This window comes from Delphinapterus leucas, chromosome 13, assembly GCF_059928025.1.
Source record: "Delphinapterus leucas isolate spDelLeu-1000000601 "Yukka" chromosome 13, BTC_Dleu_Yukka2, whole genome shotgun sequence".
NCBI classification, from domain to species: domain Eukaryota; kingdom Metazoa; phylum Chordata; class Mammalia; order Artiodactyla; family Monodontidae; genus Delphinapterus; species Delphinapterus leucas.
Window position 1 is genome coordinate 19,465,669 of NC_143141.1, and position 72,089 is coordinate 19,537,757.

Genomic DNA, 72,089 nt, shown 5'->3' on the forward strand with positions numbered 1-72,089 from the left:
TGTTTGAGAGGTCCCAGCATCTCTAGGTGGGCTGATTGGTGAAGGTCTTTCCCTGAATGTGGCCAGTCTATAAAGAGTGGGAGTGGAAGCTATTTTTTCAAATGTGTGGATTCTAACACAAAGTTACAAAGCACATGAAGAAATACAGAAACATGGCCCAATCAAAGGAACAAAATAACTCTCTAAAACCAACCCTAAAGAAATGGAGGTATATGAATTACCAGAAAAAAAGGTCAAAATAACCAACACAAAGATGATTGACATGCTGAGCAAAGCAGTGAACAAAATGAGAATATTAACAAAGAAATAGAAAACATAAAAAAATAATGAAACAGAAATTTTGGTGCTAGAAAATACAATAACTGAACTGATAAATTCACTAGAGGAGTTTAACAACAGACTAGATCAAACAGAAGACAGAATCAGTAAATTTGAAAACAGATCACCCAAAATTATCCGGTCAGAACAGCAAAAAGCAAGAAAAAGAGTTAAGGAAGCCTAAGTGACACCATCAAATAGGCCAATACTATGCATATTATGATAATCTCAGAAGAAGAGAAAAATGGGCAGAAAGCTTATTTGAAGAAGAAATTGCCATAAACTTTCCAAACCTGGAAGAAGGAAATGTACATTCAGATTCAAAGAGCCTGGTGGACCCTAACTAATATAAAATCAAAGAAGTCCAAACAGTCACATTACAATCAAATTGTCAAAAGTCAAAAACAAAGAGAGAATTTTCAAAGAAGCAAAAGAAAAATCACATATAAGAGAGCTCCCAATGGACTATCAGTGGACTTCTCAGAAGAAACCTTGCAGGCCAGAAGGGAATGGAATAATTAAAACAGAACAACAAAAGAAAAAAAAAAAAAACGAAAAGCTGCCAACCAAGTGTAATATAACTAGCAAAATTATTCCTCAAAATGAAAGAGAAATAAAGACTTTCATAAATTAACAAAAACTAAGAGAGTTCATCACCAATATACTTGTATCACAAGAAATGAAACAGGGAGTTTTTCAAGTTGAAACAAAAGAAGTCTAGATAGCCCTGTGAAAATATGTGAAAGTACAAAGCTAACTGGAAAATGAAAATATACAGACAAATACAGAATACTGTAATGTACTGTAATGGTAGTGCACAAATCCTTTAATTATGGTAATGATATTAAAAGACAAAAGGCTTTTTAATGTAACTATAAAATATATTAATGCATAAACCATATAAAAAGATGTATTTTGTGGCATCAAAAACATAAAGTGTATAGGAAAAAAATTAAAAGTATAGAGTTTTGTATGCTATTGAAGTTATTATCAGCTTAAAATAGATTGTTATAATTATAAGATGTTTTATGTAAGCCTCATGGTAACCACACAAAATACCTACAGAAGATACTGCAAAGAAAATGAAAATGGAATAAAAATATGTCGTTACAAAAACACAAAGGAAGATAGAAAGTAAGAGAGGGTCAAAAAGCTACAAGATCAGACAGAAAACCATTAACAAAGAGTCAGCAGTAATGCCGTCTTTACTGGTAATTACTTTAAATTAAATGAATTAAACTTCCTAACAAAAAGATATAGAGTGGCTGAATGAATGAAGAAAAACAAGATCATACTATATACTCTCTATAAGAGACTCACTTTAGATGAAAGAACACACATATGCTGAAGTGAACAAATGAAAATAAAATATTCCATGCAAATAGTAACCAAAAGAGTGCAAGGATGGTCGTTTATGTTAGACAAGGTAGACTTTAAGTCAAAAACTGTTCGAAGAGACAAAGTAGTATATTGTACAACAATAAAAAGAGTCAGTTACCTGGAAGACATTGCAAACTTAATTTAACAGCAAAAATAGGATTATACACTATGACCAAGTGAGATTTACCTTGGGATTCAAGGATGTTACAACATTTTAAAATTAATGTGATAAACTACATTAACAAAACAAAGGATAAAAATCACATGCTCATCTAAATGGATGCAGAAAAGCATTTGACAAAATTAATACATGTTCATGATAAAAACACCAGGAATAGAAAGAAATTATTTCAACATTATAAAAGTCAAATGGAAAGCACACAATTAACATACTCAGTGATGAAAAACTAAAAGCTTTTTTCTTCTAACATCAGTAACGAGGTAAGGATGCCCACTCCAGACACTTCTATTCAACATAGTATTGGAAGTCAGAGCTAGAACAATTAATCAAGAGAAAGAAATAAAAGTCACCTAAACCAAAAAGAAAGAAATAAAATTATCTCTATTTGCATATGACATGATATTATATGTAGAATACCTTGAAGATTATACATATACACACACACTAATTTATTAGAACAAATAAAAAGTCAGCAGAATTGCAGGATACAAATCAGCATCTAAAATAAGTTGTGTTTTTGTACATTAACAATGAACAATCTGAGAGTAATGAAGACTATAATCCCATTCATAATAGCATCAAAAAAAATAAAGTACTTAGGAAAGAACTTAGGAATAAACCAAGGAGGTAAAAGACTTGTTGGCTAAAAACTACAAAACATGAGAAAAATAAATGGAAAGACATCTTAGTTCATTGATTAGAAGATTAATATTGTTAAAATGGCTATACTACTCCAAACGATCTACAGATTGAATGCAATCCCTATCAAAATTTCAGGGATATTTTTTGTGAAAATAGGAAAACACATCCTAAAATTCATAGGAAACAACAAAAGGTCTTGAAGAGCCAAAACTATCTTGAGACATAAGAATAATTTCGCACACCTGACTTCAAAATATATCACTAAGCTACAGTGATCAAAACAATATGATGCTGGTATAAAGACCAATGGAACAGGGCAGACAGCCCAGAAATAAACCCATGAGTATACAGTCAAGTAATCTTTGGCAAGGGAGCCAAGAATAAGCAATTGGGAAAAGGATAGTCTTCTTAACCTATGGTGTTAGGAAAACTGGAAAGCTATATGAATAAGAATGAAATTGAATTCTTACTTAATGCTATAAACAAAAATCAACCTAAAATGTATTAAAGACTTTAAAACTCCTAGTAGAAAATATAGAGGAAAACTTCATGACATTAATTTTGAGAATGATTTCTTGGATATGTCACTAAAATCATAGGAAACAGCAGCAAAAATAGACAAGTGAGACTACAGCAAACTAAGTAGCTTCTGTGCAGCAAAGGAAAAAAATCAAAAGAGCAAAAAGACAATCTAAAGAATGGGATAAAATATTTGTAAACCATATATTAGATAAAGGGTTAATATCAAATTATGTAAATAAATTGTTCAACTAAATAGCAAATTAAATAAATTGATTTTAAAAATTGACAAAGAATTTGAGTAGACACATATACAAATGTCAATGGGTATATGAAAATGTGTTCAACATAACTAATCATCATATAATAAGGTCTGAACATTGCTGTCCCCCTAAAATTCCTTTGTTAAGATCTCAACTCCCAATGTGATGGTATTAGGAGGTGAGGTCTTTGGTATATGACTAGATCATGAGAGTGGAGCCCACAAGAATGGAATTAGTACCCTTATAAAAGAGGCCCCAGAGCGCTAGCTCCCTCTTCTAATATGGAGACACAGCAAGAAGTCAGTAGTCTACACTCAAAAGAGGGCCTTCACCAGAACCAGACCATGTTGATGTCCTAATTTTGAACTTCCAGCTTCTACTACTGTGAGAAAAAAATTCTGTTGCTTATAAGCCACTCATTCTGTGGTATTTTGTGATAACATTCCAAAGAGACTAAGACATCATGTAAATGCCATTCTAAACCACACATCTGTTAGAATGAGCTTTATCAAAAGACATAAAATAAGTCTTGACAAGAATTTAGAAAAATTGGAACCCTTGTGCACTATCATTGGTGGAAACATAAAGTGGTGTTGTCACTAAGGAAAACAGTTTGAAGCTTCCTCAAAAAAATTAAAAAATAGAACTACCATATAATCAGCAATCCCAGTTCTGGTATATATCCAGAAGATTAGAAAATAGGATCCTGAAGAGATGTTTGTACTGTCGTGTTCATTGTAGCATTATTTCCAATAGTCAAGAGGTGAAAACAACCTAAGTGTCCAATAACAGATGGATGGATAAAGAAAATGTGGCATATACATACAAAGACATGTTATTCATCTTGAAAAAGAAGTAAACACTGTCATACCCTACAACATGAATGAATCTTGAGGACGTTATGCTAAATGAAATAAACCTGTCATATAAGGACAAATAATGCATAATTCCAATTATATGAGGTATCTAAAGTAGTCAGACTCATAGAAGCAGAACATAAAATGGTGGTTATCAGGGTTTGGGGGAGGGGAAAATGGGGAGATGTCATTTGATGAGTATAGAGTTTCAGTTGTGAAAGATGAAAATTTCATAGATCTGTTGTAAAACAACATATATATAGTTAACAATAATGTACTGTACTCTTAAAAATTTAAGAGGGTTGATTTTATGTTATGGAGGTTTTTTTTTCCTTTTACCACAATACAAAAAATGCTGATGGAGACTACAATTCATTCAGAAAAACAAAGATACAACATTTGAAGAGATGGTCTTAGAAATTGAGAAGAAAATAAAAGAATTTGAAGCAATATCTAAATTTAAATTATAAGAAATAATTTATTGGCCAAAGAAAGGTTTAAATTCATAGATCAAGAATTTTAATAGAGTAATAGAATAAAGATAAAAGACACATAGTGATAAAATTAATCGCTGTATTATTGATATAAAAATTAAACCTAATAAGAATTCAGAGTTAAAAGGGGAAAACGGATACCTTTTGTAAAGGAACAAAAATCAGAATAATTTAGACTTCTCTTCTGCCTCCCTAAATACCAGAAAATAATGGATATAATCTTGAGCACACGGAAATTAATGTGATCCACAAAATAATAAACCCAATCCACAAAAGCAAAAGAGTAAGTCCCAGCATGACAGCTGTGCAAAAGGCTTAGAAATCATTTAGGCCTGATTGAGGTTAAAAGACATGGGCCTTCTGGATAAAAATATAAGTATACCACAAAGGTTTCTTTCTTATTTTTCCTACACAACTGGTCTGAAATTATTGTACTAAAATTCAAATCTAACCACATTGTTCTTCCTATCCCACAGTATTCAAGAGTTACCCATTACCTTCAAAAGAAACTTTAAGAATGACATACAAACAAACCCTGAATACATTTGCAGCCTTACCACTTCCCTGTTATATTTTCTTAATTTTTAGCAATATTAGTATGCTTGCATGTCCCTAGCTTAATCATGTTCTTCCTATTCTTTGTGTTTTGGTCCTGTTCTTTCTGAATTGAGTATCTTCCACATTTGTCTACTTTAAGCTTCACTTCAATGGCTTGTTTATCTTAGAAAATGTTTACTAATAGTGCCTGCCTTAGTTAAATATTGCATTTTGTGCTCATCCTCTATTATCCCATATTAAAAAAATATTTTTCTTACAGCACCACTAATATGGTGTTGTGATAATTTATTTTATTGTCTACTATTAGAGATATAAACACCTGAGGAGTAAGTCTTGTCCATCATTATTTTCCTAGAACATGTAATGAATGCAGAATATCTGTGTATGTGCATGTGTATATGTGTTCGTATGTATTTTTATTAAATATTTGTTGGATAAACCAATGAATAAAATTAAAAACTGTGCCTGCCTAACACCATACACAAAAATAACCTCAAAATGGATTAAAAACCTAAATGTAAGACCAGACACTATAAAACTCTTAGAGGAAAACATAGGCAGAACACTCTATGACATAAATCACAGCAAGATCCTTTTTGACCCACTTACTAGAGAAATGGAAATAAAAACAAAAATAAACAAAAGGGACCTAATGAAACTTAAAAGCTTTTGCACAACAAAGGAAAACATAAACAAGAAGAAAAGACAATCCTCAGAATGGGAGAAAACATTTTCAAATGAAGCAACTGTCTGACACAGGATTATTCTCCAAAATTTACAAGCAGCTCATGCAGCTCAATATCAATAAAACAAAGAAACAAATCCAAAAGTGGGTAGAAGACCTAAACATGCATTTTTCCAAAGAAGATATACAAATTGCCAACAAACACATGAAAGGATGTTCAACATCAGTAATCATTAGAGAAATGCAAATCAAAACTAAAATGAGGTATCACCTCACACCAGTCAGAATGGCCATCATCAAAAAATGTACAAACAATAAATGCTGGAGAGGGTGTGGAGAAAAGGGAACCCTCTTGCACTGTTGGTGGGAATGTAAATTGATACAGCCACTACGGAGAACAGTTTGGAGGTTCCTTAAAAAACTAAAATTAAAACTACCATACAACACAGCAATCCCACTATTGGACATATACCCTGAGAAAACCATAAATCAAAAAGTGTCATCTACTACAATGTTCATTGCAGCTCTATTTACAATAGCCAGGACATGAATGCAATGTAAGTGTCCATCGACAGAAGAATGGATAAAGATGTGGTACATATATACAATGGAATATTACTCAGCCATAAAAAGAACTGAAATTGAGTTATTTGTAGTGAGGTGGATGGACCTAGAGTCTGTCATACAGAGTGAAGTAAGTCAGAAAGAGAAAAAGAAATATCGTATGCTAACACATTTATATGTTTTTTTTTTTTTAAAAGGGGGGCTTCTGAAGAACCTAGAGGTAGGACAGGAATAAAGGTGTGGAAGTAGAGAATGGACTTAAGCACATGGGGAGGGGGAAGGGTAAGCTGAGACGAAGGGAGAGAGTAGCATGGACTTATATACACTACCAGATGTGAAAAAGATAGCTAGTGGGAAGCTACCACATAGCACAGGGAGATCAGCTCGGTGCTTTGTGATGACCTAGAGGGATGGGATAGGGAGGGTTGGAGCGAGAGGCAAGAGGGAGGAGATATAAGGATATATGTGTATGTATAGATAATTCACTTTGTTGTAAAGCAGAAGCTAACACAGAATTGTAAAGCAATTATACTCCAGTAAAGATGTTAAAATAAATAAATAAATAAATGTTATTCCAGTGTTTTAGTATTACTCTGAAACTATTTACTTAATTTAAATATTACCCTATTTTCTTTTTCTACATTGAGATAGAAAAAATATTCATCATAATTTTCACCTCAATCCTTCTGATATTAATTTTTGTTGTCTATACAAGGATAAAACTCCATGAGGATAGGCAGAGAATAACTAAGAGTTAAAAGCTGAACCATCCCATAGCTCATATAAGCTTGGAAGACATTCAAGTGTCAACAAACAGAGCAAGAGTCCTATTTGAACAAGCAGGGCATTCAGTGGAGAACCTAGAATCATCACACCATGATAACAGGGTCAAAGTCCTCCTAGAGCAGTGGTTCTCAACAAAGGGCAATTTTGTCTATGAGTGGACATTTTGTAATGACTAGAGACATTTTTGTTTGTCTCAACTGATGAGTGAGAGGTACTATTCTTATCTGGTGAGTAGAAGCTTGGGATGCTGCTAAATATCCTACAGTTTGCAGGAAAGGCCCCTGCAACAAAGAATTATCTGGAGTCAAATATTAATAGTGCTGAGATTGAGAAACATTATCCTACATCTAAAGGCTACCCTAAATCTTTCCTAATAAAACTTAAAAGTCTTAAAAGGATCAAGCTGATTGGCAAGAAACTTAATAGCCTTGACTTCCAAAACACTCTTAAATGAAGTCAACAACACCATACATTCAAATAATATGGTATTCCCAATATCCAGCAATCAATAAAAAAAAATTACAAGGAGTAAGAAGTGTAAATTACACCCAGGAGAAAAATCAAGTGAAAGAAACAAAGCAAAAATGACAACGATGATGGAATAACTTTAATAAAGATATTAAGCAGGATTCTAATAAAACTTTAAACAGCTTTTAAAAATATGCTTAAGTATTTAAAGGAAAAGATTAACATAATTAGAAGAGTCATCAAGGAATTTAAAAGAACCAAATGGAAATGTTAATTTTAAGCATTCACTAGATTATATTAATAGCAATTAGATACTTCAGGAATGATCAATGCCTTTAAATACATTACTGAAGCACAGAGTTATGTCTAATGAAAATTATGAGGTAAGGTAAAAATTAAATAAACAGAGCCTCGATGATTGTGGACAAATAAGAAGTTCTCTAATACACATTTAATTAGAGGGGAAAAAAGGAAGAGAAAGAAAAATATATTTGAAGAACTACTAACCAAAACAACAGCAAAAAAAACACGAAATTTGATGAAAACTATAAATTCACAGATCTAAGAACATTCCAATCAAAAACAATATAATAATTGTTTCTTTGGGGTTACATACAACCCTCACTAAGATAGACCATATTCTAAGTTTTAAAATAAATCTCAATAAATTTAAATAAATTAAATCATAGAGTATTTCATAATTAATCTAGATATCAATAAAACAAATCTGTATTTTTAAAAATCCCCAAATATATGGAAATTTTTAAATACACATCTAAATAATGATGGGACAAAGAAAAAAATTGCAGACAAAATTAGAAAATATATTGAAATAAGTTGAACTGAACAAAAATGAAAACAGATCAGATCCATTGTTTCCAGCTTCTGTTTCAGTATTTAGAGATCTGAAAAGAGTTTACCCTGAAGCTTTTACACTGAAAAAACAAACAAACAAAAAATCCACCAGACAAACTGCTAAGTCATTAGATTTCTTGAAGCCATAAGAGAGTTTAGGTCTCAGGGCAAACAACGAGTCCAAAATCTAAGGAGAGCCAGACACCTGCAGGGAGGAATGAGACATGAGCATTGTTTTATCCAAAGTACATACAAGCAGACACCAGAAAGAATAGTAACCTGATAGAATTCAGTTAGGAGTGGTTGGCAAATTGGTGGAGACAAAGTGTGCACTGGTGAGAGTATGATGCCCTTGAGTAGCTAAAGAAATTGGATAAATCTGTACACTGGGACTTGTGTTCTTCTACAAGGATTTCCATAACAAAGTACCACAAACTAGATGACTTTAAAAAAATTTAAAAAAATATTCTTTCACAGTTCTGGAGGCTAAAATTCCAAATTCAAGATGTTTGCTGGGCCATGCTCTCTCTGAAGCCTCTAAGGGGTGATCCTTCCTTGCCTTTTCCAGCTCTGGTAGCCCCAGACGTTCTGTGGTTTGTGGTAGCATAACATCAGTCTCTGCCTCTGTCTTCCCATGGTCATCTGCTCACTCTGTCTCTTTTCTTCTTTAACAGAACTAGTTCTATTGGATCAAGTACCCAATCTACTCCAGCATGACCTTACCTTACTAATTAAATCTGCAATGATCATATTTCCAAATGAGGTCACATTCTGAGGTACCAGGGGATAGGACTTTGACATGTCTTTTGAAAGGACACAATTCAATGCATTACAGGGCTCAAAAAATTCGGGAGGGAGTCCTAAGATCTAGGGAAGTGGAACATCAACCCCTGGGGAGGTGCAAGGAAATCATTCACGTCCTTCTCTCCTGTTTTCTCTCTATAAAAAAGCTTTAATGTCTGGAAAAGAAATGTAAGAAACACTGATTCCCATTGTGACTGAGGTGAGAAAACAAGAAATAAACATTCCCAGCTCCCATCTAGAGACTGATACATTCTTTTTTTGGTTGTTTTTCTGTTTTTTTGTTTGTTTGTTTGCTTTGCTTTGTTTTAACATTTTTATTAGAGTATAGTTGCTTTACAATTGTGTGTTAGTTTCTGCTTTATAACAAAGTGAATCAGCTATACATATACATATATCCCCATATCTCCTCCCTCTTGCGCCGCCCTCCCTTCCACCCTCCCTATCCCACCCCTCTAGGTGGTCACAAAGCACCGAGCTGATCTCCCTATGCTATGTGGCTGCTTCCCACTAGCTATCTATTTTACATTTGGTTGTATATATATCCATGCCACTCTCTCACTTCGTCCCAGGTTACACTCCCCCCTCCCCGTGTCTGCAAGTCAATACTCTATGTCTGTGTCTTTATATCTGTCCTGCCCCTAGGTTATTCAGAACCATTATTTTTTCTTTAGAATCCATATATATGTGTTAGCATATGGTATTGGTTTTTCTCTTTCTGACGTACTTCACTCTGTATGACAGACTCTAGGTCCATACACCTCAGTACAAATAACTCAATTTTGTTTCAATTTATGAATGAGTAATATTCCATTGTATATATGTACCACACCTTCTTTATCCACTCTTCTATCAATGGATACTTAGGTTGCTTTCATGTCTTGGTTACTGTAAATAGAGTTGCAATGAACATTGTAGTAGATGACTCTTCTTGAATTATGGTTTTCTGAGGGTATATTCCCAATAGTGGGATTGCTGGGTCATATGGTAATTCTATTTTTAGATTTTAAGGAACCTCCATATTCTTCTCCATAGTGGCTGTATCAATTTACATTCCCACCAACAGTGCAAGAGTGTTCCCCTTTCTCCACACCCTCTCCAGCATTTATTCTTTGTAGATATTTGATGATGGCCATTCTGATTGATGTGAGGTGATACCTATTGTAGTTTTGATTTGCATTTCTCTAATGATTAGTGATGTTGAGCATCCTTTCATGTGTTTGTTGGGAATCTGTATATTTTGTATGGAGAAATGTCTATGTAGGTCTTCTACACATTTATGGATTGGGTTGTTTGTTTTTTTGTTACTGAGCTGCATGAGCTGCTTGTAAATTTTGGAGAATAATACTTTGTCATTTGCTTCATTTGCAAATATTTCCTCCCATTCTGAGGGTTGTCATTTCATCTTGTTTATGGTTTCCTTTGCTGTGCAAAAGATTTTAGGTTTCACTACGTCCCATTTGTTTATTTTTGTTTTCATTTCAATTTCTCTAGGAAGTGGCTCAAAAAGGATCTGGCTGTAATTTATGTCACAAAGTGTTCTGCTTATGTTTTCCTCTAAGAGTTTTAAATTGTCTGGACTTACATTTAGGTCTTTAATTCATTTTGAGTTTATTTTTGTGTATGGTGTTAGGGAGTGTTTTAATTTCATTCCTTTACATGGAGCTGTCCAGTTTTCCCAGCACCACTTATTGAAGAGACTGTCTTCTATCCATTGTATACTCTTGCCTCCTTTACTAAAGATAAGGTGACCATATGTGAATGGGTTTATCTCTGGGCTTTCTCTCCTCTTCCATTGATCTATATTTCTGTTTTCATGCCAGTACCATACTGTCTTGATTACTGTAGCTTTCTAGTATAGTCTGAAGTCAGGGAGCCTGATTCCTCCACTCCATTTTTCTTTCTCATGATTGCTTTGGTTATTCAGGGTCTTTTGTATTTCCATACAAATTGTGAACTTTTTTCTTCTACTTATGTGAAAAATGCTAGTTGTAGTTTGATAGGGATTGCATTGAATCTGTAGATTGCTTAGGGTAGTATAGTCATTTTCACAATATTGATTCTTCCAATCCATGAACATGGTATATCTCTCCATCTGTTTGTATCATCTTTAATTCCTTTCATCAGTGTCTTACAGATTTCTGCACACAGGATTTTTGTCTCCTTAGGTAGGTTTATACCTAGGGTTTTGTTTTTTTGAGCAGTGGTAAATGGGAATGTTTCTTTAATTTCTCTTTCAGATTTTTAATCATTAGAGTATAGGAATGCAAAGATTTCTGTACATTAATTTTGTATCCTGCTATTTTACCAAATTCATTGATTAGTTCTACATGTTTACTGGTGGCATGTTTAGGATTCTCTATGTAGAGTATCATGTCATCTGCAGACAGTGACATCTTTACTTCTACTTTTCTGATTTGGATTCCTTTTATTTCTTTTTCTTTTCTTATTAACATAGCTAAAACTTCCAGAACTATGTTGAATAATAGCAGTGAGAGGGGACAACCTTGTCTTGTTCCTGATCTTAGAGGAAATGATTTCAGTATTTCACCATTGAGAACTATGTTGACTGTGGGTTTGTAATATATGGCCTTTATTATGTTGAAGTAAGTACCCTCTATGCCTACTTTCTGGAAGATTTTTATCACAAATTGGTGTTGAATTTTGTCAAAAGCTTTTTCTGTATCTATTGAGAAGATCATATGGTTTTTCTCCTTCAATTTGTTAATATGGTTTATCACATTGATTGATTTGCATATGTTGAAGAATCCTTCAATTACTGGGATGAACCCCACTTAAGCATAGTGTATGATCCTTTCAATGTGGTGTTGGGTTCTGTTTGCTAGTATTTTGTTGAAGATATTTTATCGATGTTCACGAGTGATACTGGCCTGTAGTTTTCTTTTTTTGTGTGACGTCTTTGTCTGGTTTTGGTATCAGGGTGATGGTGGTCTCTTAGAATGAGTTTCGGAGTGTTCCTCCCTCTGCTATATTTTGGAAGAGTTCGAGAAGGGTAAGTGTTAGCTCTTCTCTAAATGATTAATAGAATTCACCTATGAAGCAATCTGGTCCTGAGCTTTTGTTTGTTGGAAGATTTTTAATCACAGTGTAAATTTCAGTGCTTGTGATTTGTCTGTTTATATTTTCTATTCCTTCCTGGTTCAGTTGTGGTAGGTTTTGCCTTTCTAAGAATTTGTCCATTTCTTCCAGGTTGTCCATTTTGTTGGCATATAGATGCTTATAGTAATAACTCATGATCCTTTGTATTTCTGCAGTGTCAGTTGTTACTTCTTTTTCATTTCTAATTCTAATGATTTGAGTCTTCTCCCTTTTTTCTTGATGAGTCTAGCTAATGGTTTATCAATTTTGTTTATATTCTCAAAGAACCAGCTTTTAGTTTTATTGATCTTTGTTATTTCTTTCCTTAATTTCTTTTTCATTTATTTCTGATCTTATCTTTATGATTTCCTCCCTTCTGTTAACTTTGGGGGTATTTTGTTCTTCTTTCTCTAATTGCTTTAGATTTAATGTTAGGTTGTTTCTATGAGATTTTTCTTGTTTCTTGAAGTAGGTTTATATTTCCATAAACTTCCCTCTTAGAACCGCTTTTGATGAATCCCATAGATTTTAGGTCATCCTGTTTGCATTGTCATTTGTTTCTAGGTACTTTTTGATTTCCCCTTTGATTTCTTCAGTGATCTCTTGGTTATTTAGTCTCCATGTGTTTGTATGTTTACAGACTTTTTTCCTCTAATTCATATCTAGTCTCATAGCATTGTGGTTGGAAAATATTCTTGATATGATTTCAATTTTCTTAAATTTGCCAAACCTTGATTTGTGACCCAAGATATGATCTATCCTGGAGAATGTTCCATAAGCACTGGAGAAGAAAGTATATTCTGTTGTTTTTGGATGGAATGTCCTATACATATCTGTTAAATCAATCTTGTTTAATGTATCACTTAAAGCTTGTGTTTCCTTATTTATTTTCATTTTGTATGATCTGTCCATTGGTGAAAGTGGGATGTTAAGGTCCCTTGCTATGATTGTGTTACTGTCGATTTCCCCTTTTATGGCTGTTAGCACTTGCCTTATGTATTGAGGTTCTCCTATGTTGCATAGATATTTACAATTGTTATATATTCTTGTATTGATCTCTTGATCATTATGTAGTGTCCTTCTTTGTCTCTTGTAATAGCCTTTATATTAAAGTCTATGTTGTCTGATATGCGAATTGCTACTCCAGCTTTCCTTTGATTTCCAGTTGCATGGAATATCTTTTTCCATCCCCTCACTTTCAGTCTGTATGTGTCCCTGGGTCTGAAGTGGGTCTGTTGTAGACAGCATATATACGAGCTTATTTTTGTATCCATTCAGCCAGTCTATGTCTTTTGGTTGGGGCATTTAATCCATTTACATTTGATGTAGCTATCAATATCTACATTCCTGTTACCATTTACTTAATTGTTTTGGTTCATTATTGTAGGTCTTTTCCTTCTCTTGTGTTTCCTGCCAAGTGAAGTTCCTTTAACATTTGTTGTAAAGCTGGTTTGGTGGTGCTGAATTCTCTTAGCTTTTGCTTGTCTGTAAGGTTTTCAATTTCTCATTGAACCTGAATGAGCTCTTTCCTGGGTCGAGTATCTTGGTTGTAGGTTCTACCTTTTTATCACTTTAAATATGTCCTGCCACTCCCTTCAGGCTTGCAGAGTTTCTGCTGAAAGATCAGCTGTTAAGCTTGTGAGGATTCCCTTGTATATTATTTGCTGCTTTTCCCTTGATGCTTTTCAAAGTTTTTCTTTGTATTTAGTTTTTGATAGTTTGATTAATATGTGTCTTTGTGTGTTTCTCCTTGGATTTATCCTGTATGGGACTCTGCACTCCCTGGACTTGACTGACTATTTCCTTCCCCATATTAGGGAAGTTTTCAAATATAATCTCTTCAAATATTTTCTCAGTCCCTTCCTTTTTCTCTTCTTCTGGGACCTCTATAATTCAAATGTAGGTGCATTAAATGCTGTCCCAGTGGTCTCTAAAACTGTCCCCAATTCTTTTTTCTTTATTATGCTCTGCAATAGTTATTTACACTATTTTATATTCCAGGTCCCTTATCCGTTATTCTGCCTCAGTTATTCTGCTATTGATTCCTTCTAGGGAGTTTTTAATTTCATTTATTTTGTTGTTCATCTTTTTTTTTTGTTGTTGTTGCTCTTTAGTTCTTCTAGGTCCTTGGTAAACTTTTCTTGTATTTTCTCCATTCTATTTCCAAGATTATGGATCATCTTTACTATCATTACTCTGAATCCTTTTTCAGGTAGACTGCCTAGTTCCTCTTCATTTGTTTGCTGGTGGGTTTTTAACTTGCTTCTTCATCTGCTCTGTGTTTCTCTCTTTCTCTTTTTACTTAACTTACTGTGTTTGGGGTCTCGTTTTTGCATCCTGCAGGTTCGTAGTTCCCATTGTTTTTGGTGTCTGGCCCCAGTGACTAAGGCTGGTTCAGTGGGTTGTATAGGCTTCCTAGTGGAGGGGACTGGTGCCTGTGTTCTGGTGGATGAGTCTGGATATTGCCTTTTAGGTGGGCAGGACCTTGTCCGGTGGTGTGTTTTAGGGTGTCTGTCTCCTTATTATGATTTTAGGCAGCTTCTTATTATTGTGTTCCTGTCTTGCCAGTGGTTTGGCATAGTGTGTTCAGCATTGTAGTTTGCTGGTTATTGAGTGGAGCTGCATATTAGCATTCAGATGGAGATCTCTGTGAGTGCTTTCACTATTTGATATTGCATGGAACTCGGAGGTGTCTCATGGAGAAATATCTTGAACTCAGCTCTCCTACCTCAGAGTCTCAGGCTTGACACCCAGCCAGAGCACCAAGGCCCTGTCAGCCACATGGCTCAGAAGAAAAGGGAGAAAAAGAGAAAGGAAGAAAGATGAAAAGGAAGAAAGAAAGAAAGAAAGAAGCAAAGAAGATAAAATAAAATAGAATTATTAAAATGAAAAAAAATTTAATTATTAAAAATAGAAAAAACTAAAAGATAATACAAAGAGAAAAAAGAAAAAGAAAGAAAGAAGAGTGCAACCAAACCAAACAACAAATCCACCAATGATAATAAATGCAGAAAAGTAAACAAACAAACAAAAAAAACAGGTAGACAGGACCCTAGGACAAATGGTGAAAGCAAAGTTATGTAGACAGAATCACACAAAGAAACATACACTTACACACTCACAAAAATAGAAAAAGGAAAATTATATATATATATATATATATATAAAGGTAGAGGGTAACCAAACCAAGAAACAAATCTACCAATGATAATAAGCTCTAAATACTAAACTAAGATAAACATAAAACCAGAAACAAATTAGATGCAGAAAGCAAACCCCAAATCTACAGTTGCTCCCAAAGTTCACTGCCTCAACTTTGTGATGATTTGTTGTCCATTCAGGTGTTCCACAGATGCAGGGTTCATCAAGTTGATTGTGGAGATCTAATCCACTGCTCCTTAGGCTGCTGGGAGAAATTTCCCTTTCTCTTTTTTGTTCGCACAGCTCCCAGGGTTCAGCTTTGGATTTGGCAGGGTCTCTGCCTGTAGGTCACCTGAGGGCATCTGTTCTTCGCTCAGACAAAACAGGGTTAAAGTAACTGCTGATTAGAAGACTCTGGCTCACTCAGGCCCTGGGGTGGTAGGGGTATGGAATGTGGGGTGAGCCTGTGGCGACAGAGGCTGGCATAATGTTGCAACAGCCTGAGGCACTCCGTGTTTTTTCCCTGGAGAGTTGTCCCTGGATCTTGGGACCCTGGCAGTGGCGAGCTGCACAGGGTCCTGGGAGGGGAGGTGTGGATAGTGACCTGTGCTTGCACACAGACTTCTTGGTGGTTGCATCAGCAACCTTAGCGTTTTATGCAGGTCTCTTGTGTCCACGCTGATAGCCGCAGATTGTGCCCATCTCTGGAGCTCGTTTAGGTGGTGCTCTGAATCCCCTCTCCTTGTGCACCCTGAAACAATGGTCTCTTGTCCTTTAGGCAGTTCTAGACTTTTTCCTGGACTCCCTCCCAGTTAGATGTGTTGTACTATCCCTCTGCAGGCTGTGTTCATGCAGCCAAACCCAGTCCTCTCCCTGGGATCTTACCTCTGAAGCCTGAGCCTCAGCTCCCAGCCCCCACCCCCGCCCCAGCGGGTTAACAGACAAGACTCTCATGCTGGTGAGTGCTGGTTGGCATGGATCTTCTGTGCAGGAATCTCTCCTCTTTGCCCTCTACACCCATGTTGTTGCACTCTCCTCTGTGGCTCTGAAGCTTCCCTCCACCACCTGCCGTTTCTGCCAGTGAAGGGGATTCTAGTGTGTGGAAACCTTTCCTCCTTCACAGTTCCCTCCCATAGGTGCAGGTCCCATCCCTATTCTTTTTCCTCTGTTTCTTTTTTCTTTTTTCTTTTGCCCTACTTAGGTACGTGAGGAATTTCTTGCCTTTTGGGAAGTCTGAGGTTTCTGCCAGCATTCAGTAGGTATTCTGTAGGAGTTGTTCCACATGTAGATGTATTTCTGATGCATTTGTGGGGAGGAAGTGATCTCCACATCTTACTCCTCCACCATCTTGAAGGTCTCCCTTTGATACATTACTTTTTTTATGATACTCCTACCTATCCTTAGTTTAGTGTGTGTGTGTGTGTGTGTGTGTGTGTGTGTGTATAATGATACAGAGGAACAGATTTCACTAGGCTCAGTCATTTAATATTTAGTACAAATTTGCTTTTTTCCGTCAACTAGGATTGGGCAGAAAGAAGGGGAAGATTTTCTTAAGTTGAATGTCCAACAACAACACAGTTTAGCAGAGGGCATAACTTCATTTTTCACACTAGCATGTTCTGGTTATCAGTTAATTTTTATTTTAAGTAAAAATGTATTGACAGCAGAATTCTGGAGTGTCACCTTTAGGGGACTGTCTGCCTTTGGGATAGCCTTGTTCTCTCATTGAAATAGCCATTGCTGTGATCCATCAAACAGTGGCTCACTCTATACGTATTTAAAACCCAAACTTCATGAGAAATTGTGGTGTTGCAGAATCACTCTCACTGTGGCAAGACAAGATGTTAATGGACCCTGCTGCCTTTCTATGAACTGTCACCAGAATATCCCATTAATCAAATGAAGAATAAGCACTGGACCAGAAAATTCAAAACAGAGGAGCCAGTAGCAGTAAGTGAGAAGGAACTCTATTTTCCACTTTCTGAAAGCCCATCAGTTCGTATGCTGATATTCTAAGTTCCAAAATATGAAAACAATAATGTTAGTTACTAACCTAAATATTATTCTTAAATGAATAGCAAGAAATCTTTTAATATTTATAATGACTTAGAGAGGCTGAGCTTTCACTGAGGCAAGTTTCAAATATGTGAATTAAATAGAAATTTTATTTTTTAGTAAAATGTATCAATCATCAGTGAAAGTAGAAAGGAATGATCCAGAGACTCTCCAGTGCCTTCATTCTCCCTGGTAACATCTGAGGCTATGAGAGAGATACAGGTATACCTCCAAGGCAGTATGAGACACTTTTACTCCAATGAGGATTCAGACTCTAATGGCTCATGTTTTAATTTTTAAAATGTAAGATTTTTAGAGCTATCATGGCAAAGGTATGGAGAGTGGGTATAAGTCTCTTCCCTTTACCATTCTTAGAATGAGAAATGTGTTACTGACTTCATACCTTCCCTTTGCTCAGGATTCCTTTCCTTAGCTAAAATGTACTAAACACTTACCAGGTGTCAGGAATTCTGACAAGCACTATATATAATTAATTTTATTCAATTGTCACAATTACCTTTTGGGAGGGTATTGTTATTATTTTCATCTTTCATTTCATGCAACTCATGGTACAAAGATATTTTGATGAAATTCCCACAGCTTTCTAAATTCTCCCTTTCTTCTTAACTTCTTTGCAACATTCCCTCTAAATATCACAAATACCTAAATACCGCAAGGGATATTGTATAGTGTTAGTTGGGGCTAATTTCTTTTAACTGATGGACAAACTAGCTGAAAGAACTATTTTAATTTTTCCCAAGGAATATATGATTTTAAGAAGGAACTATCGAACACCATATGCAGCAAGTACAATAAAATCTCAGTGTCTTACAAAAACAAAGGTTTGGTTTTTGCTCCTATATTTGACCACAGTAGTTCATCTAAGTTTCAACTCCATATCTTTTTTACTCCATATGCACATACTCTAGTTGGGGTATCCCTGTCTCATGTCAGAGAGTAAAGAGAGGATGGACACAGAATAACTTTTAAAACTTTGTCTTGTAAGTGGCATATATCAAATTTGTTGACCAAGTCTGACATTAGGAGGATGATAATCTTTGAGTAGGTTGGTATCCTGAATAGAATAATGGTAAACATTCTGAATGATAGTATAATTTATTGAAATAATTGCATCTTATCTTAATAGAGTAAGGTCATGAATTAAAATATGCTTCAAAAGTCTTTAAAAGAATATTTACTTTTTTAAATGACAATGGTTAAAAATGATCTAAGAGGAATTAAAGATGATTTTAACGTTTCTGGATAATTATTAACAAGTCAAAAGATTGGGCAGTAAAAATTATATAAAGCTCATTTTAAAAGTATTTTATTTGTGGTTTCACTAAATAAATGGTCCAATTATTAGGCTTGTACTTGTAGCCTAGGTCAGCTTTTGAAATAGAGGCTTGTGAATGGTCAGTGTATAGCTCATTATTGAAATCCAGAAAGTAGATGGAATTGTCCTTAGAGAAAACCTAGAGTAAAAAGTGAAGTGACTGTGGGTGGCACATAAGAAAGCATCATAATTAAGGAGAAATAAGAGGTTAAAATCTATTAAAATAGACTCCAAAAGAAAATAATAGCTATAGAAAATCAGAAAAACATGGGACAAAAATCAGCTTAATCAATAGGAATCTCTGAATTTTCTACAAAATTGAGATTTGATCATAGCTGCATCTTGAAATTTCATGCTGTATCCTGACTCTGCTGGTGGAAAATGCTGTCCAATAAAAACAAGCAAAACCCTTCTTCTGGAAAGAGAAAATTCAATATCACTGCCCTTCTCCTCCTCCAACTGGATTCCATCCTTCATACTCTGATATGTATTTCAGACATGCTCTAGGGCTTGGGGTCAGTTGGTAAGCAATACTAATCAACAGAGACAGGAAAAGGAATGGTGAATAGAACCTGAGAATAGAACAGTTGGGAACCCATGTGATGTGAATACAGGGGAAATAAATCAGAAAAACTACACAAATGTCAAAAGTCCTGCTTGTAGAATATTATTGTTTTAGCTTAGGTCTTAGGTCTCCATTGCCTATTAAAATGCAAAGCTCCCTGTGAGACAGAACACTATGAACTGTGTTCCCTTCGTCATATTCACAGAACTGCATCTAGCATTTGTGGATGGTATGGTAGCAGGAAGTGCAAAAACATTTCATTAATGGAAAACAATTTTACTCTGATACTTTTTTGAGAACAGATTTTGATAGGATATTGATAACATCTTTTCACTTGCTCAATTCAAACATAGAGATCTTATCCTTGATTTTGTTCATTTCCCTGATGTCCATAAACAATCTATCACCAATTGGGTGAGCTCCACTTCCTAAATTTTTCTTGAATCTGTTTATCTTCATCTCCTTGCCACCACCCTTGAAAACTCTTACCTCTTACATGGATGACTGTTGATCTCTTTGCTTCCATTTTTGCCAATTTCACAGAATGAGTTTTTTTTTTTTAATGTTAAGTAGTATATTTCTCTCCTCTGATCAAAGGTCCTCAGTGGTTTCCACTTTCTATTAAATTTAAATCCAACACTTTTTACCATGGCCCAGAGTGTTCATCACGATCCTGTTCCCCCTGATTTCTATTTTGCTTCTGTCTCTCGACAATCCAGGAGCATTCACGTCTTTTTTTTCTTTTCAATTCTTTGCACAGTGGGCTCATTTCATCTTTTAGATCAGTTCAAATGCCACCTCCTCAGAGAAACACCATCAATGTTCCCATTGAATCTGATTTCCCCTTACTCTTTACTTTGTTATAAACTTGTTAACTTATTCATATAACTTTCAGAATTATTAATAATCTGGTGTATTTTTAAAATGACTTATTACTGTATATTTCCCCCAGTTGGAGGAGGAGAGATCTCATCTGACCTGCTTAGAGTATCTTCAGAAATTAGCAGAGTGCCCATCACAAGTCTGTATTTCACGTATTTATTGAATAAAACAATTAATGGATGAACAAATAAAGAATAGTTTCAGAGAAGGAAATAGGGATTAAAACTGGGGGATGGAGAATGAAGAAGACAAATTCCACCAAATTCACCATTTTGCTGAAGTCTGACCACAAGTGTGTATGTGCCAGTGTGTCAAGCCAGTGTGTGTGGAAGAGAGAGAGAGGAATGGAGAGAGCTCAGATGAAGCATCCTTCAGAGAAAAGCCTCCCAGATTCCCTGAGGAAAAACAGATGGATATTAAGCTTCCATTTGTTCCCAGTGAACCTTTAAAATTTCACCCTATTCCCAGCTCTGAGTCAAGGGGAAACATCAGAAGAAATATGAATTTTTTAAAAAATTGTTTTATCATAGCATTGCTCCAGTGACCTCTCTCCCAGCACCATTCACATGCCACACAAAACCCTTGCCATATTGCTGGAGCATCAGAGACATGCTTAATAAAATATATAAATTTAGAAATGTACTTAAGACTAGACCTCTATATGACAAGATTTTTATCTTGTGTTTCCTCTTCCTCCTCCTTACCCATAAAAATTTACTCTGAACTTTTCCCCAAAAATTTTGAGGAACTCAACCACCTCTTGTGCCATATTAATAATAACAATTATTTTACTTAGTGTTTACTATGTACAATGCACTGCTATTAGTACTTTCTATGTATTAACTCATTTCGTCCTCATTTAATCTGCAAAACAACCCTGTGAGTCCAGCATCTGTTATCCCCATTTTATGCATAAGAAAATTGATGTTAATCCTTTAGAGATTAGAGAATCTACCTAAAGTCATGTACCTGGAAGTGACAGAAATGGATTTAAGCACTGGTAGTTTGTAACTGCTTAACAGATTTTCTGTCACTGCAGCAGGACCAAAAGGGACAATTCAGATAACTCCAGAGCAGGATATCTAAAAATCCCATCTTGACTATCCATGTAATTTTTCCTTAAACAAGTTTAACTCATTCCTTGCAAAATGTCTTCCAAAAGTTTTATGTCAAATGTTTTATATCAAATGCCATAGAAATAAATCTGCTTTCTTAGACCCTGGAGTAAACATTTAAACCAATTCTCACCCTCAGTCCCCAATTTCAGCATCAATTTTTGTCAAGATATATGGAAGAAGCCGGTAGGTAGCTCTGGTGGACTAGAGACATATGCTTTTCTGTATCACTTTAACTGAGGTCATGGTTAAGATCTTAATCCTTGAGATGCAGCAATTACGTGAGGCTCTGAAGAGCTGTATGGAGCTAAAAGAAGTAATTGCTATTTATTGGATTGGCCAAAAAGTTCATTCAGGTTGTTCCATGATTTGAAGGACCCAGTGTAAAATTAAAATGAGGGACCTCTCCTTCAAAAACTACTAAGAATTTCAACTCACCAACATCAAAACATTAAGACAAGTGCAGGGACCATTTAAGCACATGGGCTTGGGCAACTACACAGGTTGCAAACATGTAAAACTGTCCTTATTTGTAGACAAGCCCTTAGGAAAATTGCCAAGTTGGCCAAAATTTTCCTTTGTTACATTAACCATCTGGTCTCTTCCAGTTTTCACCTTGACCAATATCTCTTCTGTGGTTTTCTTCAGGAGCCTGACCTCAGCCAACAATGCCTTCACTGAGCTTTTCCCTATCCTGTCTCCATCATCAAAGTTCCCTATATTTTCCATGTCTCGACATTTATGGATCATGTATTATATAACTGACCTTTAATAAATACTGGACTAAGCAATGAATTTGGTAGAGTAGCAGGATACAAAAATAATGCAGAGAAATCTCCTGCATTCCTATAAACTAATGATGAAAAATCTGAAAGAAAAATTAAGGAAACTCCCATTTACCATTGCAACTAAAAGAATAAAATACCTAGGAATAAACTTATCTAAGCAGTAAAAAGACCTGTTGGCAGAAAACTACAAGATACTGATGAAAGAAATTAAAGATGATACAAACAGATGGAGAGATATACCATGTTCTTTCACTGGGAGAATCAACATTGTGAAAATGATTATACTACCTGAAACAATCTACAGATTCAGTGCAATCCCAATCACACTACCAATGGCATTTTTCACAGAATTGGAACAAAAATTTCACAAGTTGTATGGAAACATGAAAGACCCCGAATAACAAAAGCAATCTTGAGAAAGAAAAATAGAGCTGAAGGAATCAGGTTCCCTGACTTCAGACTAAACTACAAAGCTACAGTAATCAAGACAGTATGGTACTGGCACAAAAAAAGAAATAGAGATCAATGGAGCATGATAGAGAGCCCAGAGATAAACCCATGCACATATGGTCACTTTATCTTTGATAAAGGAGGCAAGAATATACAATGGAGAAGAGACAGACTCTACAATAAGTGGTGCTGGGAAAACTGGACAGCTACATGGAAAAGAATGAAATTAGAATACTTCCTAACACCATACACAAAAATAAACTCCAAATGGATATAAGATATAAATGTAAGGCCAGACACCATTAAACTCTTAGTGGAAAACATAGGCCAAACACTCTATGACATAAATCACAGCAAGATCCTTTTTGACCCACTTCCCAGAGAAATGGAAATAAAAACAAAAATTAACAAATGGGACCTAAGGAAACTTAAAAACTTTCACACAGCAAAGGAGACCATAAACAAGACGAAAAGACAACCCTCAGAATGAGAGAATATATTTGCAAATGAATCAACAGACAAAGGATTAATCTACAAAATATACAAGCAGCTTATGCAGCTCAATATCAAAAAAAACAAACAACCCAATCCAAAAATGGGCAGAAGACCTAAATAGACATTTATCCAAAGAAGATATACAGATTGCCAACAAACACATGAAATATACAGATTGCCAACAAACACATGAAAGGATGCTCAACATCACTAATCATTAGAGAAATGCAAATCAAAACCACAATGAGGTATCACCTCACATAAGTCATAATGGCCATCATCAAAAAAACTACAATCAATAAATGCTGCAGAGGGTGTAGAGAAGAGGGAACCCTCTTGCACCATTGGTGGGAATGTAAATTGATACAGTCACTATGGAGAACAGTATGCAGGTTCCTTATAAGACTAAAAATAGAACTACCATATGACCCAACAATCCCACTACTGGGCATATACCCTGAGAAAACCATATTTGAAAAATAGTCAATGTTCTTTGCTGCACTATTTACAATAGCCAGGACATGGAAGCAACCTAAGTGTCCATTGACAGATGAATGGATAAGGAAGATGTGGCACATATATACAATGGAATATTACTCAGCCATAAAAAGAAACAAATCTGAGTTATTTGTAGTGAGGTAGATGGGCCTAGGGTCTGTCATACAGAGTGAAGTAAGTCAGAAAGGGAAAAACAACTACCATATGCTAACACATATATATGGAATCTGCAAAAAAAAAAAAAAAGGTTCTGATGAACCTAGCGGTAGGACAGGAATAAAGATGCAGACGTGGAGAATGGACTTGAGGACATGAGGAGTGGGAAGGGTAAGCTGGGGCAAAGTGAGAGAATAGCACTAACATATATACACTACCAAATGTAAAATAGATAGCTAGTGGGAAGAAGCTGCATAGCACAGGGAGATCAGCTCAGTGCTTTGTGACCACCTAGAGGAGTGGGATAGGGAGGATGAGAGGGAGACATAAGAGGGAGGGGATGTGGGTATATATATACACATATAGCTGAATCACTTTGTTATACAGCAGAAACCAACAAAACATTGTAAAGCAATTATACTCCAATAAAGATGAGAATGATATAACCTCTGCATTAAAGGGGAACATAAGCTAATGGAAGGGAAGAACAGTAAATATAATTTGCTATCTAGTAGCACAGTGGTATTGTAAAACCAAGGAAGAGAGGTGAAAGAAAGAAAGAAGGAAAGAGGGAGAAAAGGAGGAAGAAAAATCCTATCTAGAGTAGTTGAAAAAGAGACACATGCACCAGTCTGGAAATCAGAATTCTTCCTATCAGGAGGAATATTCTAAGGAAAAAAAAAAAAAAAGACATAGTCTTCTTAGCATCCAGTTGTTTACAGCATTAAAACTCTTTCATTTGAAATAACTATAGTGATTTTCAACAGATTTGGAAAGAGAATGGAGAATCATCAGAAACTCACAGGAAACTTTTTGAATCTATGGAATATCCATGACCTACCCAACACCACTGCTCATCCGTGCCCCCTGCTGGGGCTGATTCCCTCAGGACACATTCAAGATTTACTGCCATGGTGAGTCATGTCTGCTGACAGGCAAGGATGGCAATTTCCTTCAGGTGGGTTGTCACAAAAAGTTGACAATAATTATTCACATATACTCAACTCTAATAAAATCAAGTATTAGCTAGCCATGTTTCAGTCTCCATAACAAGCTAAGGTAGTGGAGGAGGGTGGTAAGAGGAAGGGGGACAGAGATGTACATACATAGGGCTAGCATTCCTAGTATTATTTAATATAAAGGTCTGGATTGTCTATACCCTCGCCTCTCCAAAAGACCTAATGAGGAACTGGAGCAAAACTGTACTTGCAGGTGCTAAGGGCATTATGGAATTCACATTGTGAGTTTTCTGTAGGTGACTCATGAAAATACACTTTAAAGTACCCCACTCCTGATGATGGGACTTTCAACAACTGTACCTGACTAAAAGAATTATTCTAACAGATAGAGGCCCTTTTGACACCCCTTACTAACCATATACAGTGTTACATATCTTAATATAGTCTAGGAGTAGCACATGCTCTATATACTTCTCACATACGAAGAACTCAAATACATTACAGATATATATATATATATATATATATATATGTTTTTCCACTTTCTTTTGAAAAAAGATTGAGCCTAAATATGTGGTATAAGAAGGAGTAACAGCAGAATAATAATTTTATAAATACCTTTGAAGATTTCTAAAACTACAGGTGATATATTTTAAAATAGAACAAAATTAAAATAATGAATTTTCTTATGAATAGTGTAATTGATTTTCTTGATGTTTTCATACACAGAAAGCCAATGCAATAAAAATAGACTTCTTGGAGTGGCCAGATGGGAAAATATAAAGGCAGAAGATCAGAAACATTGATTAATGAAGAGATGGAACCTTAGAATCTAGGCCCAAGTGGGCTTCAAAACTTCCTATCAAAGCTGATCCCCAAATCTTGTGGCATTGCTGTGGCTAATTAGAGGCATGGGTAGGACTCATGTGTCTGCACCATAATGGGAAACAGAAGCAAGTTACCTTGCTTCAAGACTATGCAATGTCCTGGATGCCAAGATAAGGAAACCAGTCTTTAAATTTGAAACTCAAGAAGATATACAGAGACAGTTACTGTCTAAGATTATTCTAAAGTTCATAAGACTACGTTTCTGAGCAAGCATCCCTTTACAGAAGATCCACACTGTTTATAATGTAAATGCCAGCACACCTTACATTTGTGCTGTATATGTTACTAACTTTATGGATTTTGATGCATAATATGTGGAATGTGCTCTTTAGTGTCTCAGGTAGCTTCCCTGGGGAGACCTGAGAGACAAACTTTCTGAGGAAACTGAATTTATCTCCAGAAAACAAGGAATACTGTGTGATTTGCCTAAATATATATAAACAAGAGGAAGAAACCCACTGACCATTCAACAATATTAGAATTTCCTTCATTTTCATATATTGCATCAAGAAAAGAGATCATAAGGGCTCCTCATGCCTATGAATCAACAGGCAAGAGAGAGACCTTCAAGATGGCAGAAGAGTAAGATGTGGAAATCACCTTCCTCCCCACAAATGCATCAGAAATACATCTACATGTGGAACAACTCCTACAGAACACCTACTGAATGCTGGCAGAAGACCTCAGACCTCCCAAAATGCAAGAAACTCCCCCACGTACCTGGGTAGGGCAAAAGAAAAAAGAAAAGGCAGAGACAAAAGAAGAGGGATGGGAGACCTGCACCAGTGGGAGGGAGCTATGAAGGAGGAAAAGTTTCCACACACTAGGAAGCCCTGTCACTGGCAGAGATGGCGGGTGGTTTGGGGGAAGCTTCAGAACCATGGAGGAGAGTGCAGCAACAGGGGTTCAGAGGACAAAGCAGAGAGATTCCTGCAAAGAAGCCTGGTGCCAACCAGCACTCACCAGCCTGAGAGGCTTTTCTGCTCACTGCCTGGGGCGGGTGGGGACTGGGAAATGAGGCTCAGGCTTCGGGGTCTGATCCCAAGGAGAGGACTGGGGTTGGCTGTGTGAACACAGCCTGAAGGGAGCTAGTGTGCCACAGCTAACTAAGAGAGTCTGGGGAAAAGTCTGGAACTGCCGAAGAGGCAAGAAACTTTCTCTTGCCTTTTTGTTTCGCAGTGCGCGAAGAGAGAGGATTAAGAACATGGCCTGAAGGAGCTCCAGAGATGGGCGCGAGCTGCGGCTATCAGCCTGGACCCCAGAGACGGGCATGAGATGCTAAGGCTGCTGCTGCAGCCACCAAGAGCCTGTGTGCAAGCACATGTCACTATCCATACCTCCCCTCCAGGGAACCTGTGCAGCCCAAAACTGCCTGGGTCCCATGATCCAAGGACAACTTCCACGGGAGAACACACGGTGTGCCTCAGGCTGTTGCAACGTCATGCTGGCCTCTGCAGCCTTAGGCTCGCACCACATTCAGTACCCCGCCCTCCTTCCGGCCAGAGCAAGCCAGAGCCCCCTAATAAGCTGCTACTTTAACACTATCCTGCCTGAGTGAACAACAGATGCCCTCAGGTGACCTACATGCAAAGGCAGGGCCAAATCCAAAGCTGAACCCTAGGAGCTGTGCGAACAAGGAAGAGAAAAGGAAACCTTTCCCAGCAGCCTCAGGAGCAGCAGATTAAATATCCACAATCAACTTGACATACCCTGCATCTGTGGAATACCTGAATAGACAAAGAATCATCTCAAATTGAGGCAGTGTCCTTTGGGGGCAAAGGTGTATATTTTTTTTTTCCCTTTTTCTCTTTTAGTGAGGGTGTATGTGTGTGCTTCTGTGTGTCATTATGACTGTATAACTTTATTTTACCATTTGCCTTAGGATTCTGTCTGTCTGTTTTCATATTTGTTTTTGTTTGTTATGGTTTATTTTTAGCTTTTGTTATCATTGGTGGATTTGTTGTTTGCTCTCCATTTTCTTCCTTTTTTTCTTTTTTTATTACTTTTTAGTTTTTTATTTTTAATAATTAAAACTTTCTTTTCTTTTTTATATTAATAACTTTATTTTATTTATTTATTTACTTTTTTCTCCCTTTTCTTCTGAGCCATGTGGCTGACAGGGTCTTGGTGCTCTGGCCGGGTGTCAGGCCTGAGATTCTGAGGTGGGAGAGCCGAGTTCAGGACACTTATCCACAAGAGACCTCTCAGTTCCACATAATATCAAATGGTGACACCTCTCCCAGAGATCTCCATGTGAACACCAAGATGCAGCTCCACTCAATGACCAGCAGTTACAATGCTGTACACCCTGTGCCAAACAGCTAGAAAGACTGGAACACAACCTCACCCATTAACAGAGAAGCTACCTAAAATCATAATAAGGTCACAGACACCCCAAAGCACACCACCAGACACTTCCTGCCTGCCAGAAAGACAATATCCAGCCTCATCCACAAAACACAGGCACCAATCCCCTCCACCAGGAAGCCTAAACAACCCACGGAACCAACCTTAGCCACTAGGGTCAGACATCAAAAGCAGTGAGAACTATGAACCTGCAAAAAGGAGACCCAAAACACCATAAGTTAAGCAAAATAAGAAACAGAAACACAGAGCAGATGAAGGAGCAAGTTAAAAACCCATCAACCAAACAAATGAAGAGGAACTAGGCAGTCTACCTGAAAAAGGATTCAGAGTAATGATAGTAAAGATCATCCAAAATCTTGGAAAGAGAATGGAGAAAATACAAGAAATGTTTAATAAGGACCTAGAAGAACTAAAGAGCAAACAAACAATGATGAACAATGCAATAAATGAAATTAAAAATACCGTAGAAGAAATCAATAGCAGAATAACTGAGGCAGAAGAAAGGATAAGTGATCTGGAAGATAAAATAGTGGAAATAACTACTGCAGAGCAGAATAAAGACAAAAAGAATGAAAAGAATATGACAGTCACCGATACCTCTGGGACAACATTAAACATGCCCATATTCGAATTATAGTGGTCCCAGAAGAAGAAGAGAAAAAGAAAGGGACAGAGAAAATATTTGAAGAGATTATAGTTGAAAACTTCCCTAATATGGTAAAGGAAATAGTTATTCGTGTCCAGGAAATGCGGAGAGTCCCATATAGGATAAATCCAAGGAGAAACACACCAAGACACATATTAATCAAACTACAAAAAACTAAATACAAAGAATAAATAATAAAAGTGGCAAGGGAAAAACAACAAATAACATACAAGGGAACACCCATAAGGTTAACAGATAAACTTTCATCAGAAACACTGTAAGCTAGAAGGGAGTGGCAGGACATATTTAAAGTGATGAAATGGCAAAACCTACAACCAAGATTACTCTACCCAACAGGATCTCATTCAGATTCAATGGAGAAATTAAAACTTTAAAGACAAGCAAAAGTTAAGATAATTCAGCACCGCCAACCAGCTTTACAATAAATGCTAAAAGAACTTCTCTAGGCAGGAAACACAAGAGAAAGAAAAGACCTATAATAACAAACCCAAAACAATTAAGAGAATGGTAACAGAAACATAGATATCAATAATTACCATAAATGTAAATGGATTAAATGTCTCCAACCAAAATACATAGACTTGCTAAGGGATACAAAACCAAGACCTGTATATATGCTGTCTACAAGAGACCCACTACAGACACAGAGATACATACTGACTGAAACTGAGGGGATAGAAAAAGATATTCCATGCAAATGGAAATCAAAAGAAAACGGGAGTAGCAATTGTCATATCAGACAAAGCCAACTTTAAAACAAAGACTATTACAAAGACAAAGAAGGACACTACATAATGATCAAGGGACCAATTCAAGAAGAAGGTATAACGATTGTAAATATTTATGCACTCAGCATAGGAGCACCTCAATACATAAGGCAAATGCTAACAGCCATAAAATGGAAAATAGACAGTAACACAATCATAGTAGGGGACTTTAACACCCCACTTTCACTAATGGACAGATCATAAAAAATGAAAATAAATACAGAAACACAAACTTTAAATGATACATTAAACAAGATGGACTTAATTGATATTTATAGGACATTCCATCCAAAAACAACAGAATACACTTTCTTTTCCAGTGCTCATGGAACATTCTCCAGGGTAGATCATATCTTGGGTCACAAATGAAGCCTTGGTAAATTTAAGAAAATTGAAACTGTATCAAGTATGTTTTCTGACTACAATGCTATGAGACTAGATATCAATTACAGGAATAAATCTGTAAAAAAAAAAAAAAACATGGGCGCTAAATAATACACTACTTAATAACCAAGAGATCACTGAAGAAATCAAAGAGAAAATCAAAAACTATCTAGAAACAAATGAAAATGAAAACATGATGACCCAAACCCTATGGGATGCAGCAAAAGCAGTTCTAAGAGGGAAGTTTATAGCAATACAATCCTATCTCAAGAAATAAGAAACATCTCAAATAAACAACCTAACCTTACACCTGAAGTAATTAGAGAAAGAAGAACAAAAACCCCCCTCAAAGTTAGAAGGAAAGAAATCATAAAGATCAGATCAGAAATCAATGAAAAAGATGAAGTAAAGAAATAGCAAATATCAATAAAACTAAAAGCTAGTTCTTTGAGAAGATAAAAAAAATTGATAAACCAATAGCCAGACTCATAAAGAAAAAAATGGAGAAGACTCAAATCAATAGAATTAGAAATGTAAAAAGAGAAGTAACAACTGACACAGTGGAAATTAAAGTAGTAATCTCATGAGAGATTACTACAAGCAACTATATGCCAATAAAATGGACAACCTGGATGAAATGGACAAATTCTTAGAAAAGCACAACCTTCTCATACTGAACCAGGAAGAAACACAAAATATAAAAAGACCAACCACAAGCACTGAAATTGAAACTGTGATTAAAACTTTTCCAACAAACAAAGGCCCAGGACCAGAAGTCTTCACAGGCGAATTCTATCAAACATTTAGAGAAGAGCTAATACCTATCCTTCTCAAACTCTTCCAAAACATAGTAGAGGGGGGATCACTCCCAAACTCACTCTACAAGGCCACCATTACCCTGATACCAAAACCAAACAAAGATGTCACAAAGAAAGAAAACTACAGACCAATATCACTGATGAACATAGATGCAAAAATCCTCAACAAAGTACTAGCAAACAGAATCCAACAGCACATTAAAAGGATGATACACCATGATCAAGTGGGGTTTATCCCAGGAATGCAAGTATTCTTCCATATATGCAAATCAATCAATGTGATACACCATATTAACAAAGTGAACAATAAAAACAGTATTATTGGGCTTCCCTGGTGGCGCAGTGGTTAAAAGTCCGCCTGCAAATGCAGGGGACAAGGGTTCGTGCCCTGGTCCAGGAAGATCCCACATGCCATGGAGCAGCTAGACCCATGAGCCATGGCCACTGAGCCTGCGTGTTCGGAGCCTGTGCTCTGCAACGGGAGAGGACACAACAGTGAGAGGCCCACTTACCGCAAAAAACAAACAAAAACTTACGATCATCTCAATAGATGCAGAAAAAGCATTCAACAAAATTAAACACCCATTTGTGATAAAAACCCTCCAGAAAGTAGGCATAGAGGAAACTTACCTAAACATAATAGAGGCCATGTACAACAAACCCACAGCAAACATGGTTCTCAATGGTGAAAACTGAAACCATTTCCACTAAGATCAGGAACAAGACAAGCTTGCCAACTCTCACCACTATCATTCAACATAGTTTTGGAAGTTTTATTCATGGCAGTCAGAGAAGAAAAAGAAATAAAAGGAATCCAAATAGGAAAGGAAGAAGTAAAGCTGTCACTGTTTACAGATGACATGATACACTACATAGAGAATGCTACAGATACTACCAGAAAACTGCTAGAGCTAATCAATGAATTTGGTAAAGTAGCAGGATACAAAATTAATGCACAGAAATCTCTGAAAGAGAAATTAAGGAAACACTCCCATTTACCATTGCAACAAAAAGAAGAAAATACCTTGGAATAAACCTTCCTAAGGAGACAAAAGACTTGTATGCAGAAAACTATAAGACACTGATGGAAGCAATTAAAGATGATACAAACAGATGGAAATATACACCATGTCCTTGATTGGAATAATCGGCATTGTGAAAATGACTATACTATCCAAAGCAATCTACAGATTCAATGTAATCCCTATCAAACTACCACTGGCATTTTTCACAGAACTAGAACAAAAAAATTCACAATTTGTATGGAACACAAAAGACCCCAAATAGCCAAAGGAATCTTGAGGAAGAAAAACAGAGGTGGAGGAATCAGGCTCCTGCACTTCAGACTATACTACAAAGCTCCAGTAATCAAGACAGTATGGTACTGGCACAAAAACAGAAATGTAGATCAATGGAACAGGAAATAAAGACCAGAGATAAACCCATGCACATATGGTGTCCTTATCTTTGATAAAGAAGGCAGGAGTATACAATGGAGAAAAGACAGCTTCTTCAATAAGTGGTGCTGGGAAAACTGGAAAGCTACATGGAAAATAATGAAATTAGAACACTCCTTAACACCGTACTCAAAAATAAACTCAAAATGGATTAAAGCCCTAAATGTAAGGCCAGACACTACACAACTCTTAGAGCAAAACATAGGCAGAACACTTTATGACAAAAATCACAGCAAAACACTTTTTGAGCCGCCTCCTAGAGAAATGGAAATAAAAACAAAAATAAACAGTGGGACGTAATGAAACTTAAAAGCTTTTGCACAGGGGGGACCTTGAAGATGGCGGAAGAGTAAGACGCGGAGATCGCCTTCCTCCCCACGGATACACCAGAAATACATCTACACGTGGAACAACTCCTACAGAACACCTACTGAAGGCTGGCAGAAGACCTCAGACCTCCCAAAAGGCAAGAAACTCCCCACGTACCTGGGTAGGGCAAAAGAAAAAAAGAAAAAACAGAGACAAAAGAATAAGGACGGCACCTGCGCCAGTGGGAGGGAGCTGTGAAGGAGGAAAAGTTTCCACACACTAGGAAGCCCCTCCGCGGGCGGAGACTGCGGGAGGCGGAGGGGGGGGCTTCGGGACCGAGGAGTAGTGCACAGCGACGGGTGCGGAGGGCAAAGCGGGGAGATTCCCGCACAGAGGATCGGTGCCGACCGGCACTCACCAGCCCGAGAGGCTTGTCTGCTCACCCGCCCGGGCGGGCGGGGCTGCGAGCTGAAGCTCGGGTTTCGGTTTTGGACGGAGCGCAGGGAGAGGACTGGGGTTGGCGGCTTGAACATAGCCTGAAGGGGTTAGTGCACCACGACTAGCCGGGAGGGAGTTCGGGGAAAAGCCTGCACCTGCCGAAGAGGCAAGAGACTTTTTCTTCCCTCTTTGTTTCCTGGTGCGCGAGGAGAGGGGTTTAAGAGCGCTGCTTAAAGGAACTCCAGAGACGGGCGCGAGCCGCGGCTAAAAGCGCGAACCCCAGAGACGGGCGCGAGCCGCGGCAAAAAGCGCGAACCCCAGAGACGGGCGCGAGCCGTGCCTAAAAGCGCGGACCCCAGAGACGGGCGCGAGCCGCGGCTAAAAGCGCGGACCCCAGAGACGGGCGGGAGACGTTAAGGCTGCTGCTGCCGCCACCAAGGGGCCTGTGTGCGAGCACAGGTCACTCTCCACACCCCTCTTCTGCGGAGCCTGTGCAGCCCGCCACTGCCAGGTTCCCGGGAACCAGGGACAACTTCCCCGGGAGAACGCACGGCGGGCCTCAGGCTGGTGCAACGTCACGCCGGCCTCTGCCGCAACGTCACGCCGCCTCTGACGCCGCAGGCCCGCCCCGCACGCAGTGCCCCTCCTCCCCCCCCCCTCACCCCCGGCCTGAGTGAGCCTGAGCCCCCGAATCAGCGGCTCCTTTAACCCCGTCCTGTCTGAGCAAAAAACAGACGCCCTCCAGCGACCTACACGCAGAGGCAGGGCCAAATCCAAAGCTGAGCTCCTGTGAGCTGTGAGAACAAAGAAGAGAAAGGGAAATCTTTCCCAGCAGCCTCAGAAGCAGAGGATTAAAGCTCCACAATCAACTTGATATACCCTGCATCTGTGGAATACCTGAATAGACAAGGAATGATCCCAAATTGAAGAGGTGGAATTTAGGAGCGAGATCTATGATTTTTTTCCCTTCTCCTCTTTTTGTGAATGTGTACGTGTATGCTTATGTGTGACATCTTGTCTGTATACTCTTGCTTCCACCATTTGTCCTAGGGCTCTATCCGTCCATGGTTTTTAAAAAAAAAAAAAATTTTTTTTCTCAATAATTAATTTTAATTGTAATAACTTTATTATACTTTACCGTCGTTCCTTCTTTCTTTCTTTCTTTCTTTCCGTCCTTCCCTCCTTTAGACAACGAATCACCCCAAATTGAGGAGGTGGTCTCTGAGAGCAAGATTTATGATTTTTCCCCCTTTACCTCTTTTTGTGAAGGTGTATGTGTATGCTTCTGTATAAGATTTTCTCTGTATAGCTTTGCTTCCAACATTTGTCCTAAGGTTCTATCCGTCCCTCTTTTTTTTTTTTTTTTCTAAATATTTTTTAATTCAATAACTATATTATACTTTATTTTATTTTTACTGTATCTTCTTTCTTTCTGTCTTTTTTCCTTCTTTCCCTCCTTCCTTCCTTCCTTCCTTCCTCCCTCCCTCCCTCCTTTCTTTCCTTCTTTGCTTCTTTCTTCCTTCCTTCCTTTCCTCCTTTCCTTCTTTCTTTCCTCATACTTCTACTAATTCTCTCTACTTTTTCTCCCTTTTATTCTGAGCCGTGTGGATGAAAGGCTCTTGGTGCTCCAGCCAGGAGTCAGGGCTCTGCCTCTGAGGTAGGAGAGCCAACTTCAGGACACTGGTCAACAAGAGACCTCCCAGCTCCACATAATATTAAACGGTGGAAATCTCCCAGTGACCTCCATCTTAACACCAGCACCCAGCTTCACTCAACGACCAGCAAGCCACAGTGCTAGACAACCTATGCCAAACAACTAGCAAAACAGGAACACAACCCCACCCATTAGCAGAGAGGCTGCCTAAAATCATAATAAGGCCACAGACACCCCAAAACACACCACCAGACGTGAACCTGCCCACTAGAGAGACAAGATCCAGCCTCATCCACCACAACACAGGCACTAGTCCCCTCCACCAGGAAGCCTACACAACCCACTGAAACAACCTTAGCCACTGGAGACAGACATCAAAAACAACGGGAACTACGAACGTGCAGCCTGCAAAAAGGAGACCCCAAACACAGTAAGATAAGCAAAATGAGAAGACAGAAAAACACACAGCAGATGAAGGAGCAAGATAAAAATGCACCAGACCTAACAAATGAAGAGGAAATAGGCAGTCTACCTGAAAAAGAATTCAGAATAATGATAGTAAGGATGATCCGAAATCTTGGAAGTAGAATGGACAAAATGCAAGAAGCAGTTAACAAGGACCTAGAAGAAATAAAGATGAAACAAGCAATGATGAACAACGCAATAAATGAAATTAAAAGTACTCTAGATGGGATCAATAACAGAATAACTGAGGCAGAAGAACGGATAAGTGACCTGGAAGATAAAATAGTGGAAATAACTACTGCAGAGCAGAATAAAGAAAAAAGAATGAAAAGAACTGAGGATAGTCTCAGAGACCTCTGGGACAACATTAAACGCACCAACATTCGAATTATAGGGGTTCCAGAAGAAGAAGAGAAAAAGAAAGGGACTGAGAAAATATTTGAAGAGATTATAGTTGAAAACTTCCCTAATATGGGAAAGGAAATAGTTAATCAAGTCCAGGAAGCACAGAGAGTCCCATACAGGATAAATACAAGGAGAAATACGCCAAGACACATATTAATCAAACTGTCAAAAATTAACTACAAAGAAAGCATATTAAAAGCAGCAAGGGAAAAACAGCAAATAACACACAAGGGAATCCCCATAAGGTTAACAGCTGATCTCTCAGCAGAAACCCTACAAGCCAGAAGGGAGTGGCAGGACATACTGAAAGTGATGAAGGAGAAAAACCTGCAACCAAGGCTACTCTACCCAGCAAGGATCTCATTCAGATTTGATGGAGAAATTAAAACCTTTACAGACAAGCAAAAGCTGAGAGAGTTTAGCACCACCAAACCAGCTTTACAGCAAATGCTAAAGGAACTTCTCTAGACAAGGAACACAAGAGAAGGAAAAGACCTATAATAACGAACCCAAAACAATATAGAAAATGGGAATAGGAACATACATATCGATAATTACCTTAAATGTAAATGGACTAAATGCTCCCACCAAAAGACACAGATTGGCTGAATGGATACAAAAACAAGACCCTTATATATGCTGTCTACAAGAGACCCACTTCAGACCTAGAGACACATACAGACTGAAAATAAGGGGATGGAAAAAGATATTCCATGCAAATGGAAACCAAAAGAAATCTGGAGTAGCAACTCTCATATCAGACAAAATAGACTTTAAAATAAGGACTATTACAAGAGACAAAGAAGGACACTACATAATGATAAAGGGATCGATCCAAGAAGAAGATATAACAATTGTAAATATTTATGCACCCAACATAGGAGCACCTCAATACATAAGGCAAATACTAACAGCCATAAAAGGGGAGATTGACAGTAACACATTCATAGTAGGGGACTTTAACACCCCACTTTCACCCATGGACAGATCATCCAAAATGAAAATAAATAAGGAAACACAAGCTTTAAATGATACATTAAACAAGATGGACTTAATTGATATTTATAGGACACTCCATCCAAAAACAACACAATACACATTTTTCTCAAGTGCTCATGGAACATTCTCCAGGATAGACCATATCTTGGGTCACAAATCAAGCCTTGGTAAATTTAAGAAAATTGAAATTGTATCAAGTATCTTTTCTGACCACAACGCCATGAGACTAGATATCAATTACAGGAAAAGATCTGTAAAAAATACAAACACATGGAAGCTAAACAATACACTACTTAATAATGAAGTGATCACTGAAGAAATCAAAGAGGAAATAAAAAAATACCTAGAAACAAATGACAATGGAGACACAACGACCCAAAACCTATGGGATGCAGCAAAAGCAGTTCTAAGGGGGAAGTTTATAGCAATACAAGCCCACCTTAAGAAGCAGGAAACATCTCGAATAAACAACCTAACCTTGCACCTCAAGCAATTAGAGAAAGAAGAACAAAAAAACCCCAAAGCTAGCAGAAGGAAAGAAATCATAAAAATCAGATCAGAAATAAATGAAAAAGAAATGAAGGAAACGATAGCAAAGATCAATAAAACTAAAAGCTGGTTCTTTGAGAAGATAAACAAAATAGATAAACCACTAGCCAGACTCATCAAGAAAAAAAGGGAGAAGACTCAAATCAATAGAATTAGAAATGAAAAAGGAGAAGTAACAACTGACACTGCAGAAATAAAAAAAATCATAAGAGATTACTACAAGCAACTCTATGCCAATAAAATGGACAATCTGGAAGAAATGGACAAATTCTTAGAAATGCACAACCTGCCAAGACTGAATCAGGAAGAAATAGAAAATATGAACAGACCAATCACAAGCACTGAAATTGAAACTGTCATTAAAAATCTTCCAACAAACAAAAGCCCAGGACCAGATGGCTTCACAGGTGAATTCTATCAAACGTTTAGAGAAGAGCTAACACCTATCCTTCTCAAACTCTTCCAAAATATAGCAGAGGGAGGAACACTCCCAAATTCCTTCTACGAGGCCACCATCACCTTGATACCAAAACCAGACAAGGATGTCACAAAGAAAGAAAACTACAGGCCAATATCACTGATGAACATAGATGCAAAAATCCTCAACAAAATACTAGCAAACAGAATCCAACAGCACATTAAAAGGATCATACACCATGATCAAGTGGGGTTTATTCCAGGAATGCAAGGATTCTTCAATATACGCAAATCTATCAATGTGACAAACCATATTAACAAATTGAAAGAGAAAAACCATATGATCATCTCAATAGATGCAGAGAAAGCTTTTGACAAAATTCAACACCCATTTATGCTAAAAACCCTGCAGAAAGTAGGCATAGAGGGAACTTTCCTCAACATAATAAAGGCCATATATGACAAGCCCACAGCAAACATCATCCTCAATGGTGAAAAACTGAAAGCATTCCCACTAAGATCAGGAACAAGACAAGGTTGCCCACTCTCACCACTCTTATTCAACATAGTTTTGGAAGTTTTAGCCACAGCAATCAGAGAAGAAAAGGAAATAAAAGGAATCCAAATCGGAAAAGAAGAAGTAAAGCTGTCACTGTTTGCAGATGACATGATACTATACATAGAGAATCCTAAAGATGCTACCAGAAAACTACTAGAGCTAATCAATGAATTTGGTAAAGTAGCAGGATACAAAGTTAATGCACAGAAATCTCTGGCATTCCTATATACTAATGATGAAAAATCTGAAAGTGAAATCAAGAAAACACTCCCATTTACCATTGCAACAAAAAGAATAAAATATCTAGGAATAAACCTACCTAAGGAGACGAAAGACCTGTATGCAGAAAATTATAAGACACTGATGAAAGAAATTAAAGATGATACAAATAGATGGAGAGATATACCATGTTCTTGGATGGGAAGAATCAACATTGTGAAAATGACTCTACTACCCAAAGCAATCTACAGATTCAATGCAATCCCTATCAAACTACCACTGGCATTTTTCACAGAACTAGAACAAAAAATTTCACAATTTGTATGGAAACACAAAAGACCCCGAATAGCCAAAGCAATCTTGAGAACGAAAAAAGGAGCTGGAGGAATCAGGCTCCCTGACTTCAGACTATACTACAAAGCTACAGTAATCAAGACAGTATGGTACTGGCACAAAAACAGAAATATAGATCAATGGAACAGGATAGAAAGCCCAGCGATAAACCCACGCACATATGGACACCTTATCTTTGATAAAGGTGGCAGGAATGTACAGTGGAGAAAGGACAGCCTCTTCAATAAATGGTGCTGGGAAAACTGGACAGGTACATGTAAAAGTATGAGATTAGATCACTCCCTAACACCATACACAAAAATAAGCTCAAAATGGATTAAAGACCTAAATGTAAGGCCAGAAACTATCAAACTCTTAGAGGAAAACATAGGCAGAACACTCTATGACATAAATCACAGCAAGATCCTTTCTGACCCACCTCCTAGAGTAATGGAAATAAAAACAAAAATAAACAAATGGGACCTAATGAAACTTCAAAGCTTTTGCACAGCAAAGGAAACCATAATCAAGACCAAAAGACAACCCTCAGAATGGGAGAAAATATTTGCAAATGAAGCAACTGACAAAGGATTAATCTCCAAAATTTACAAGCAGCTCATGCAGCTCAATAACAAAAAAACAAACAACCCAATCCAAAAATGGGCAGAAGACCTAAATAGACATTTCTCCAAAGAAGATATACAGAATGCCAACAAACACATGAAAGAATGCTCAACATCATTAATCATTAGAGAAATGCAAATCAAAACTACAATGAGATATCATCTCACACCAGTCAGAATGGCCATCACCAAAAAATCTAGAAACAATAAATGCTGGAGAGGGTGTGGAGAAAAGGGAACACTCTTGCACTGCTGGTGGGAATGTGAATTGGTTCAGCCACTATGGAGAACAGTATGGAGGTTCCTTAAAAAACTACAAATAGAATTACCGTATGACCCAGCAATCCCACTACTGGGCATATACCCTGAGGAAACCAAAACTCAAAAAGAGTCATGTACCAAAATGTTCATTTCAGCTCTATTTACAATAGCCCGGAGATGGAAACAACCTAAGCGCCCATCATCGGATGAATGGATAAAGAAGATGTGGCACATATATACAATGGAATATTACTCAGCCATAAAAAGAAACGAAATTGAGCTATTTGTAATGAGGTGGATAGACCTAGAGTCTGTCATACAGAGTGAAGTAAGTCAGAAAGAAAAAGACAAATACCGTATGCTAACGCATATATATGGAATTTAAGGGGAAAAAAAAATGTCATGAAGAACCTAGGGGTAAGACAGGAATAAAGACGCAGACCTACTGGAGAACGGACTTGAGGATATGGGGAGGGGGAAGGGTGAGCTTTGACAGGGTGAGAGAGAGTCATGGACATATACACACTAACAAACGTAGTAAGGTAGATAGCTAGGGGGAAGCAGCCGCAAGGCACAGGGATATTAGCTCGGTGCTTTGTGACAGCCTGGAGGGGTGGGATAGGGAGAGTGGGAGGGAGGGAGACGCAAGAGGGAAGACATATGGGAACATATGTATATGTATAACTGATTCACTTTGTTATAAAGCAGAAACTAACACACAATTGTAAAGCAATTATACCCCAATAAAGATGTTTAAAAAAAAAAAAAAAAAAAAAAAAAAGCTTTTGCACAGCAAAGGAAACCATAAACAAGATGATGTTTGCAATTGAAGCAACTGACAAATGATTAATCTCAAAAATATGCAAGCAGCTCATGCAGCTCAATATCAAAAAAACAAACCCAATCCAAAAATGGCTAGAAGACCTAAACAGACATTTCTCCAAAGAGATACAGATTGCCAACAAGCAAATGAAAGAATGCTCAACATCATTAGTCATTAGAGAAATGCAAATCAAAGCTACAGTGAGGTATCACCTCACATCAGTCAGAACGGCCATCATCAAAAAATCTACAACCAATAAATGCTGGAGAGGGTGTGGAGAAAAGGGAACCCTCTTGACCTGTTGGTGGGAATGTAAATTGATACAGCCACTATGGAGAACAGTATGGAGGTTCCTTAAAAAGCTAAAAATAGAAATACCATACAGCCCTGCCATCCCACTACTGGGCATACCCTGAGAAAACCATAATTCAAAAAGAGTCATGTACCACACTGTTCATTGCAGTTCTATTTACAATAGCCAGGACATGGAAGCAACCTAAGTGTCCACTGACAGATGAATGGATAAAGAAGATGTGGCACGTATATACAATGGAATATTACTCAGCCATAGAAAGAAACAAATTTCAGTTATTTGTGGGGAGGTGGATGGACATAGAGTCTGTCATACAGAGTGAAGTAAGTCAGAAAGAGAAAAACAAATACCATATGCTAACACATATACATATAGAATCTAAAAAAAAAAAAAAAAGAGGTCATGAAGAACCTAGGGACAAGACAGGAATAAAGACGTTGACCTACTAGAGAATGGACTTGAGGGCACAGGGAGGGGGAAGGGTAAGCTGCGTCAAAGTGAGAGAGTAGCATGGACATTTATACACTACCAAATATAAAATTGATAGCTAGTGTGAAGCAGCCACATAGCACAGGGAGATCAGCGTGGCACTTTTTGACCACCTAGAGGGTTGGGATAGGGAGGGTGGGAGGTAGCAAGATGCAAGAGGGAACAGGTATGAGGATATATGTATAATTATATTCCCATAAAGATGTTAAAAAAGCAAAAAAAAAACCAATTAGAAGAGATCATTTAAATATGAAAATGGAACTCTAATGACTTACTGACATTTTTTTGCCATTAGAAGTCAGATTGTGGTCCCAAAGGGGAAGATTTCTTCTCAGTGTTTAACATATTACCCAGAAATTTCTGGCTTCCTGGAATTCTCAATAATAATTCCAAATCTCTTGGCAATAGCTTTCAAGCACCACAATTTCTGCCAATAAAAGAATGATCATTAAGCATGCTCTCACTTTGGTTGTTAAAGAGTCCAGCTATGGGAGGCCAAATTGTTATTATTCCGCAGGGACTGCTTGATATGAAGAGTATGTTTGAAGTGGAAATCACACGACGCTGCTTGATGCAATCACCTGATTGACTAGGTGATTATTTAATTTGGGGAAAATATTATCATAGTATAAAGAATTCACTTGGAATGAGAAAAAATTCATTTTAAAAAGCATTTGTTGGGGCTTCCCTGGTGGCACAGTGGTTGAGAGTCTGCCTGCCAATGCAGGGGACACGGGTTCGTGCCCCGGTCCGGGAAGATCCCACATGCCGCGGAGCAGCTGGGCCCGTGAACCATGGCCGCTCAGCCTGCACGTCTGGAGCCTGTGCTCCGCAACGGGAGAGGCCACAGCAGTGAGAGGCCCGCGTACCGCAAAAAAAAAAAAGCTTTTGTGAGTTAGAGCTCAACCTTTCCATCCCCTCAATTTATGATCTTTGTATAAATAAATGTGCTCCAACACCATGTATAGCTTTCTTGAAGAAAGCAGTTTACATTTAGGGAATCTGAAGTTGAGGAGTTACTGAAGGGGACTAAGACACTTGAAAACTTACAAATGGCCTATTGAAATGGAAAAAAGTTATATGAGCCCACGCAAATGAAATACTTGGGAAATGTAGCATAAAAAGAATTGAGCAAAGAGTCCTATTAGAGAAAGCCAGATGTTCTTTTTCAGATGAAGAGAACAACTACATCAAGCTAGATAAATTGTGTTTGGTTGGAAGTCTGATCTGAAACAGGAAATATTTGTTGCCATGTGCTATGAGACAAGGAAACTACATAATAAACCATTAATTATCTTGCATTCTGTTTTCATTTGCCAAATATATACAGTGACAGTAACTTAATCAACAACATTATAATAAAGTGACCATAGAGACAATACTCACTGCTCTGGATTCAAACAGACCTGGACTTGAGTCCAGCTGCATGACCTTGATGATGTTACTCAACTTCCTTAATTCTTAGTTTCCTCGTTTTATTGTTTTTTTTTTTAAACCAAGAAAAATATATTAATAATTCCTGTCTTCATAGAGTGGTATTAAATGAGTTATTACAGATAAAGGAATATGTGTGTTAACTTCAAAGTTCTGTAACATTTTTGAGCACTCAAAAATATTATTTTATGGTGTAATAGAAGTAGCAGTATATACAAACTGAGGCTAAGGGAACTAATGATTGGCATGGTGAATTATTGGTGGCAGAAATGAGTTTTGAATGACATGTCCAATCTCCCTCTCCAGGGCTTTTTCTACTACATCTCATCACAAGAAAAAAGCTCATCTCTGAGTCTTGGCTATTTCATGTTCCAATATGATCAGGACCTATCTGGCCTCTTCAACCATGAACTCCTTTATAGTCTAATAAAAAAAAAATGACAAGAAAATAGAGGCAAGCAGTAGCAGCAAGTCAGGATTTCACCAAGGAAAAATGTAAAATCCAGTTAGCTATTATTGCTTTCAATTTGCCAGTTCACTTTTTAAGTTCTCCAACTGCTTCCAGCATGTGATATACAATCTTCATCATGAATTGTTACATTTGTGTTTGTAATGTTACTTGCAAATTCAATTTTACTCAATTGCAGCCAAAAATTTTACAAAAACAAACCAAAAAATGGGTTATTTAAAATAACGCAGAAGGAAAATTCAGAAAACACAAAGACCTCTTATTTAAGCATTTATATACTCAAATATTTATTATCTTAACCAGCAGCTAAACAACCTAAAAAGATCTAAGTGTTTATAATCTGAATACTCACATTGGCCAATCTCAACTGCTCCTAGGTGTCTTCTGATAATTTCTGGAGTGATGCACCTGGCTTGCTAGATAAGAGGTGAATCAGTGAAGGTGTGGCAGACAGATTTATGTTAGCCACAGACCTGGATATTAATATTATAGAAATTTCTCTGGCTGGAAGTGGAGGGATGACGCAGAAAAAGAAGTCAAAGACTTTTGACGCATAAGAGGTATTATTGTTGAAGTGCCATTGTTGCCTTTGAATATGGGAGAAGGAAGGAATCTACTAGCCAGGAAATGCAGACATCCTTAGAAGTTGAAGAACCCCCACTCCACCCTCCCTGGGCCAACAGCCAGCAAGGAAATAGGACCTCAGTTCTATAATCACATAGAACTGAATTTTGCCAACAACCTGTGTGAACATGGAAACAGGGTTTTCCCCAGAGTCTTTGGTGAGAAATGCAGGCTAACACCTTGATTTCCAAGCAGAGGAATTAGCTGAACCCACTGGGCTTCTGATCTGCAGAACTGTGATATATAAATGTGTCTCATTTTAAGCTGCTAGATTCATGTTAATTTGGTACAGCAGCTCACAATATAGATCTTTAAATAATGTCTTAACCCAGTTCTGAGGACCCTACTAGAGACAGGTAAGTTTCCCTTCTTAAGCAGTAAAGTACACTCCCCCAATCACATGCCTTACCTGGCTCTTACACTCCAGGCCACCATACACCCACCCTAATATACCCGTGGTCAGGTACCAGACAGCCAGGGGTAGATCCTGTGTTACCTGCTGTAATTATTGAAATGAGCCTATCCTAAACCTGTTTGCCTCACCTATTTCTTCCCCAGGAAACCACAACAAATGTGCTCGTCAACAGTTCCCCTGTATCTGTTGCCATCTCACCAATCCCTGTGCTTCCCCTGAGAGGTTCTATGTGGTATGCTATGGTCTCCCCAGGAAACCGTGAGTATTTTTTTGATTATGGTTTTCTCTGGGTATATGCCCAGTAGTAAGATTGCTGGGTCATATGGTAGTTCTATTTTTATTTTTTTAAGGACTCTCCATACTGTTCTCCATAGTGGCTGTATCAATTTACATTCCCACCAACAGAGCAAGAGGGTTCCCTTTTCTCCACATCCTCTCCACCATTTGTTGTTTGTAGAATTTCTGATGATGGTCATTCTGACTGGTGTGAGGTGATACCTCATTGTAGTTTTGATTTGCATTTTTCTAATAATTGGTTATGCTGAACGTCTTTTCATGTTTTTGTTGGCCATCTGTATGTCTTCTTTGGGCGAAATGTCTATTTGGGTCTTCTGCCCATTTTTTCATTGGGTTGTTTGTTTTCTGGATATTGAGCTGCATGAGTTGTTTGCATATTTTGGAGATTAATCCTTTGTCAGTCGCTTCATTTGCAAATATTTTCTCCCATTCTGAGCGTTGTCTTTTCATCTAGTTTATGGTTTCCTTTGCTGTGCAAAAGCTTTTAAGTTTAATTAGATCCCATTTGTTTATCTTTGATTTTATTTTCATTACTCTAGGAGGTGAGTCAAAAAATATCTTGCTGCAGTTTACATCAGAGAGTGTTATGCCTATATTTTCTGCTAAGAGTTTTATAGTATCTGGCCTTACATTCCACATGCACCCCAATGTTCATTGCAGCACTCTACAATAGCCAGGACATGGAAGCAACATAAATGTCCATCAACAGAGGAATGAATAAACAAAATGTGATACATATATACAGTGGAATATTACTCAGCCATAGAAAAGGAACAAAATTGGGTCACTTGTAGATACGTGGATGGACCTAGAGACTGTCATACAGAGTGAAGTGAGTCAGAAAGAGAAAACAAATATGGTATAATAATGCATATATGTGGAATCTAGAAAAATGGTATAGATGATCTTATTGGCAAAACAGAAATAGAGACACAGATGTAAAGAAAAAACGTGTATGGACACCAAGGGAGGAAAGGCTGGGTGAGATGAATTGGGAGATTGGGATTGACATATATACACTATTGGTACTATGTATAAAATAAATAACTGATGAGAATATAATGTATAGCACAGGGACCTCTACGCAATGCTCTGCGGTCACCTAAATGGGAAGGAAATCCAAAAAATAGGAGATATATGTATATGTATAGCTGATTCACTTTGCTGTACAGTAGAAATTAACACAATATTGTAAAGCAACTATACTCCAATAAAAATTAATTAAAAAAATATGAAGCTGTAAATCACTTTCAGTTTTCTCTCTCTTGATCTGTGTCTGGTCCCACCATACCTCACCTATGGTTAAAACACAGGAATAGAAAACCAACGCACTAGATAACACTATTCAAATTTAGACTTTCACTTTCTGATGTTCCAGCCCTCACCATTTACTAAACTGTCCTGGCAAGGAGGCCATAGGTTTATAGGGGTAATTGATGGCACTTTCTGACCCTCACTCTCATTAACATTTCAGAAACTCTGTCCTCTTGTGACATGCTTCTTTATTGGTCAGACTGGAACTGAGCAGAACCCTGCAGAACCCCCCAAGTACAAAAGCTCCTCCATGTCCCCTTCCTTTTTGTTGTAGAAAAGCTGAAATCTCCCAGACTTCCCTAAGTCAAAAAAAAGGAACAAGCTCAAGTAGTTAATGATTAGGACAACTGAGTCACAGACTCACTGACTGGTGCACATTTCTGAGTTGTTTTACAGATACTATAACTGCCCTCAGCAGGAAACTCCTTTTGCCTCATCACTTTAGCAAAGCTATATTGTAACTAAACTTAAACTAGGCACATCCATGCTCTGTTCATCTCCAGCACAAGCACACTTTTCAAATCTTCTGGTCACACAGTACCTTGCCTGACCTGTTGGTTCTTTCCATAGATCAAAGAAGTAGAAATGAGTAAGTAATTAACAGATGACCAGATCTCTTCTCTAGCTTCCCCTTCAGTAATCCTGCAAACAAACTGTGTGAACAAACAGCGTGAACAAGATAGTCTCTAAAGAAAGATCACAAGATGTTGACAAGCCTGCACACAGTGGGGGATGGTTACAACTCTGACCCCCTATCTCAATGATTAACTGAGATTACTTCCCCTTTTCCCTTTACAACTTTCATGGCCAAGCAGAATCTTCAGAGTTGGTTTTGGGAGAACATGAGTCTGCCTTCTCCCCAGATTGCTGGCTTTCTGATTAAAAGCAACTTTCCTTTCCACCAACAACTGCTTCTCAGATATTGATTTTCGAGCAGTGAGCATCTGGACCTGAGTTCAGTAACAATTCAGAAATGAAGAATAGAGGTTTCAGAATGAAATCTTCAACTAGTTTCTGTTGGACTTTAACATCTCTATACATGTGTTTTCTCACCTATGAATTAATATAGTAAAATAACCTAATCAGGTTGCTGTGAGCATAAAATATGGTAATACATACCAAATCTTAGTAGACTGCCTGATATTTAGTGACACATATAACAGAGTAGCTATTTATATTACTATTATTGTTGTTGCTATTAACTTTGGGATTATTCTCCTTTGCACTGACTTGTTCCTCTCTTCTATTCTCTGTTCCTCTGGCTCCATATTCTCTCTTTCATTTAAAAAATGGATTCATTTGCAAATATTTTCTCCCATTCTGAGGGTTGTATTTTCATTTTGTTTATGGTTTCCTTTGCTGTGCAAAAGCTTTTAAGTTTAATTAGGCCCTATTTGTTTATTTTTGTTTTTATTTTCATTACGCTAGGAGGTGGATTGAAAAAGATCTTGCTGCAATTTATGTCAAAAAGTGTTCACCCTATGTTTTCCTCTAAGATTTTTACAGTGTCTGGCCTTACATTTAGTCGTCAATCCATTTTATTTTTGTGCATGGTGTTAGGGAGTGTTCTAATTTCATTCTTTTCCATGTAGCTGTCCAGTTTTCCCAGCGCCACTTATTGAAGTGACTGTCTTTTCTCCATTGTATATTCTTCCCTCCTTTGTTATAGATTAGGTGATCATAGGTGTATGAGATTATCTCTGGACTTTCTATCCTGTTCCATTGATCTATATTTCTGTTTTTATGCCAGTACTATACTCTCTTGATTACTGTAGCTTTGGAGTATAGTCTGAAGTAAGGGCACCTGATTCCTCCAGCTCTGTTTTTCTTTCTCAAGATTGCTTTGGCTATTCAGGGTCTTTTATGTTTCCATACAAATTGTAAACATTTTTGTTCTAATTTTGTGAAAAAATACCATTGGTAATTTGATAGGGATTGCATTGAATCTGTAGATTGCTTTGGGTAGTAGAGTCATTTTCACAATAGTGATTCTTCCAATCCAAGAACATGGTATATCTCTCCATCTGTTTGTGTCATCATTGATTCTTTTCATCAGTATCTTATAGTTTTCTCAGTACAGGTCTTTTGTCTCCTTAGGTAGGTTTATTTCTGCCTAAGATATATTATTATTTTATTCTTTTTGATGTGATGGTAAATGGGATTGTCCCCTTGATTTCTCTTTCTGATCTTTCATTGTTAGTGTATAGATATGCAAGAGATTTCTGTGTATTAATTTTGAATACTGCAACTTTACCAAATTCATTGGTGAGCTCTAGTAGTTTTCTGGTATTAACTTTAGGGTTTTCTTTGTATAGTATCATGTCATCTGCAAACAGTGACAGTTTTACTTCTTCTTTCCAATTTGGATTCCTTTTATTTCCTTTTCTTCTCTGATTGCCAAGGTCAGGAATTCTAAAACTATGTTGAGCAATAGTGGTGAGAGTGGATATCCTTGTCTTGTTCCTGATCTTAGAGGAAATGCTTTTAGTTTTTCATCATTGAGAATGATGTTTGCTGTGAGTTTGTCATATATGGCTTTTACTATGTTGAGGTAGGTTCATTCTGTGCTCACTTTCTTGAGAGTTTTATCATAAATTGGTGTTGAATTTTTTCAAAAGCTTTTTCTGCATCTACTGATATGACCATATGGTTTATATTCTTCAATCAGAATGGGAGAAAATATTTGCAAACAAAGCAACCAACAAGGGCTTAATCTCCAAAATATACAAACATATCATGAATCTCAATATCAAAAAGACAAACAATCCAATCAAAAAATGGATGGAAGACCTAAATATACATTTCTCCAAAGAAGACATACAGATGACCAACAAACACATGAAAAGATGCTCAATGTGACTAATTATTAGAAAAATGAAAATCAAAACTACAATGAGGTATCACTTCACACTGGTCAGAATGGATATCATCAAAAAATCTACAAACAATAAATGCTGGAGAGGGTGTGGAGAAAAGGGAACCCTGTTGCACTGTTGGTGGGGATGTAAATTGATACAGCCACTATGGAGAACAGTAAGGAGGTTCCTTGAAAAACTAAAAATAGAACTACCATATGATCTAGGAATCCCACTTCTGGGAGTAGATCTGTAAAAAACCATAATTCAAAAAGATACATGCACCCCAATGTTCATTGCAGCTCTATTTACAATAGCTAAGACATGGGAAAAACCTAAATTTCCATCAACAGAGGAATGGATAAAGAAGATATGGTACATATATATAATGATGTAGTACTCAGCCTTAAAAAAGAATGAATTAATGCCATTTACAACAACATGGATTGACCTAGAGATTGTCATACTGAGTGAAATAATCAGACAGAGAAAGAGAATTATCATATGATATTGTTTACATATGGAATCTAAAAGAACAAAAAAGGATACAAATAAACTTATATACAAAGTAGAAATAGAGTTACAGAAGTAGAAAATAAACTTATCGTCACCACTGTATAAGGGAGGGAGGGATAAATTGGAAGATGGGGATTGACATATACACACTACGTCCTATATATAAGGTAGATAACTAACAAGGACCTCCTGTATAGCACAGGGCACACACTCAATATTCTGTAATGGCCTATATGGGAAAATAATCTACAAAAGATTGGATATATATATATATAACTGATTCATTTTGCTGTACACCTGAAACTAACACAACATTGTAAATAAACTATACTCCAATTAAATTTTTTTTAAAAAAAGGTGGATTCACACCAAAGTTTGTTTGTCAGTGTTTTCACTGACTTCTGCTTCTCCTTTTCCTCCCCTTCTCCCACCATATTGAGGAGTAAGGGAAAAAGAAGAAAATGCTTCAATAAATTTGACAAATATGCCAAATATACCAAAGTGATTTAAAGAACCATAAAAAAAAATATTCTATGTGCAAAAGCCAGGCAACTGGACCACATATGCTTTCTAGGATTTCCTTTTCAGTTTCCCAGAGGGGCTCCTGTTTGCCTCAACTGAAATCACAACCTCAGGCAACTGAGATGTGGCCAGCCGTTTGCTATTGTTTTGGAAATGCCCTAGGGGTAGGCATCAACTCCTCATGAGCTGAGCTTGGAAACAAATCAAATTGCAACTTTATGTGTGAGAATAGAAATTTACCAGAGAACTACAAGTTTGAACAAATATTGACTATGCCCTAGAGATGGTACTTTGAACAGATCTCCAAAAGTGGTCAGATATCTGTTGTCCAAAGTGCTGTCTGATTTTGCTAACATTAGCACTGGAAGGGGCAGGAATAGCCCTAAGTTAAAATGTCCCAGACCCTGCTATTTTACCTAGGTTCAGTAATTTTCCAAGGATAGAAAATTTTCAGTTTATTCTATGGATTTTTTTTCAATTTCCAGATGTCTAAAATGGTTGGTTTTAGTTGTTTTGTTTTTACTTTTTTGTTTTATACAGAGGGCAAGTTCACCTACTCCTCATCCACAATTCCAGAACTGATTAAACATTATTTTTACATTTATCATTAATCTCTTCTATATGTTTGCTGATTTTTCATTTATTTTGTCTGTCAGTAGTGATAGAAATGTGTTAAATATCTTGCTATAATGATAGATTTGTTTCCTTTTCCTAGTTCTGTAATTTTCATCAATTATGAATATAGTTATGCCAGCTTTAATTTGATTATAATTTCCATAGCATATATTTTTCGATTCTCTCAGGTTTATGCATAATTAAGACACAATGTTTCTTTACAACAGATATCTGGATTTTAAAATATTTATCTATTCTGACAATTTTTCTCTTTTGAGTGAAACTTTTGGCTCATTTACATTTATTGTAGTTAAACTATCACATTTAGGTTATCTCTATCACCATTTTTTGTGCTATTTGCACCCTTTTTTTAAAATTTCTCTCCTTTCTTATCCTAATTTTCTTCTTTTTTACAAATGTTTCATACATTTCTCTCCATTAGTTTGAAGGTTATATACTTTATTTCTACTATTTTAGTATTTTGATGTGCACATTTAATTTATCATACCCACAATTTAATCTTCATATTTTTCATGATCTGAAAAATATTACAAGAATTGTGAAACATTTCAACTAATAATTACTAGAAGTACATGGTATTGTTATCATTTTAGATCTGCATTGTCATTTTTAACTGAACATTATACTTTTGTCTTATACACTCAAATTTTGTTGAGGTTTATCCATAGGGTCACCATTTTCTTTGTTCTTCATTAGTTTATGCTTCTCAGATATTCCACCTAAGACTGCTTTCCTTCTGTATGAACAATAATCTTAAACTCTCTACTGGTTGGTAGAAAATTGTATATTTGTCTGAATAAATCTTTACTTTGCCCTTGTTACCAAAAAACTGTTTTGTCAGATACAGAATTCTAGATTGACAAGGATATTAATATATTGATAGTATCATTCTTGGTCATCTGGTTTCTATTATTTTTATTGAGAAGATAGCTATCAGTACAATTTTTAGCCCTTGTAAGATAGTCTTTCTTTTCTCTCTGGCTGCTTTAAAGTTATTTTTTATTTTGATGTTATACTGATTAACTATGATGTATCTTGATGGGGATTTGTTTTTATTTCTCTTGATTAGGATTTTTGGCTTCCTGAATCCATGATGTTGAAGTCTTTTATAAATTCTTGGAAATCTTTGTTTTAAACTGAATTATGTCTCCCCAAATTCTTATGTTAAATCCCAACCCCCAAAGTGATGGTATTTGGAGATGAGGCCTTTGGGAGGTAATTAGGCTTAGATGAGGCCATGAGGGTAAAACACTATGATGGGATTACTGCCCTTATAAGAAAAGACACCAAAGATGCTTTCTTTATATCTCTCTCTTCCATGTAAGGACACAGCAAGAAAGTAGCTCTCTACAAGACAGGAAGAGAGCTCTCACCAGAAATCGAATTTGCTGGTGGATTAAAGCTTGGACGTCCCAGCTTTTGAATTGTGAGAAATAAACTTCCATTTTTTTAAGCTATCTTACCAATAGTATTTTCTTATGGCAGCCCAAGCTGAGCAACACAATTGTAAATCATTAATTCTTGAAATATTTCTTGGCTCAAAAATTTCCCTCTACTCTTCTATTTTTTTTATTTCTGTCTCACTCTGCTACTCTCTAGGTATTTTTTTACCCAAATCTATCTTACAGTTAGTAATTTTTTAGTCACTAACCCTGTCCAATGTATTTATTTTAATTTTTAATTTTGGTTATATTACTTTTCAGCTCTAGAATGTTTGATTATTTTGTGAGTATAATTTACCTTTACTCTTAGTTTCTGATCTTTTATTTGGTGTGCAATTCCTTTTTTTAATTTAAGTATATTAACAAATTCTGATATTTTCTCCACTTGATAGTCACAATATCTGTTTTCATACATTTCAGCACTAATTTATTTTAACATCTTTACTGGAGTATAATTGATTTACAAGGTTGTGTTAGTTTCTGCAGTATAACAAGGAATCAGCTATATGTATACATATGTCACTATATCCCCTCCCTCTTGCACTTCCCTCCCACCCTCCCTATCTCAGCCTTCTAGGTGGTCACAAAGAACCAAGCTGATCTCCCTGTGCTGTGCAGCAGCTCCCCACTAGCTATTTTACATTTGGTAGTGTATATATGTGAATGCTACTCTCTCACTTTGTTCCAGCTTATGCTTCCCCCTCCGCATGTCCTCAAGTCCATTCTCTACATCTGTGTCTTTATTCCTATCCTGTCACTAGGTTCATCAGAACTTTTTTTTTTTTAAGATTCCATATATATGTGTTAGCATATGGTATTTGTTTTACTCTTTCTGACTTTCTTCACTCTCTATGAGAGATTCTAGGTCCATCTACTTCTCTATAAATAATTCAATTTTGTTTCTTTTTATGGCTGAGTAATATTGCATTGTATGTATGTGTCACATCTTCTTAATCCATTCATCTGTTGATGGACACTTAAGTTGCTTCCATGTCCTCGCTATTGTATATAGTGCAGCAATGAACATTGTGATACATGACTCTTTTTTTTTTTTAACATCTTTATTGGAGTATAATTGCCTTACAATGCTGTGTTAGTTTCTGCTTTATAACAAAGTGAATCAGCTATACATATACATATATCCCCATATCTCTTCCCTCTTGCATCTCCTTCCCTCCCACCAGCCCTATCCCACCCCTCTAGGTGGTCACAAAGCACTGAGCTGATCTCCCTGTGCTATGCAGCTGCTTCTCACTAGCTATAGGTTTTACATTTGGTAGTATATATATGTGAATGTTACTCTCTCACTTCGTTCCAGCTGACCCTTCCCCCTCCCCATGTCCTCAAGTCATTCTCTACCTCTGTGTCTTTATTCCTGTCCTGGCCCTAGGTTCATCAGAACCATATATATGTATTTTTTTTCAGATTCCATAAATATGTGTTAGCATACGGTATGTGTTTTTCTCTTTCAGACCTACTTTACTCTGTGTGACAGACTCTAGATCCATCCACTTCACTACAAATAACTCAAATTCCTTTCTTTTTATGTTTGAGTAATATCCCATTGTATATATATGCCACATCTTCTTTATCCATTCATCTGTCAGTGGACATGTAGGTTGCTTCCATGTCCTGGCTATTGTAAATGGAGCTGCAATGAACATTGTGGTACATGACTCTTTTTGAATAATGGTTTTCTCAGGGTATATGCCCAGTAGTGCGATTGCTCTGTCATATGGTAGTTCTATTGTTAGTTTTTTCAGGAACCTCTATACTGTTCTCCATGGTGGCTGTATCAATTTACATTCCCACCAAAAGTGAAAGAGGGTTCCCGTTTCTCCACACCCTCTCCAGCATTTATTTGTAGATTTTTTGATGATGGCCGCTCTGACTGGTGTGAGGTGATACCTCACTGTTGTTTTTATTTACATTTCTCTAATGATTAGTGACGTTGAACATCCTTTCATGTGTTTGTTGACAATCTGTATGTCTTCTTTGGAGAAACGTCTATTTAGGTCTTCTGCCCAGTTTTCGTTTGGGTTGTTTTTTTTTTTTTTTTCATATTGAGCTGCTTGTATATTTTGAAGATTAACCCTTTTACAGTTGCTTCGTTTGCAAATATTTTCTCCCATTCTGAGGGTTGTCTTTTCATCTTGTTTAGGGTTTCCTTTGCTGTGCAAAAGCTTTTAAGTTTCATTTGGTACCATTTGTTAATATCTGTTTTTATTTACACTTCTCTAGGTGGTGGGTTAAAAAGGATCTTGTTGTGATTTATGTCATAAAGTGTTCTGCCTATGTTTTCCTCTAAGAGTTTTATAGTGTCTGGCTTTACATTTAGATCTTTACCATTTTGAGTTATTTTTGTGTATGGCATTAGGGAGTGTTCTAATTTCATTCTTTTACATTTAGCTGTCCAGTTTTCCCAGCACCACTTATTGAAGAGTCTGTCTTTTCTCCATTGTACATTCTCACCTCCTTTATCAAAGGTAAGGCAACCATATGTGCATGGCTTTATCTCTGGGCTTTCTATCCTGTTTCATTGATGTATATTTCTGTTTTTGTGCCAGTACCATACTGTCTTGATTACTGTAGTTTTGTAGCATAGTCTGAAGTCAGGGAGCATTATTCCTTCAGCTCTGTTTGTCTTAGTCAAGATTGCTGTGGCTATTCGGGGTCCTTTGTGTTTCCATATAAATTGTGAATTTTTTTGCTCTAGTTCTGTGAAAAATGCCATTGGTAGTTTGATAGGGATTGCATTGAATCTGTAGATTGCTTAGGGTAGTATAGTCATTTTCACAATGTTGATTCATCTAATCCAACACATGTTATAACTCTCCATCTGTTTGTATCACCTTTAATTACTTTCATCAGTGTCTTATAGTTTTCTGTATATAGGCCTTTTGTCTGCTTCGGTGGGATTATTTCTAGGCATTGTATTCTTCTTGTTGCAATGGTAAATGTGAGTGTTTCCTTAATTTTTCTTCCAAATTTTTCATCATTAGTGTATCGGAATTCAAGAGATTTCTGTGCTTTAATTTTGCATCCTGCTACTTTACCAAATTCACTGGTTAGCTCTAGTAGTTTTCTGGTAGCATCTTTAGGATTCTCTACGTATAGTATCATGTCATCTGCAAACGGTGACAGCATTACTTTTCTTTCCTCATATGGACACCTTTTATTTATTTTCTTCTCTGATTGCTGTCACTAAAACTTCCAAAACTATGTTGAATAATAGTGGTGAGCATGGACAAACTTGTCTTGTTCCTGAAATTCGTGGAAACGGTTTCAGTTTTTCAGAATTGAGAACAATATTGGCTGTGGGTTTGTAATATATGGGCTTTATTATGTTGAGCTGGGTTCCCTCTTTGCCTACTTTCTGGAGGATTTTTGTCATAAATGGGTGTTGAATTTTGTCAAAAACTTTTTCTGCATCTATTGAGATTATCATACGGTTTTCATCCTTCAATTTGACAGTACAGTGTATCACATTGATTGATTTGCATATGTTGAAGAATCCTTGCATTCCTGGGATAAACCCGCTAGATCATGGTGTATGATTCTTTTAATGTGTTGTTGAATTCTGTTTGCTAGTGTTTTGTTGAGGAGTTTTGCCTCTATGTTAATAAGTGATATTGGCCTATAATTTTCTTTTTTGTGACATCTTTGTCTGGTTTTGGTATCAGGGTGATGCTGGCCTCGTAGAATGAATTTGAGAGTGTTCTTCCCTCTGCTATATTTTGGAAGCTTTTGAGAAGGATAGGTGTCAGCTCTTCTTTAAATGTTTGATAGAATTCACCTGTGAAGCCATCTGGTCCTGTGCTTTTATTTGTTGGAAGATTTTTAATCACAGTTTCAATTTCAGTGCTTGTGATTTGTCTCTTCATATTTTCTATTTATTCCTGGTTCAGTCTTGGAAGGTTGTACTTTTCTAAGTATTTGTCAATTTCTTCCAGATTATCCATTTTATTGGCATATAGTTGGTTGCAGTAATCTGTCATGATCCTTTGTACTTCTGCAGTGTCAGTTGTTACTTCTCCTTTTCATTTCTAATTCTGTTGATTTGAGTCTTTTATCTTTTTTTCTTGATGCTTCTGGCTAATAGTTTAACATTTTTTTTTATCTTCTCAAAGAACCAACTTTTAGTTTTATTGATCTCTGCTATTGTTTCCTTCATTTCTTTTTCATATATCTTTTATCTGCTCTTTATGGTTTCTTTCCTTCTGTTAACTTTGAAGTTTTTTGTTCTTCTTTCCCTAATTGCTTTAGATGTAAGTTTAGGTTGTTTATTTGAGATTTTTCTTGTTTCTTAGGTAGAGTTCATTGCTATAAACTTCCCTCTCTGAACTGCTTTTGCTGCATCCCAAACTGCTTTTGCTGGACCCGTAGTTTTCAGTTTCATTTGCTTCTAGTTATTTTTTGATTTCCTCTTTGATTTCTTCAGTGATCTCTTGGTGATTTCATAGCATACTGTTTTGCCTCCATGTATTTGTATTTTTTACCATTTTTTCCCTGTAATTTATATCTAGTCTCATAGTGTTGTTGTCTGAAAAGATAATTTATATAATTTCTATTTTCTTAAATTTACCAAGGCCTGATTTGTGACCCAAGATATGATCTATCCTGGAGAATGTTCCATTAGCACTTGAGAAGGAAGTGTTTTCTGTTGTTTTTGGATGGAGTGTCCTATAAATATTAATTAAGTCCATCTTGTTTAATATATCATTTAAAGCTTGTGTTTCTGTACTTATTTTCATTTTGGATGCTCCGTCTATTGGTGAAAGTGGGTTGTTTAAGTCCCCTACTGTGGTTGTGTTACTGTCAATTTCCCCTTTTATGACTGTTTACATTTTCCTTATGTATTTAGGTGCTCCTATGCTGGGTTTATAAATATTTACAATTGTTATATCTTCTTGAATTGATCCCTTGATCATTATGTAGTGTCCTTCTGTGTCTCTTGTAATAGTCTTTGTTTTAAAGTCTATTTTGTCTGATATGAGAATTGTTACTCCAGCTTTCTTTTGATTACCATTTGCATGGAATATCATTTTCCATCTCTACACTTTCAGTCTTTATGTGTCCCTAGGCCTGAAGTGGGTTTCCCGTAGACAGCATATATACGGATCTTGTTTTTGTATCCATTCCACCAGTATGTCTTTTGGTTGGAACATTTAATCCATTTACATTTAAGGTAGTAATCAATGTGTAAGTTCCTATTATCATTTTCTTAATTGTTTTGGGTTTGTTTTTGTAGGTCTTTTCCTTCTCTTGTGTTTCCTGCCCAGAGAAGTTCCTTTATCATTCCTTGTAAAGCTTGTTTCTGTGGTGCTGAATACTCTTTTGTTTGTTTGTTTTTTTGTGGTACGCGGGCCTCTCACTGTTGTGGCCTCTCCCATTGCAGAGCACAGGCTCCAGACACACAGGCTCAGTGGCCATGGCTCACGGGTCTAGCCGCTCCGCAGCACGTGGGATCTTCCCAGACCAGGACACGAACCCGTGTCCCCTGCATTGGTAGGTGGACTCTCAACCACTGCACCACCAGGGAAGACCTGAATACTCTTAACTTTTAACTTTTACTTGTCTGTGAAGGTTTTAATTTCTCCATCGAATCTGAATGCGATCTTTGCTGGGTAATCTTGGTTGTAGGTTTTTCCCTTTCATCATTTTTTTTTTTTTTTTGCTGTACATGGTCCTCTCACTGTTGTGGCCTCTCCCGTTGCGAAGCACAGGTTCCAGATGCACAGGCTCAGCAGCCATGGTTCATGGGCCTAGCCGCTCTGCAACATGTGGGATATTTCCAGACTGGGGCACAAACCTGTGTCCCCTGCATCGGCAGGCAGACTCTCAACCACTGTGCCACCAGGGAAGCCCTCTTTCATCACTTTAAATATATTCTGGTACTCCCTTCTGATTTCTATAATTTCTGCTGAAAGTTCAGTTGTTAACCTTATGGGGATTCCCTTGTATGTTAGCATTTTTTCCCTTGCTGCTGTTAATAGTTTTTTTTTTATTTGATTTTTTATAGTTTGGTTAATATGTGCCTTGGAAAGTTTCTCCTTGGATTTATCCTATATGGGACTCTCTGGACTTTGTGGACTTGATTGACTATTTCCTTTCCCATATTAGGGAAGTTTTCAACTATAATCTATTCAAATATTTTCTCAGTCCCTTTCTTTCTCTCTTCTTCTTCTGGGGCCCCATAATTCAAATGTTGGTGCATTTAATGTTGTCCCAGATGTGTGTGAGTCTGTCCTCAATTCTTTTTATTCTGCTCTGTGGCAGTTATTTCCACTATTTTATCTTCCAGGTCACTTATCTGTTCTTTTGCCTCAGTATTCTGCTATTGATTCCTTCTAGAGAATTTTTAATTTCATTTATTGTGTTATTCATAATTGTTTGTTTGCTCTTTAGTTATTCTAGGTTCTTAAGTGTTTCTTGTATTTTCTCCATTCTATTTCCAAGATTTTGGATCATCTTTACTATCATTACTCTGAATCCTTTTTCAGGTAAACTGCCTCTTTACTCTTTATTTGTTAGGTCTGTTAGGTTTTTACTTTGTTCCTTCATCTGTTTCATATTTCTCTGTCTTCTCATTTTGTTTAACTTACTGTGTTTGTGGTCTCCTTTTTGAAGGCTGCTGATTTGTAGTTCCTGTTATTTTTTGTGTCTGCCTCCAGTGGGTGAGGTTGGTTCAGTGGCTTGTGTAGGCATCCTGGTGGAAGAGACTGGTGTCTGTGTTCTGTTGGGTGGGGCTGGATCTTGTATTTCTGGTGGGCAGTGTCGCATCCAGTGGTGTGTTTTAAGGTGTCTGTGAACTTAATATGATTTTAGGCAGCCTCTCTGCTAATGGGTGGGGTTGTGTTCTTGTCTTGCTAATTGTTTGTCATGGAGCATCCAGCACTGGAGTTTGCTCAACATTGGGTGGAGCTGGGTCTTAGTGTTTAGACAGAGATCTCTGGGTGAGCTCTCCCTGATTTATTTACATGGGACCGGGAAGTCTCTGTTGGTCCATTGTCCTGGACTCAGCTCTCCCACCTCAGAGGCTCAGGCCTGACACCTGCTGGAGCACCAAGACCCTGTCAGCCACAACATTCAGAAGAAATGAAGGAAAAAAAAAGCAAGAAAAGGTCTTCCCTGGTGGCGCAGTGGTTGAGAGTCCGCCTGCTGATGCAGGACACATGGGTTCGTGCCCCAGTCCGGGAAGATCCCACATGCCACAGAGTGGCTGGGCCCATGAGCCATGGACACTGAGCCTGCGCATCCAGAGCCTGTGCTCCACAACGGAAGAGACCACAACAGTGAGAGTTCCACGTACGGCAAAAAAAAAAAAAAAAAAAAAAAAAAAAAAAAGCAAGAAAAATAATAAAATTTTTAAAATATTAAAAATAAAAAAATTTTTAAAGTTGCAAACAATCAAACCAATAAAGAAATCCACCAATGATAACAATCACTAAAAAGTAAAATAAAATAAACATAAAAATCAGAAACAAATCAGTTCCAGACAGCAAACCTCAAGGCTACATATGGTCCCACAGTCTACCACTTCAATTTTGGAAACATTTGTTGTCTGTTTAGGTATTCCACAGAGGAAGGGTTCATCAAGTTAATTGTGGGAATTTAATCTGCTCCTCCTGATGCTGCACAAAGAAATTTCCCTTTCTATTGTTTGTTCGCACAGCTTCTGGTGTTCAGCTTTGGTTGTGGCCCCACCACTGCGTTTAGGTTGCCCTCTGGCATCTCTTCCCCATCAAGACAGGAGTGGCGTTAAAGCAGTGGCTTATTAGGGCTCTCTTGCTCTATCAGGCCAGGGAGAGGGAGATGTATGGTAGTCATAAATGGAATGTGGAGCAAGCCTCCAGCAGCTGAGTCCAGCATGACACTGCAACAGCCTGAGGCACACCATGTGTTCTCCTGGGGAAGTTGTCCCTGGATCTTGGAACCCTGGCAGTGGCATGCAGCACAGGCTCCTGGGGTGTGGGGGGGTGGGTGGTAACCTGTGTTTACACACAGGATTCTTGGTGTCTGTAGCAGTAGCATTAGCATATCATGTCCAAATCTGGGGGCTGAGCTGATAGCCATGGCTCGTGCCAGTCTCTGGAGCTCACTTAAGTGATGCTCTGCCTTCTGTAGGTACTCGAGGAAGGAATCCCCTCTCCTCATGCACCCTGAAACAATGGTGTCTTGCCTCTTTGGAAGGTCCAGACTTTTTCCCTGACTCCCTCCCAGCTAATTGTGGTGCACTAGATCCCTTCAGGCTGTCTTCACACAGCCAACTCCAGTCCTCTCCCTGGGATCTGAACTTTGAAGCCAGAGCCTCAGCTCCCAGCCCCCACCCACCCAGGGTGGGGCTTCTATTCTTTGATTTTCTATTTCTGGGCTGACACTTATTTTCTGATTTACTGCAAGCATGTTTGTAATTTCTCACTGAGATATTTTTACCATAGTGCTTTAATATATTTGTCCAATAATTCTAACACCTGTCATTTCAGTGTTCTATCTTTTTTTTTTTCAATCAGTTTGAGATTTAGCAGGTTCTTAGAATGAGGAGTGATTTTCAGTTGAATCCTGATCATTTTTGCATAATGTCATGAAACTTTTGATCTTTTTTACACTTTCTGTTTTAGCTGACTTTTTCTGACACCACTCTGGCAATGAAGAAAATTGTCTTCTCATTATTAACAGGAGGAGATAGAAGCTCAGATTCTCCAGTTGGATACTGAGGACACTTAAGGGGAGGGTATTCCTCACTACTGTTGAGTGGGAGTGAGAGTTCTGGCTGCATGTCATCTCCACTGACACTGTGGTTAAGTTGACTTAATAATTACTAGGCAAGGATGAAAATCCTCACTCTCCACTAGGTCTCCTGTGACATCACTCCACTGGGAATGAATGTGGTCCTTGTTACTGATGTGAGTGTAAGTCTAAGCATCCACATGGTTTCTACTGACCCTCAGTGTGTGTGAGGTTGTTACTGCCTAGCAGGAATGAAGGTCCTGACTTCCTACTCATCCTACTCTGACCCCAATCCGAGCAATTTTGGCATACTTTATTAGAGTCTCCTAAGGGCAGAAACTTGGGCTTCCCATGTGATCTGTGTTGTCATAGGTGCAGGTGAGACTGTAATAGGGAAGAACAAATCTGACTCCATATTAGATCTGTTCCTTTTACTTTAAACTTTGGACTCTGTTTCCTGTGCTTAGTCAGGCTGCCTTGCACATTTTGTAAAAGAATGTTGCCTATAGCCTGAAATATACAGATAGACTATTCTCAGGCTCTGACCTTTGAAAGTCCATTCATATGGAGATAAAAATTTGCAGAACAAAAAGTAACATTTGTCTTGTTGGAGGTTTACAGAGACGTCATAGCCTGACCTATGTGGACTGCTGCATGAACAAAAGATTCCTACACCAAGAAGTTTGTGACACCTATCATGCACCTTCTTCACCTTGCCTTTAAAAGGGCTTTGCTGAAACCCTTGGAGGAGTTCAGGGTTTTCTGAGCATGAGGTACCTGTCTCCTTGTATGACCATGCAATAAACCTTTCTCTGCTCCAAACTCCGACATTTTGGTTTGTTTGGCCTCACTGTATATCAGGCACAGGAACTTGTGTTAGGTAACAAGAGCACAGTTTTTTTTCTGTGATGATTGGCTGGAGTAGAGAAGATGTGGTCTAAGTGTTTTCTGTCTTGCTGAGCTACTATTTTCCTGGTTCTTGACTAGAGAGTTCAGACTTTTGTTTTTCCTTTTTTTTTTTCTTTTTGGCCTTTGCCCATTAGCATTTCTGGGTTGCTAGCTTCTTCTGCTCCAAGTCTGGGATGAGTGAGGCAAAAAAGAAATTTCAGGAACTTCACCACCATGTCATTCCTCAGGTTACAAGTTCCCTAAGAGGTCTCCCTTCTTCTTTTCACTTTTCAGAGTCTTCTTATGTTGGGTTTATATATAATGCCCATATATTTAATTGTACTCAGGAAAATGGGAAACATATATCCACTCAATTTTCCTGAAAGCAGAAGTTTCAGATTGAGTGTTTTATATATTTTATTTCCAATATTGAATTATTTATATCTCTTTTAAAAATACTTTTATAGGTTACCATTGAGTTTGTAATATACATCTTAAATAATCACAGTCAACCTTCAAATAATATTACCACTTCATGTATAGGATAAGGACATTATTAACACTTGACTCCAATCCCCTCCATCTATTTTTTGCCAATATTATATCAATGTACTTTACCTTTTACATATTATATAAACATACTGGCTATTGATAATCTTTTTACTTTAGGCAATCATTCTTTAGAACAATTAAAATACAAAAAATAATATTTTATTTACCTTAATTATGTCACTTAGAGCACTCTTCCATTTCTTTGTGTAGATGAAAGTTGCTCTTTGGTTTCATAGTCTTTCTGCCTAGAGAACTTCATCTTAACATTTCTTAGAGAGCAAGGATGCTGGCAGTGAATTTTTTCTGTTGTTTGTTTATCTGAAAAAATAGTATTTATCTTTTATATGTTAAAGGTATATTTGCTGGTGGAGAGGGTCCCCCCTAACCCTTTTTGGACTTTAAAGACATTACTCTGTTGTTTTCTGATTTTCATAATAATTTTAACAAACGTTATAATTTTAATTGTAATTCTTATCTTCATTCCTCTATATATGTGTCTTTTATCTCTGATTACCTTCCAGAATTTTATTTATCTTTAGCTTTCAAGAGTTTTCTTAGGATATATATGTGTGTATGTGTGAATGTGTCTGGGTGGATGAGGGGAAGATTTATTTTGTTTAGTCTTATGTAAGATTTTTGGATCTATTGCTTGGTATCTTCATCTCTGTTACAGTGTTTTTATGTCTACCATTTATATATTATTTTTTATTATAGTTTCTATCTTTCTTCTGAAATCCCCCACCTGTCCATTCATATTATACACCTTTTCTACTAGTGCCTTTAACATATTAATCATAATTATTTATATTTCTCACCTTAATGTTTTAATATCAGTGTAATATTTGAATCTTACTCTGTTGATTTTGTCCTTTGCCAGTGTTTTGATTTTTCCCTATTCATTTGTATGTTTCATAATTTTTGGTTAAAAGAGATATAGTTTTGTAAGGCAGTAGAGACTGAGTTAAATTTTATTTATTCTTGGAAATGGGCTTTCCTCTCCTTCACATTCTCTGCATGGAGCACTGAGTAAATTTAGTTAAGAGTTGAGCTGAGTTTGGGCTTTTTTGTTATTATGGTTTTACTCGGTTCATCACCATTCTTCAAATTCTTCTAACATTACCTCTGTTTAGGTTAAGGGCTAGAGGATTATTTATAATGTCTTTTCAATTCTCCATTTAAATTTTCTCTTTGCTCCTTTATCACAAATAGGGTATCACTTCAAGCTCCTGGTCCTTCCGAAACAGTATTTTGGATTGCTCTTACTTGTTCTTTTCACACTTGCTAGCTTTTAGGGTGGCCTGAATGAGAGGGTCTTCACTCTTGTTCTGGTTCAGCCTCAGTCTTAGGTGGATACTATATCCCTAAGTAGCATGTGTAGGTCTTTCTCAGTGATCCTGCCCTGCCCCTAGTGGTAGGGGATCTTTAACAATCTGGCCATCTGGCCATAGGATGTTTTATCTGCCCCTTCCCCAAGGAAAGAAGCAGTTTTGCTTGTCTGTTTTCCTTTCACCAGTGTTGATATATATTTATCTGTGCTCTGACTGTGACAGACTTCACTGTCCTTCTCCCAGCTTATTAAGAATTTTCTTCTGTGGAGATACAGGGAAGAAGTATCCAGGCAAGGTTTCAAGCCTTCCCCACAGCAGCCACTGTTCCCTTTCCCAAGGTCTTCACCATAAGAGCTGCTCTTTGTAGTCTCTTGCCCTGTCCCCAACATTTCTCATGAGTAACTAGTGATGTCAGTGGAGAAGAACATATGAGTTGGAGTGAATTTCTCTTGAGCTTGGAATTTCCAGGATTTCTACACTTTCATGCTAACCCACAGTCAGCCTTCAGCTATTGGTTTACATTTATTAAAAATTATTCTTAATGACTTGTATGATGATTTGTGTCTTCCTTAGAAAACTGTCGACCAAAAATATGCACAACCTAAAAGTTGAGAATTATGCTTTATTAGGCAGATTTACTGAGGACTTAAGCCTGGTTACAGCCTCTCATATAGCTCTGAAGGACTGTTCCAAATAGGTAAGATGAGGGCCAGGATATATAGGAGTTTTTGCAAAAACAAACAAACAAAACAGAAACAGGTAGTTGGACATCAAATGATTACTGCTAATTAAAGAAAACCCAGACATCTCAAGTTAATGAATTTAGCACTTTTCTATATATGGGAAGATGCAAGAGTCTGGGCTCACTGAAATTATTCTTTTGATACGTGCCTTAACTACCTAGGGTCAGTGTCCCTTTTTTATTTTTCATCCTGAATTTCCCTCAGAGTTTATCATCTGGGCTGCTACAGTGGCTGGTAACTTTATGACCATGACATCCTTTGTTTACTGAAATGCCAGGTGACATTCTTTGTCCACAAAAGGAAGTACTAATAGTAACTCTATTCTTGGAAGAGTGTCATTCTGATATTTGGGTTAGTTGATTTCTCTGTAAATTCAGCTCTCTGATGTGTTCCAGAAGGTTGTGATTTTGTAGATTACCTAACTTTTGTTGTTTTTCTAACGGTGGGAGTGAAGTTCCTTCCAACTTCCATACACTAAGACAAAGTTGAAAGTTACAGTGACATTTTAAAGTAAATTGTACAATGGCATGTGTAGCTCTAAAATATAAAGGTATACTCTAGCCAAAATTTAGAATTACAAGTAACTAAATATGAGTACAAAGATAATTCAGCCCTTAGTGTCTTAAATGTTATGTGAAGTTTAATGAATATGGAATAGTATGCTTTAGATCATTCCAGAACACCCACATTAATTAAGTGAACGCTACATATATCAAAGCTCTAAAACAATCTCAGAAGAGAAAACTTACACTCTACAAGGTGTAAAAAGCTCTGCCAGTGTCTTTCTGAATAGCAGGGAAAGAGGAAATCAAAAAGGGTTTGCAGACTTTGGAAGAATAAGCTGTCTCTAATTGCTAGCTAAATTCCTGAAATTAAATGAAATATGTGTAAGTTATGTACAAAGGTAAAAGATTGAACTAACTTCCTAGAATCTTCTCTACTTGGGGGCTTTCATTTACAGCTCTCCCTTACAAAATGTTCCCCTAAACTTCAGGGATTGTCGTATCTACAGACACAAGTAGAAAAGCTATTTGGGGTTCACTTTCATAATGCTGGGTGTTTTAGAATTTCTTCTAACAGAAGCAGTGTTTTTATTCTAGCAAAAGAGATATAGTGCAATTATATCCTCAAATATTTCTAAAATAAGTGAATTTTATAAAAGGAGGATAAAATGAGTCACATTTCCAATAAAACACTAACCAATCCCAGATTTTAACTAATAGTCAACATTATAAATGTTTTCTTTCAAAATCAGCCTGCACGTATCCTTGAAAAATTCTTGCACTCAGAGTTATCTAGATATTACTACAAGAAAACAGAAAAGGAAGAGTGGAGGAAGACTGCTGAAACCTTTACTTTCTTTTTAATTTATCTTTGAGAGAAGCAACTATTTTTATCTTGCTGATTTATTTGTGAGACATAAGAAAGAAACCTGTAGTGGAACATTCTTCTGAACTGGATATGAGCATCAAGGAAAACCAAAAGGGATGCTTTGGTTAAAATAAAAGCCGACCCTACTAGTGCCCTGATTGTGAGTCATGGATTTTGTGACAGATGTTGTTGTTTGAAATCATTTCCTTTGTTGATTAGCATTCATTCTCACCTGTTCTATACTGCTTGGTCCCTGATGAGCTGACCCTGAGAATAAAGGTGTTTTTGTGAAATTTTCAATTCTGTTCCCTGCCACTTGGAGTTCAAAGTTTGTCTGAACTCCATGAGCTTTCTTGATTCACATGCAACTTTTGGGCCTTTGAAATTTACCCAGTAAGAAAAGAACAAGGTTTTGGCCAGTATTAGATTAAAATCCTAGGATAATTTTGAGATCTTGTAAAACCCATTGTATACAACATATGTCACAAACATAACAGGAAGAACCCCATCTGATATCCATGACCCCTGGAGGTTGCTCCATCTGATAGGGATAGAGTAGGATAAAATGATAGGGATAGAGTAGGATTATTAAATAGTTAGATCAGAAATCCCATTAGGGGATTGTAGATAGAGAGGGAACTTTAAGGAGCTTTGGGAGACCACAGGAAGTTAATGATCACTTAAGAAAGCAGGTTTGCTTAACCACAAAACCAAGAAGTCTTGCTTAGTAACAAAATCATGCAACAGGAGTATAAGAGGAGGCCTCAAAACAATAAAACAATGGTGGCATGAGACCCACATTCTGCCCACTGAGCTCAGTGAGATAATGACCCACTAGGACATGCTCTCTGCACACATAAAAAAAACAATAATTTATGGAAACATGACACTTCAAAGTGAAAGACCCTCATTGTACTGAGACATGAAATAATTTTTCCATAATGCCATGACAGTCCCAGCTTTACAACATAGGGACAAGAAAACCCTGCCCAACCTAGAGGAGGAACTGATGATGGAAGTGTGACATCTACTCCAGAATGAGGAAGAAGGTGGTCTTTTCCCCCTTCTCGTTTTTCCTTTGATTATAAAATGTAACCCACTAAGTACTCGGGGCAGCACAACACTCTCCTGCCTGCTTGTAAACCTCACAAGCATCCTATTCTAATAAATCACTTCTTATCTATTACTTTGCCTCTTGCTATATTCTTTCTGTGCTGAGATATAAAGGAATAGAGCTCCTTGGAGCCCCCTGAAATGCCACCTAGCAGTTTCACGTCCACAGTCCAGAATGTATTAAAGAGAAATACATCTCTTATTTACATGTCTTTGCTGATTGGTTCTTTATAAGTCTAAGTATTCTGAACTTGAATAGATTAATTTCTTATTTAGTAAAGCACCTCAATGAGTTTCAAGATATGCAGATAATGGCCTTGTCTAGAGAAAGAGACTGTTCTACTAAATAGGTTAACAAGGATATGTAGCTCTTTAACACCTGGGGGAAGAGGATAGAGGGAATCTAATAATATTATGAGAGGCTGGGCCTAGGGAGTAAATACGTCTGAAGTACTTTTATGAAGAAAGAGATCTAGTATTAAACTGGGGGGTTTTCCTTATCGTGTACAGTTACACAATTCCCCCACCCCCATTACCCCTAAATCTTCAATAATTATCTGCTATACAATGTTATGTGTTGTAATATTTGATTAGATAAAGGCAAGGAAGACCATATTAATGGAAGAATATAAAGAACAATGGTGAGAGACACTACAAACAGGAGCTAAGTAAACAGGCAAACTTAAGGGGTTCTGCTTCAGCCTCTGGTTCTCTTCTTTGACAGACAAAAAAATAGAGACTATTGGATGGATAGCTGATGCTTATGCTCAGAATCACACAGCATATCAGTTTTCTTACAATATTTAAGGGCAGTAAGAATGGAAAGGATTATTAATAGCCAGACACTAACAGTTGTGGCAAATTCAAATGTCCCTAAAATATTTGGAATCAAAATGAAAGGTGCGTTACATATCTAGGGATTAAATGGTTCAAAGTAGAAATTTGCTGGGCTAACAAAGCAGCCTGAAGTTTACATATGCTCAAATTTTTACTGATTTACAATTGTGGTAGATATTATTTTTGGTCACCAATATTCCCAGTTGTCTTCCTTACAGGAACAAATGGAGATTTCAATGTCCCATCTTCTTGATGTTGATCTTATCTAAATGACTTAATTTGGTAAACAAAATTTAATAAGCGAAACGTGTAAGTTCAGGTATAAGCATTCTCTTTCCCTGTTTCCATGAGCCAGGAAGTAAATATTTATAAGGAAGTAAAATCTTGATTCTTTATATGAAGCTCTGGTAACCTGGAAAATTGCCTGAAGCCTTAGCATACTTTACATAAGCAAGAAATCAATCTTTGCTGTTTTAAGCCACTACTATTTTGAGATTGTTAGCAGGACAAAATCTTGACTAACAGCATCATATGCACTTGCATTAAGCTTGTTTTTAGAGATGTCTTAATGTAGTTATATGATGCACTTAACTTATCTTAGGCTTTGAAGAACTTTCTCGAGCATTTGTAAAACTTGTTTGAGAATTCCATTATTTGCAGAGAGTATCATTTACGCATGTTTAATCTTCCTCACAAAACATCAAGTCGTTGACATCATTTAAGACATAGGTCAATTCTTAAACCAATGGTCTCTCAATGCAAGTCTGTTGCACGTGAGGCATGTCTTTTTTTGAGGTATATCTCAAGTGATCTATTACTAATTATTGTTAAATGAGTAAGTTCATGTATGGAGTAACATTTTGCAAACTAAAGTGGATTCACGTTTACCATATAAAGGAAATTCTACATCTTACTTTCTAATATTAAGTTGAGGTGAAAGGTGTGAAAGTAAAGTTATTTCAAAGAGCCAACCTGGGTCTATCCATTGGACCACATCGCACATATGACTGTCATCTTGTGTGTGTCATGATAAAAACAAATATGGAGGTGTTCTGTCACTGGTTGTAGAATACCAGAGGTGGGAGAGACCTTGCACAATTTAGTTACTGATTTTATATTATTTTCTCAACTGTGTTTTTGTAGTCACTTAAAGGCCATAGAATAGGCAAAATTAAATTTCTGCTGGGCAAGGGTCAAGCCCACCTCTTCCACCTCATATATTTTCACTTTTGTTTATATATAGGTCAGCTGCATAAACTTTAACCTTAGAAAATAATTTTATGATTGCAGGTGGGGGGGAATTTTACAAGACAATGAAAACTCCCCATGGGTCAACCCTCTTTCTTTAATGGATAAACAAGTTCAAAAAAACTGAAGAATTTGCTTAAACATAGAAAGTGAATCTTACAACTTGGACTTAAACTTAATTTCCTAGAACACCATTCAGTATTCTTTTAACCAAACAATATTTAGTTCAGTAACAGATAGCAAACTTATTTTGTCATTATTTTTGTTTCTCTTGTATTTGCTATGAATTTATCAAAACCAAGCTATTTATAACCATGATTATTAGATTAAAAAGATTTCGTTTTAAATAAGTATTCTATCCCCATATTTTCAGGTAAAAGAAAGCTTAATTATTCTTTTCTGACCTCTGGCCAAATAAATTTCAGGAAACATTTAGAGGCAATGCAATGGGATAGAAAGAACCAGGGCACGGGAATGCACAGACATGAGTAAATACTGACTCCCCAGATTCCCAGCCTGGCCACCTATGTTGTTAATTAAGATTTTTCAGAATGATTTTTTTTTCATTTGAAAAGTAAGGAGAATAATATCTATGGCACAGATATGGAGTGAAGATGAGTCACATGGATCATCCAGCAGGGTGCCTTGGACAAACAGATGTCTATTTGTGAGTAAACATCTCACAAATACCAAATTTCCTCCTCTTGAAGTTTACCTTGGAAGATATCAACCAATAAATATATCACTACTTATTCAAAGGCAGAGCTGCATAGTGGTCAAGAGAAGTGGGTATAGGGCCAGCCTGCTGGGATTTGAATATGGCTTAAATATTTGCTTACCATTAGACCTTGCTCAAATTACTTAACTTTGCAGTGTTTTAGTTTCTTTACCTGTAAAACAGGAATAATAAAATTATCTACTGCATAGAGTGTTATGACAATTAAATCAACATATATATTGATTTAGATATTTTTGTAAAGGTTCAATTTAGAACATTTACAAAAATATTTGACACATATTAATTAGTCAATAAATTATGGGTTTTGTGGTTGCTGTTGTTAAACATTCACAATGTGTACAGCCCTACACTGAGACCTGATGTGATATGAAAAATTCAGATATACTTAACCAACTAGTAATATCAAAATAATTTTCTTTAAAATGTACAAATTTCTTATGAGGATAGACTGCTTTAAAGCACTTTTGATACCTTGAAAATACCTTGTTGATAAGCTGGCATTTTTAAAATCTATTGATTATAATAAACATATTACCATCCAAATTCTAAGTTATGGCTGATATCAATGCAATAAAACTGGTTTTCTTTTAAAATATTTTGTTATTTAAGGTTCTGATGAATTTAGCGTTTGCATGAGTCCAAATTTACCTAAATTAGCCTTCCTTGACAATCTTCTATAATTCAACAGACTCTTCACTGCAGAAAGAAACTCCAATTATTGAAGTTATATTGTGACCAAACACACAAATACACCTGAGATGAGAATTTGCCAATGTGCTATCCATTCAGGTTAAATGATTTTGGGTTCCAGTCCAGTAAAATTCTGCTTGAAGCACAGCTGGGTTGCCAATGTTCTCTCACATGATGAAAAACGAGTATCCCAGCAAACTCCGGTCTGAAAAACTAAAGTAGAAATGAACTTTGAAGAAGAAAATTCCTCACTTTCACTTCTAAAGAAAAATAAGGTCTTAAAATGAATTAGAGTCTAGAAAGCAAATATTGATAAGGACCTTCTATGTATACAAGCAAGAATTGTTAGAAACATTCATTCATATGAGTTTAAAATGTAATGTTAGCACTTTCAACCTAAAGGCCAACTTTATCTTTGATTTCTTGAAAATTATCATTGGATGCAGTGACAGCATCCAATTATGGAGATGCCTTCCAACAGAGTACTATCAACCCCCACATGCGCCCCTGATTTTGCCAAACTCATGCAACATTTTATCATAAACTCATATCTGTTTGCTTTAGAATTTTTATTAACAAATAATGAAAAGAACAGCCCAGATTTAGAGATTGATCTGTTTCCAAGCGTTAACTTTCTGTTGGAATCAGTGAAATTAAACAGGAAGGAAGAGAAAAGACAACTCATTTGAGTAAATGGTAAACATAGAAAAAAGTGCATCAAAGTGCATTGTCAAGTAGGAGAAAAGCGTTTTTGAAGAACAGAGACATAGTTAATTTAACCTGCATATCCCTCATGAAAAGTTAGCTATAAACAGGAGTGGATCCACATTCTGATTATCATTTATGTCAGATAAAGATAAGTCCTCTTATATAAAGTATCCTGTTGTCTTTCAATAACTTGACATTCTACTTCAAAGGAGGAGAGGGGAAAAATACACAAAAAGACTAGTCCTCACAGGATCAGAGAAATGCAATCTGACAGAAAGTTCATGTATAAACTGTTTGGTATCATTCAGTTGATATCAGGCTAGAGAACAAAGAGCCAATTGCTTTCCAAGTATCCCAAACATTGGGCAACGGACCTGGATGGTGAGGCCATGGAGAAATGATCCTTTGGGAAGAAATATTAATGGCTAACAAATCTTGAGTACCTACTTTGACCATGCACTGTACTTGGTACTTGATTTGTAATACAGGGGAAAATTTGTGCTTTGATGGAAAACTATGCATTATCTAGAACACATATTTTAGTTTTCTGGTTCTGATTTTATGGGAGCTATTTTCCAACTTTCTGAGTTGTGGATAGCTTATAGTGATGAAAAATAGTTTCTGCACACAGACATTAATTTTTGCAGCAGAGGTTCAACTGACATCCTTAAAGTGGGAGCAGCTAGTTTGACCTCCATTTTTATATCATTATTCCAGATCTATAAATATTTCTCTTCTTTTAATTCTTCTATAAATTGGTTGTAACATCTTACCTACTCACTCATTTAAGTAATGAGTTAAGTAATACCTTTAACATATGTTCATTTTTATCTACATCGGAGTCATTTTTTGTGTGCATGACAATTAGCCTGAGATCAAAGAAAACTTAGACATACACTTTTCCAGCCCCATCACCCTACCGGTAAGTAAACTAAGTCCCAAAGTGATTAAATGACTTTTGTGAAGTTGCATAGCTAGTTATTGGCAGAGCTAAGACCACAACCAAGTCCTTTTCCCATGCTGATTCCCTATCACAAAGTTACAAGAATAAGCTTTTTCTTTTTTTACTTAAGACTTTATGTTTTAGAGCAGCTTTAGGTTCACAGCAAATTGAAGGGAAGGTTTATAAAAATACATTAATTAAATGAAAAGAGTTCTCATATATCTCCTGCCCCCACATGCATACATAGCTTCCCCCATTATCAACATCCCCCACCAAAGTGGTACATTTGTTACAATTGGTGAGCGTATATTGACACATAATCACCCAAAGTCCATAGTTTACATTAGGATTCACTCTTGGTGCTGTGTATTCTGTGGGTTTGGACAAATGTATAATGAGGTGTATCAATCATTAGGGTATCACACAGAGTACTTTCAATACCTTCAATATCTGTGCTCTACCTAGTCATACCCCTCTCCTCCACACACGACATACATACAACCACTAGCAACCACTGATCTTTTTACTGTCTCCATATTTTTGCCTTTTCCTGAATACTTT